The following is a 70,927-nucleotide window of genomic DNA, read 5'->3' as shown; positions in this document are numbered from 1 at the left end:
GGAGTGTGACCCATGTTTTTTTACAAAGCGAGATAGGATGGAGGGGCGCCTGGGGGGCTCAGTCGGTTAAGCATTCGCATTGGGCTCAGGTCACGATCTCACGGTTTGTGGGTTCGAGCCCCGTGTCGGGCTGTGTGCCGACAGCTCAGAGCCCGGAGTCTGCTTCCGATTTTGTGTCTCCCTCTCTCTCTGCCCCTCCCCTGCTCACTCTCTCTCTGCCTCTCAAATAAACGTTTAAAAAAACCCAAAAAAGTGAAATAGGAGGGAATAGAAAATACCAGCGTGCACTAAACCCTCTTTCCCCCCACCCAGCACCCCCCACTCAACATAAAACCCAAGATACCGTGATGCTCAGGTTGTGCCCACTCACCTGCTGTGAACGAGCCCTTGGTCCCCCGCCCCCGCCCCCACCCAGCCCTGTCCTTGCTCTGTCTCCCACGCAGGGGATTTCCTCCATGTTGCAAGTGGCCACTGCTTTCACTCATGTCGGTGCCCAGATGTCACCTCTTCTGAGAAGTCGCTCCTGACCCTGCTCCTTTCATTTTCACCCTTAACCCTCCGTCGTTTTTGAGATACTCATCACCACCTGCTGTGCTGTGACAGCCATGTGCTTCTTGCTGTGGGCTGTCTCTGTCCTCAGGCTATCAGCTGCGTCTGGGAAGGGCCATCGTCTTCTCTGCCGTCTGCTCGGCGGCTAGCACAATGTTTGGCACACGGCAGATCTCAACAAATATTCGTTATTCTGCAAGGATGAAATGCCATCCTGCTGTCACTGAGCTGTGGGGGGGGGGGGGGGGCGATCATGTACAATAATCCAAGCCCAAAGCCCAGAATAAAGCGTTGAGGAAATACTGGGCATTCTACTGCTATAACTTGTCTGAACTTTCAGGGTGGGCACGTTCGTTATTTAAAAAAATTACAAATATGCCTTCCTGGGAAAGAAAGATATCCTGTGGTCCCCAACAAGATGGAGATTGGGGGATGGAATTATGTACTTTTAATTTTTTTAGAGTTAAAAAAAATTTTTATGTTTATTTTTGAGAGACGGAGAGAGACAGAGGGGCAGAGAGAGAGGGAGGCACAGGATCCGAAGCCGGCTCCAGGCTCCGAGCTGTCCGCACACAGCCAGACGCGCGGCTCGAACCCACGAACCGTGAGATCATGACCTTAACCGACTGAGCTGCCCAGGCGCCCTGGAGTCATGTATGTTTAAAGTGGGAGCGCCCAAAGAGTCCAGAGATTGACTGAAGCTTCTCATGTGATTTCCAAATGCTCCCGCCACGGGAGCCTGACAGGGACGTCCCTGTGGTCACGCTTCTGCACTTTCCGTGGTCACTAGAGCTTTGTATTTCTTTAAAAAAATTTTTTTAATGTTTATTTATTTTTGAGACAGAGCATGAACGGGGGAGGGTCAGAGAGAGAGGGAGACACAGAATCTGAAACGGGCTCCAGGCTCTGAGCGGTCAGCACAGAGCCCGACGCGGGGCTCAAACCCACGAACCTCGAGATCATGACCTGAGCCGAAGTCGGACGCTTAACCGGCTGAGCCACTCAGGCGCCCCTAGAGCCTTGTATTTCTGAGGCAAAAGGTATTTCCAGAACGCGCTGAATATTTTCAAATCCACAAATTCCTTGGGGTCTCCGCGGCTCATTTTCAAAGTGCAGCGAATTCCCTATTTGGAAGGATGTGGGGGGAAGGCGTCCCTGGGCCAGGAGCTGCTACATGTCCCCGCAGAAATATTCATCTGTCTTGCGTCTGCTTAATAACAGAAGCAGTTCACACTCACACGTTCACACCGAACTTAACTGCGTGGTCATGACCTGGTCTGGGAAGATGCGTTTGACCTGGGAAGGAGCCAGGGTAGGAAGGAAGGTACCCGGAGAACGCACCGGAAGGCGCCCCGGCACACTCCTGGCGGAACGTCTGGTTCTCACTCATCGCCGGGCCAGACCGCATCTCAGATAAGCTTATGTGTGGTTCTCAGAGCTAAGGGGCAGCCAACCCCAGAGGCCCGGACAGAAGCGCGTTCTCACGTTGGTCTCTGAGGTGAGTGTGGGTAGAGTTGGCGGCCGGCAGAGAACCAGGGGACAGCAGGGGTGCGTCCGCATCCTGCTGCGGGGACGAGCTACGTGTGTGCGAGCGTCGGCCTGGGGGACAAAAGGCTGCCCTGGCTTCCACTTTGTCCTGCCCAAACGTTGCGGGAAAAACATCCCTAAGCCCTTAGAAGAACACCCTCCCCTTTCCTTCCCTGAACTCTTTACTATTTTCTTGCTGTTGTTGCCCCCTGGTCCGTTCCGCAGGGCACCCGTGCTGAGCGCTTGTGCTCGTTATTCCTGTTAACTCCGTCAGGCTCTCCGGGAGGCCGGTGTTCCTGTGTTCGTCTCACAGGTGTGAACAGCAAGCCTTCTCCGCGGTTCTGTGGCCAGGAGGGATGTGGTCCCTGGCACTGGAGGCCTGGAGCCTCTTCTGAGAAGCCCGGAGCCTGCAGGACCTTCTAGGGAAGCAAGTGGCAGTTCCCGCGAGGACCCAGACAGCCTGGGCCACACGTGCATCCTGCTTCCAGGAAGCTGAATGTTGACACCACCCCGGGGAACCGCTTCTTCCGCCCCCTCTTGTCTCTCGGGTTGGAGAGCGTGTGCGAAGGCTCTGGGGAAGCTCGGCTGGGGAGACGTTATGTCGCGATTGCACCTTGGGGAAACGCAGGCTGCCGGGGGCTACTCGTGGGAATTGATTTACATCTGGGCGTCTGTGCCAGTGGGCAGACCCGTGGGGTGGACTTTGGTGCCGCGGTGAAGTGCCCGGGTGCCCAAGAAATGAAGGGACTCCCCCGGCAGCCCTGAGCCCACCCGGGACCACTCAAACCTAACACGGCGGGGGTTCAGGGAGAGAGGAGCAGAAAGAGAATTCCAACAACAGGTCCTGTGGGCAGAAGCCCCTGAAGGTCACCAGGCACAGCTGGGGGAAGCCCTCTCCCACAGAAGGGGAGGGTCACCTGCTGTGCTCTCGCCGGGACACGAGCTCCATCAGCCTGATGCACGCAGGAGCCACCTCCGGGGCACAGGACTTCCGTTGGATCTCCCAGGGAGTCTCCTGGGGCTTGTCCTCACCACAGCTTCAGTCCACACACAGGCTCACCTGCTCACCCAGCGGGTACTGATGGGCCCGACCGTGTGCCGTGCAGAGCTGTGGCTGTGAGCAGATGACCAAGGTCCTTGCCACGGGGGGTGGACCTTCAGGGTAGGGCTGGCCCACGTTTTCTATAGACATTTTAGGCTTTGGGGTCCCAGCGGTTTTGGCTACTCAGCCTCACGTAAAGCACGAACGTCAAGACACGACATGAACCTGGGTGTGGCCATGTTCCGGGACGGCTTCCTCTGAGAGACGGCGGCCGGCCTGTCTGAGGATTCGGCTCAGGCCGTGGGTTGCTGATCCTGTTCCGGTGAACAAGATGGGAAGAGACTTTCCACGTTCAAGGTGCACCAACTTTATTTTTCTAACGCCTTTGCGGGACAGCTCCGTGCCTGGGGCTGATCGTAGAGCACCCGGCCCCAGTCCTTGACCCCTTGTCACCTTGCAGGAAGAGGTCGGGACAGCAGTGGGTGTCCCAAGACACCCACTTGCAAGACATGGTCTATTGTGGGCTGAGTTGTCGCGTCCGTGTGTTGAAGGCCTAACTGCCAGCACGTCAGAACGTGACCGCGCTTGGAGACAGGGCCCTGAAGGAAGCGATTACGGTACAGGAGGTCACTGGGGTGGGTGCTAATCCCGCATGACTGGGTCCTCGTGAGCAGAGATCAGGACATAGACACTCACAGAGGGATGGCCACGTGAGGACACAGGAGGACGATGGCGTCTACACGGCAGGAGGGAGGCCTTCAGGGAAGCCAGCCGTGCCCATGCCTGCATCTGGGACTCCCGGCCTCCAGGACGGGGACAGAACAGTCTCCGTGGCCTCGAGCACCCCGTCCGTGGTGTCTCCTAAGGTCACCAAGCAAGCTTATAAACCCATCATGTCCCGAGTGTAGGAGACTCCCAAAGGTCAGAGCAGAGGAAGGGGCAGCCCTCCTCCCCCGGCCGATCCTACAAGTGCCGGGAAGGCTCCCGGCTCCTTCTTTCTTCGGCAACATCCCCAGAAGGGCAGCGGCCCTGCCGGCCTCTCAGCTCCTCTGGGGAAGGTAACCCGGTTAGACGGACAGAGAGCGTGTGTAGAGTTGAGGCTGAGAGCCCTTCCCAGGTTGCACAAGGTGGAAAATATGCCTCGGACCAGTACACCAGTGTGTGAGCGGGAGGGCCGTCGTGGCCCCAGCCGTCCGCGACCCCAGGAAGGGCCCGGCCTCTGGCGGCAGACGGCCTGCGGCAGAAACACTCGAGCCGGGTCCTGGCGTCAGAGGAGGTGGTGGCCCAAACTCCAGAGTCATTAGGAAAGCAAACAGCCAGCCACTGAGGTTTCTGCCGTGTGGGCGTCCAGCCCAGGCTGTTCATGAGAGCAGCCTGGCCGGTTCAAGAATAAATAATCCAATCAGTAGCTTCTAGGGTTTACGAAGGTTGAGAATCAGACTTCTAAGCTGTTGGGTTTTTTTGGTAACTAAAATTTCATTTCCAACCGTTGCGGTAACAAAATACCCATGGTAATCCTGCAGGGAATGTGGCAACCTTTTAAGTAAACAGGGAAGAGAATTCATGTTCCAATGGTAACTTGGGCCTGGGGAGGTTTTTATAAGGGGAGGATTCCTGCAGGGGCACATGGGTGGCTCAGTCGGTTGAGTGTCTGACTTCGGCTCAGGTCATGATCTCGCGGTCTGTGAGTTTGAGCCCCGCGTTGGGCTCTGGGCTGATGGCTCAGAGCCTGGAGCCTGCTTCCGATTCTGTGTCTCCCTCTCTCTCTCTGCCTCTCCCACGATCACACTCTGTCTCTGTCTCTCTCTCAAAAATAAATAAACATTAAAAAAAAATTAAAAAAAAAAAGAGTCTTTCTTTCTGGAGCACCTGGGGCACCTGGCTGGCTCAGTCAGTTAAGTCTCACATGGGCTCAGGTCATGATCTCACAATTGATGGGTTCGAGCCCTGTGTTGGGCTCTGTGCTGACAGCTGGGAGCCTGGAGCCTGCTTCCGATTCTGTGTCTCCCTCTCTCTCTGCCCCTCCCCCAATTTGTCTCTCTCAAAAATAAATAAACATTTAAAAAATGTTTAAAAAAGGGAGAGGATTCTTACAATCAGTCCTGAAATATAAACTGTCTTATAAGCTGAGAGTCAAGGGTACCCAAGAGGTCCCGTTTCAATGCCTGGGAACCCCTCTGGGCGTCTGCTTCTGGGGCCACCACCCCGAGGGTGGGACCCTGCCAGCCACGGCTCTGCCCCTCCCGACGGCCTGACCCCTGCACAGGCCCCCGCCGAGTTGCTGGCCACGTCCCTGCAGGACGTGCTGGCCACGTCCCGGCTGACTCTGGGATGCGGGGGGCATGTTGGCCGTCCTCGATCACCACCCTTGCTCCACTCGAGTGCTGCCTGTGTCCGATGCCTTGAGGCTACAGGCTTCAGACTCTAAACCCTCTGCCTGGGCGCCTGGGTGTCTGGGCACCCGTGGGTCAGCGGCTCCAGGAATGGTGGGGCAGTGAACGCGGCACGCACAGCTGTCTTAGGAAGCGCCATCCGCCGTCTCTGAGGTCCGTTCTAGGCTTGGTGGTTGTGAAGGAAGGGGTAACTGGCAGATGCCTTGGCCCTTTAAAAATACTCTTAGGTATTACCCCCCTGCGGGGCCGGGGAGGGTGGGGGTCTGCAGCCGGGCTGGCCAGGAGGAGGCCGGCGTGGCCTCGGGAGGCTTGGGGGAGGCTGGGCTGTGTCCTGCCAGCTCGAGGGAGGGCCGGGGACAAGGCCGTGTGGGGATGTGAGGGCCACGGTGACCTTCGCAGAGGGCCTGAGGCTGTGGAGGGCGTGTGTGCCCGGACCCGAGGGCCCAACATTTCTGTCACGTTCTGGCTCTTGGCGAAAAGTAAACTCAGGAGTCCCCGGGCCACCGAGGCTTTGGACGGGTGTGTGGCAAAGGGAGGCTCAGGAGCTCGAGGACCAGGACGCCAGGGGCTGCCTGCGTGCGTGTCCCGCTGTCCCCCCAAGGCCCCGTTGGCCATCAGGCTCCGCCTGCCTCACGGTACCTGGCTCAGAGGCGTGCACGGGGAATCCGAGGCCACAGCACGTGTTTCTTCAGCCTTTCCCTTCAGGCTTTTGCAGAAATAGCTTTCTACACGCAGGCCTGGCCAGGGACACAGGCGTGCCCTGTGTGGAAACAATGGCTGCATTTTCCCCGGGAAACAGCGTTGGGTTACCAGGGAGCTCTGCTCGGCAAGACCTCCTGTGCGCCCGGCTGCACCCCGCGGCTGCCTCCCCAGCCCCTGGTCCGTCCGGGGGAGAGCGGCCCCGGCATGGGAAGCAGGCCCCTGCCCCTGCGGTCCCGGCTTGTCCGTGCCCCGGCCCCTGACACCCCCGGAGGATGTCCTCAGAGCCCAGGAGCCAGGCAGGACGCAGCGCCCCCGCTGAGCTGGACCCTAAGTCTCAGCCTCTCCCTGCAGGTGGAAACCCCGAGGACCAACCTGAAGCAGCCCCCCGGGGAGGGGGAGAGGGAGGGGCTTGGAAACAGAGGGGAAGTCAAGGCAGCCGCAGCGCCCGAGGCGCTTACCAGCTTCCGTCTGTTTGCGCTCCCCAGACTCTCTGCTAACTTCTTGCTTTTTCTGGTTCTGCCCGAGGGATGCCCGCAGCTCCGTCTGAATGCATCTGGGAAAGCTTCTGCTGCTGTCCCCCGACAGCCCCGCCTCTACGGGACGGTCTCGGCTACCTCCCCTTGCTTCACTGTGTGTGGCACCGTCGTCCCTGTGCGATCGTGCGGAGGCTTCTCCTGGTTTCACTCCTGACCCCTGACTCCCTTGCGAGGCCCACATCCCAGGGGCGCAAGTTCCCGTGCGCCCCGCGCCTTGATGCCTTTGTGTCCTTGTCAGTGTTGTTTTGCGTCTTCGTGCTTGTCTCCAGCCCCCGTGGAATGCGGGTGTGGACGCTTGTCCTCTCGCTTTGCAAGTGACCGGGGTCTTCCTCTGCTCCGCACACGTGGCTGGCCGCTTCGAACCGCTGCAGGTGCTGTCCCGTCCGTACCCACCCAGCGCGATGCTGCAGAGGCTTGGTCATAAAAGCCCTGGGGCGTGTCCCCACGTGGGCTCGCCGGCGACGCCTAGATCTCCCCAGAAGTGCAGTTCTGGGCTCCTCGGCAATTAGCACGCCCGGCTTTACCAACCAACGCCTGGTGGCTTCAGGCAGGCTTGTGCGAGTGCAAGCGTGGGACTCGCCCAGGAGCGTGATGGTTTCTCGGTCCCCAGACTCTCGCGGTTTGCCAGTCTGTGGGTTTCTGGTGGCCCGACTTGTGCGAGACACAGAGCGGCCCCTCATTGCCGTTGCGGCTCGCGGGTCTCTGATCAACAGCGACTTCTATTCATCGAACCATGAGGCCACATAGTTCTGAAGCTATGTCATTACACGCCTACGTACTCAATTCTTTTCCGTTCTATTTTTAGACGGTTGTAGAGGGACTTGTGCCGTTGTGAGAAAACGGACCCCATAGACCCTTCAGTCGGTTTCCCCTAAGAGTAACATAACGACAGTGCGGAACCACAGCGGGAGGTTTATAATAGAAGGGTCCGTGGACTTCACTCACACGCTGTCGTTTCTTCGTGTAGCTGCGTGTGCAGGCACGTTTAGTTCCGTGCAGTTTTGTCACATACCTGGATTCCCGCGACCACCGACAGTCCCCAGGCAGGACCGAACCATCCCCGCAAGGGTCTCGCGTGCTCCGTTTCACGGGGACCGCCAGGTGTCTCCCCTGCCACCTCCCACCCGGACCACACTCATCCGCCTTCCGCTCTGTAATTTGTCAGCTCAAGAGCGCCGCGGAGACGGAAGTAGATAATGTGCAAGCTTCTCAGAGCGGCTTTCTCACTCGGCAGTTTTCTTGAGACCCACCCGGACTGCTCTTACCCATATTCCCATCTATCACTCATCAGCATGCATTGTGTGGACGGACCTCCGCTCACCACCGACGGGCATCCGGGTTGTTTCCACCTGTGGCCGTGAAAGCCTCCGTGCCTTGTGTGTGGGCGTCAGTGTCAATGTAATTTTCCATTCTTCCGGGATAAACGTCCCGGAGCATCACTGCTGGGCCGAGTGCTAGGTGCGCGTTCAGCTTTATGAGAAGTCACCGTGGCCCCTTCCCAGAGCGGCCGACCCAATTCACCTTCCCGCCAGCCGTGATCCCGTTTCGCCACACGCTCAGCAACGTTTGGGGTGATCGCGGTTTCCAAACTTCACCAGTTCTGGTAGAGGCGGAGAGCTGGGTCCCCGCGGTTGTAACTGGCCGCTTGTCTACGACGGGCGCTCTGTCCTCACACACCAGGCCGCCGCCCCCCTCTGAATCTCCAGGACTCTGTCACGGCTTCCACTGTGTCTCCAAACACAGTGCCCTGAAAACCTGGGGTTCCAAGCTGTACTTGAAGAGCTTTGAAGAACATTGTCTCAAAGGGAAGGGCCTTCTCCGTGTGGGCTGTTTGGACCACGGCTAGCCACACTGGCCCCGGGGTCTGCGGCTGGGCCGGAGCCTTTGCTCTGCAGAACACCTCTCCAAAGGCCACCCGGAGCCGTGGTGGGGGTGCCTCGCCAGCACGAACGTGAGTACGTTCTCGAGGGGAGGTCGAGGGTGGACGGAAGAGAAGCGATGTGGTCACATCCGGACTCCCACACGTCCACTCACCTCCCTCCTTCCCGGAGTGCCTTTGAGTTTGCCTTCTCTGGAGGATCAGCACCGAGGAGCAGGGGGAAGGTGAAGCCTTTCCTCTGTTCCTGGCTCCGGAGAGCACGTGTGGTGTCCTTGGAGGCCCAGAGCGTGGGCTTTCCAGGGCCTGGGCTCCCGCGAAGCCTAAGCACACGGTCACGGAGGCCTGATGTGCGATCACGTCTTCCCCCGTCAGCGGTGGCCGGTTCGTCCCCGGCCCGCGGGGCAAGGCGGCCAGCGAACCTGTAGCTGATCTAAGTTTGGACCAGGAAACCTGAGACTGGGGCAGCGGCTTCTTCGCACACGGACGAGCATGGGTGCTAATGAGATGCACTGATGTAAAAACCGTGAGAAAGCCTTGGACTTTCTCATGTTCCCCGTTCAACCAAAATTTCATGATCTCAGGCGCTGTGTTAGACCCTGGGAAACAGAGAATGGGGTTTACTTTCCAGGGACGGGGGGCCGGTCCGTGCCACCAAAGGCCACTAGGAAGGTGATGGTTTCAGACAGTGAGCGATATGCGCGCAGGAGGAATAAAAGTGGACCACGTGGGCGAGAAGGGTGCCCAGCTGGGGCTTGGTTACTTGTCCACGGAAGTGACCAGAAAAGCCTCTTTGAGGAAACCACGCGTGTGTTCTGAGCTTCGCAGGGCGAGGAGGGACTGGCAGTAAACATTCGAGAGGGAAACATTCCTGTGGTGGAAAAAGCCAGCACCAGGTTTCTGGACTGTGATCGGCTTTGGTCTGTCTGAGGAGTAGAAAGGGATCGTCGTGTTTGGAACTCGGGAAGCGAAAAAAGCCAATGAGAGACGCGATCTGGGCCGCGGGCCTCAAATCTGTGTAGGAGAGAGCCCCCCGTTTCCCCGTGCGTGACGCAAATCCCCTGGGAGGACGGGACCACGTTTGTGTGCTGCTTGGACTCAAAGGTCGCTCAGGGTTATGTGCAATACAGACTGCAAGGGATCGGTTGGGGGTGAGCGGTCTGGCGGGCGAGAGACAGTGTCGGCCGGGACTCTGGCAGCAGGACGGAAGGGATGGGTCCGGGGCATATTTGGGGGCCGCGGCTGACGAGACGCTCCACCAGTGAATGACCTGGGTGCCGCCAGCGTTGAGGGAGGAGCCGGCTGAACGGTGTTATTATCTCCTGAGATGGTGGAAGCCAAGGAGGTCACAGACTCGGTGGGTGGAGATCCAGACTTCACTTCTGCTACAGCTGGCCTGTCTCTTGGGCCCGAGCTGGGGGGGGGGGGGGGGCGATGGTCAGGGTAGAACGGCCTCAGTGAGGGAAGTGGAGGGGTTCGGGGGCCAGCATGACCACAGGGCGGGGGAGAGAGCACGCAGGGGCCCCGGACGGAGGACTGGTGTGCGGCTGGACTTGGGGTCGGCGTGGAAGTGGTGGCTGGAGGTGAGGACAAGAGAGGACAGAGCTGACGGACGTTTTAGGGTGTCAGCTTCCAGGACGGTGTTGTGGGGGGTAAGAGGCAGGAGGCAGAGGGGGGGGAAGGAGAATCACCCGAAAGGGAAGGAACTGAAGGTGGCCATGTATGGGGGCTCGACTTTGGACAAGGTGGGTTCAAAATATGCCTGGGGTGCCTGGGGGCCTCAGCGTCCAACTGTCGGTTTTGGCGCAGGTCACGGCCTCACGGTTCATGGGTTCAAGCCCTGCGTGGGACTCCACGCTCAGCAGGGAGCCCGCTTGGGATTCTCTCTCTCTTCCTCTCTCTCTGCCCCCTCCCACTTGTGCCTTCTCTCTCTCTCTCTCTCTCTCTGTCTCAAGATAAATAAATAAACCTAAGAAAAAGGTTTATTTCTGGCACTCACCAGATCGTACATTAATTGTGGGACCAAGCCCCAGCTTAGCGTGAGGTCTCATTTCCACCGAGTTTAATACGTCTCTGTCTCTCTTAGAAAACGGCAGTTATTATTATGTTTTGATGCTAGAAGAAATACATATTTTTTGTAAAACATTTGAAAAATTAAAAAAATAATATCTCAAAATCTGACTACCCAGAAATGATAAATAATTAAAATACTGGATATCTTACAAACACATGCACATCGTGTGACATATTTGTTTGTTTGTTTACTTATTTATTATTTTTTTAATGTTTGTTTTTGAGAGAGAGAGCGAGCGAATGAGTACAAGCGGGGGAGGGGCAGAGAGAGAGGGAGACACAGAATCAGAAGCAGGCTCCAGGTTCTGAGCCATCAGCCCAGAGCCCGACACGGGGCTCGAACCCACGAACTGTGAGATCGTGACCCACGCCCAAGTCAGAAGCTTAACTGACTGAGCCACCCAGGAGCCCCTGAAGCGGGCCTCTCAAAAATAAACATTAAAAGAAAAATTAAAAGCAGATAAAAATTAAAATTCTTATCCCTTCCCTTCTTTAGGAAGCAGAAACACAGAGCCGTGCTCCCACGTCTGCTGCTGCTCTGTGCTGCTCCTGATCCCTAACATATTTTATGAACTGTGGTGACATTTCCCACCTGAAGGATGTGGTTTTCCTGAAGCATCGAGGTCCCGCGGCCAAAGTCGCAATTCAAAGGAACTGACAGCCTGAGAAAATTTTCTTGGAAATCGGCAAGGATGGTGGGAAGGTCACGTTCACCAGTCTGTCTGTTCCTCTTGATGTTTCCAACTCCTACTTGAGGCTTTCACTCTTGATGTGTTCACAGCCTTGCAAACAAACGGGAGAAAGACAAGTCGGCACAGAAGAAAACCGGTGGTGCCCAGAGACGATCAGGCTGGTCCAGCGGTTCCTGGGCAGGATCCTTGGTAAAGCAAGGCTGACTTTTGTGTTTCTTCTGCCCGCCTGGGGCCGCAGAGCTCTGGTAGGATTCCAGTGGACAAAGTGCAGGGGGGAGGAGGGCGGTCCGGAAAGGATGGCCGGAGCCCAGGAGGGCGGCTCACCCCCGCTCCCTGATGTTTTTGCACATCGGGTGGACCCTTCGACGTTCCAAGTCAGCCCGCTTCACGGCAGGCTGGCGAAGGAAGGACATGGGCGTTTCCACGGCTGTTGTGAATATGAGCGTGTCCCCTGCGCCGAATGTGAGCGAGGTCACACCACACGGGAGGGAGATGGGCAGAGCTTTGTGATGTAAGGTGCTGCGTTTTGTCATTAGTGATACATGATTTTATTAGGTGCGTTTGGACAGGGAAACAGAACTCCTTGGCATAACACGGAATAAGATGGGTATGTGTGTGGGTGGGTGGGTGGGTGGCTGGGGGCTGGCCTGAAGTCACTGCAGGTCTGTTCTAAGAACAGCTGCACACACGATGGGCGAGGACAAGACACAGTAGAGCCCGTGAGGAGACACTTGGGGGCCCCTAAGAACAAGCTGGGACCCACGCGGAGGAAGGGGACACCCAGGCCTCTCTTCCTGCATCCGACCCGAGGAAGCCGAAGTGCTCTGCCCTGAGCCTGTCCGCTTGCCTAGCTCGGCACTCGGAGAAACGTTAGGGGAAACTGGCAGAAAGTGTTCCTCACTGTAATTTAATTTGGGAGGTAATGGGGAGCGTTGCAGGTTTATGAGCAAAGTAAAGGCGCGACGAGGGCCGTTTCAGGGGACAGTTTTGAGTCCTCCTGCAGGATTGATTAATCTGCAGTGTTCGGATGGACTGATATTCTGAGAATAAGGAAGAAGTGAACCCTTCTGGCAGTGCGACTGGGGGACAGTCAACGCCGACGAGGTCCCGTGAGGTTCATCATCCTGAACCTCAAGGGGGGGGGGTCCCTTGGTATCCAGACAGAAAAACAAAGTCACCTGCAAGTGGGAAAGTGAGTGATTGCAGATTTCGTGAGAAAACGCGCAGAGCGGAAAGTGTAGCTCGAATCCGGCCCCCGCCGGTAGGTCACCGGGTGAGGGTGCCGTGGGGTCCTCCAATGTGCCAGTGCACACGGAAAGCATGCGGAAGATCTGTTAGAAAGCATCATTCGAATGGAGAATCGAGTCAGGAGCTTAATCCAAGGAACCAACGCGGCAGTGGTCATTTGCACGAGGGGACGGCGGTGAGGTTGGCACAGACAGTCACCGGACTGGTGGGGGGGGGGGGGTCGGCCACGCCATCAAGGCCGTGCAGGTGGGTGGAGTGCAACACCGGGCGACTCTCCAGAATCGGGAGATTAGGGATGCAGGGGAGGGGCGTGGGCTGGGACAGGAAGCGAGCGGCTCAACACTACATCTTGTGTAGACGTTACAAAGCAAGAAAGAGTTCTCAGGAGATTACTTGAAGCCGTAAATGTGACCACAGGCAAGAATAAAACTACGTCTGGCACTTAAACACACGGGCACACACACAGACGTGGGACGATGTCGGATTATGTCTCACCCAGATTTCTGGGGGAGTGCCAAAATGTGGTTGACGAAGAAACGCGTGTAGCCTTTGAATATCCGAAGACACTTGGATCTACATTTACAGTGGAGCAACTGGAAATCAAAGACACGCTTTAGTGTGTGGGGGGGGGGTGACTCAGGGCAAGGATTTTGGAGAAGCATCCTTCGGTAGCTATCAAATGCAAGGACGCGTGCCACTTGCTTCCCACAGATTCCACGAGTTTAAATAGGCTGGAGCTAGATCGGACTCGTGCAGACCTTCGCCCTCCTCAAATCACGTGATTCAGCGCGGCCGTGTTCCCCTCCATCACCATTCGAAAAATTAAAACCTGAGAACCGTAAAAAACGTCCGCCTCTATGGGACAGATGCAACGAGCTGTTCTATCCGTAAGATGAACAGTGGACCACTTTTAAAAAAGAGAAGTGTGGATCCGTTTGCACTGATATTGATGATATGCTATTCATTGTCACAGAAAGTCAAAGAGTATGGGTTGTATAGACACATAATCATTAAATTGTGTAAAGGGTGTGCGTATGTCAGATTTTGCACGAACACACATTTCATAAGAAGACACGAGAAAATGTTAGTGCTGTGTTTACCCGGGAGGAAAGGGGAATTGTATCTCTCTTCCACCTTTTGACGTTGTGACAGCTGGCATTTACTACGTTTTTTTCTGTTTTGTTTTGCTTTTTATTTAATCTTTCCCCTCCGTTTTAAAACGAACGGCAGGATACTTGACACGTGATATTACATCAGTATCAGGGGCACAACGTAGTGATTCAAGCCGCTGCGTTCCTCACGCCGTGCTCACAGGGGAGCTGCTGTCTGTCTCCGTACAACCCGATTTCGGTGCCGTTGCTACACTCCCTATACTGTGCCTTTCTCCTTGTGACCTGTTCATTCCGCGACCGGGAGCCTGTGTCTCCCACGGCCCTTCACCCATCGTGCCCATCGCCCCACCTCCTGCCCTTCAGCCGTCAGTCTCTTCTCTGTATTTACAGGACTGATTCTGCTTTTCATTTGCTTATTCATTCCTTTTGGTTTTTAGACTCCACCTGTGAGTGGAATCACATAGTATGTCTTTCTCTGACTTATTTCACTTAGCATCATACACCCTAGGTCCGTCCGCGTTATTGCAAATGGCAAGATCTTTTTCTTTTTTGGCTGAGTGATATTCCATATCTATCTATCTATCATCTATCTATCTGTCTATCTATCTATCTATCTATCTATCTCGTATCTATCATATATCTATCATCTATCCCCAAGTGAAATACGACCGATGCTGTTCTACAGACCTCTTGTAGCAAAGAACACTAACCTTGAATATCTTTCAAGCACATCTGTCTCATCCCTTTCAACATCTGCCTGGGATTTCCAATATGTGGTAGCAAGATGCATTCTTGGAAAATAGGAGAACCTTGAAAGACTGGGGACCAGTGACTTTGGACTTGCTTCCCGGTGCAAAGACGAGCTGGGAGCTGGTGCTCTGCACTGCTGGGGTCCCGGGTGAGGGTTCCGGCGAGTGGTTCCTGGGGGTTTCTCTTCCTTGTCTCCCCAAGCACCGTGTGTGCGCGCGTGGGTTTGAAGTAACTGTTAACCAAGTGATAGGAAAGCCTTTCTCTGAGTCTGCCTGCCCTCGGGGGTAATTGGACAGGAGGAGACCATCTCTGTAGCCACTGAGGTTGTTGCTTTGAGAACAAACTTGAGCTGCTCTGTCACCTGCGTCGGCTCTTACAGCCCATGGCACGGAGCCCACAGCCCACGTGCTCATTCCTCCTCCCAGCCTGTGAGCGTCAGGGATCTGACCCCACCGCAGGGCCAAGACATCTGAGAGGAGCCCTATGGGTCCCACGTCCAGCAATCCTGACCTGTTCCAGGAGGTCTCACCCAGACACCTGGGGTCCTGGCCATGGGACAGCTCTTCCCCGGGGCACATGGTCCTGCTCCTCCTCAGTGACCGGGGGTCAGCTGTGGGCTGGGTCACTGTGCAGCGGGCCACAGCAGGTCGCAGCTGCTGGTGGGGTCAGCTGGGCACTCTTACCAGTTCCTGCTTTTATTTTTTATCTTTGCCTTATCCAGCTCTGGAAATAAGGGCTCATTTCACATTCTGCTGGGAGGGAAGAGAGAGAGAGCCATGGCTGGAAGGCAGGAGGACCCCAGGGCCCGGGAGACGAGGCTTCAGTTCCTCTGACTCGATGCCCTCCATGCAGATGGAGAGAAGAGAAGGGGTAAACTCGCCTGCGGGGCTCCACACCCTTGCGGGGGGATTCCTGTGCATGCTGGGGGAGCATGACCCCCCCCAGCTCGTTTGCTGCCCCGAGGGGCTTGCGCACAAGGAGGGGGCTCCAGGGTAACTGTGCTGTTTGCTTGTTTCTTAATCGCTGGTGTTCATGCTGATCCTTCTGCGTTTGGTGGTGATTTTTCGTGCTCTGTCTCCTGTTTCCCCTGAAGGTTCCTGAACCTCAATCTGGCCCATCTGCCACCACACACTTTCCTTGTCTAGAGGCTGGTGGCCACCTGGTTGCCAAGGAGCCTGGGGCCACGCCTCACCCGGAGAGGCTGAGTTCGCCTTTGGATCTTTCCAGAATCCTTTCTGTGTGCACACTGGAGCCCCACCTCCGCTGGTCACGTGGCAAGTATGTATTTGGATAAAGCCAGTGGGTTCTGACAACACCAGTAAATTCCTCAAAGAAAATGCTGGGCACGGAGGGACGTGGTGTAGTCTGGGGTGACAAGGGGGGATTGGCTATGGTCTTGATGGGTCACTGCTGAGGAATGCCCCAGGGCCAGTGGTGGCCCTGAAAGTTTATTTCTCTCCACATAACCCTATGCTCTGCCTTCGCGAACACCGGCCTCACAGGATGTGTGAGGGGAAGGGCAGGAGGTGTCTGTGCAGTGGCTCTCGAGGGGCTAGTCCTAAAAGCATCGCACTCACATTCCAGAATGCAAAGGAGCCCGGGACCACGGTCTAATTATGTGCAGGAGAAGGAATAGGCCCAATACGGATCAGAAGATGTGGGCATAAAGTCTGGCTCAGCCTGATCTCTTCACGTCTCCAGTCCTATTTCTTGGGCTGCCGAGTGTGGAGGACGGGGCGGGAGAGCATAGGGCCCCTCCTGGCTCCTATGGCCACAAGCACGTATTCTCGCGGGTTAGAACTGCTAATTTTCCATGCCCGGATGAGACTCCCCAGTCCAGCTTGGCTCTCAGGCTGAGCCCGAATGTGCTGAGGCAGGTGAGGACCATTTCAGAAGAGCGACTTGTCCCTACTGGTGAAGCTTCTGGAAAGGGCTGTTTGTCCGATTGTCTGAGCAGCACCTGGGGACTTGCGTGCTCTCTTACAGCCCTCGGGGTGACCAGGGCGGTGTCAGCAGAGCATATGCAGGGGGGAGCCTGAGCAAAGGTGGTGAATGGGTGAGGGACACCTGCCCGCCATTATCTTCAGCCGCTTACAAACTGGCTGGTGTTTGCAGGTACCAGTTGGTCATGTGACAGTGGGGTCCTTCGATGTCCTCTGCTCACCAGCACTAGAAGGACCAGCAGGCACTCTCTCCAATGTGAATATGATTCTTCGGTTCAGGTTTATACACAGACACATACTGCTTTCTTTTCCCAACATATAATATATTTTCAGTGTAGAAATGGCTTATAAGCATATGTAAGTACAAGGAAGAAAAACCAGTTATTACAATCCAACCCCCTGATTTTCTGTGTGCATGTATAGATGACTGCTTTTGTCCAGGACATAGCTCCTTTTATAGTTTAAGTGACAAAAATAATAGCATAAATGGTAGAGGTGTAGAAGGGAACATTCATGAATTTTAATCATCTCCCTCCAGCTCGGTTTTATTTAAAATTTTTTTTTTAACATTTATTTATTTTTGAGAGACAGAGAGAGACAGAGCATGAGCAGGGGAGGGGGAGAGAGAGAGAGAGAGAGAGAGAGAGAGAGAGAGAGAATCCAAAGCAGGCTCCAGGCTCTGTTTGTCAGCACAGAGCCCGATGTGGGGCTCAAACTCACGAACTGTGAGACCATGACCTGAGCTGAAGTCGGACTCTCAACCGACTGAGCCACCCAGGCGCCGCTCTCCAGCTCTGTTTTAAATGGCTGAGAGTGCAAAGTCAACAGGTTGCTGGGAACCTCCCCCACGTTTTCTCTTCTTACCCCAGAGAAAGTGTTTCTACCTCTCCACACACTTTGGACATAGACTGGGGGAGAGAGAGCCTTTTACTGCTTCACAAAAATTGAGGCATGTCATATATCTTGTTCTGAGATTTCTTTCCACCAAAAGCGCACCGTGAAACTTTCCAATTCAATGCCTCAGAGCTCTCCTTTCTCTTTCAACTGGTCAGTCATCTGTCACAACACAGATGGTCATGATTCATTCAACCATCGTCCCGTCGATGGTCGTTTGGGGGCTGACTGGATCTTCCTACTGACGGCATCAGTGTGGAGGCCAAGCCCACTCACATCTTGTAAGCAGCCGCTTGTGTTTCTAGAGAGCTGACTTAGAAGTAGGAGTACAGGGTCCGAGGAGTCTAGCACATCTCGCCCATTTGCATCCTGGGAAGTTGCAAGAACTGATCTTCCCGCTCATGGTGCACAAGCCGCTTTCCTCCCTTCCGACCAACAGAGGTGGTTACGCTCATTGAAAAGTTTTGCCAGTCTGACTGATGAAGGATGACCCCTCATTATATTAATGGGAGCCTCCACGAAACTGGCGAGCTTCATCATTCTGCCACCTGATGACTGATGTCGTGAATGGATTGTTTTGCACAGCACCGGCCTGCGAATTTGCACACCTCTCTCCCTCGCCTGCTTTTTCCTACTAATTTGTCGGAGGGTGTGGGTTATACCGCCAATGTTTTCTCTCTTCAGTGTGTGAGAAGAAGTTTTCGGTCCGGCTTTTAAAAAAAACATTTTGCTTATTGCATTTTTGGTGTCAGAATTATGAGAAGTTCAGACGATTTTGGTTATTTAAATTTATAAACATTTAAATTGAAAAGACTGTGAATTTGTTGCCCACGAGGTCGCAGGAAGGCCCTTTTACCGTTTATTTCTAACATGTAGCTTGTCATGCCTGTTAGCTGCCCACCCAGCTGCCTGGTTTCTTGGTGACATCTGTGTGGCTGACACACGGAGAGTTGGCTCCCGAGAGGCGTGCAAGGGTGTGACCTCACTCCTTTTGAATTTTCTCTCTGCCGGATCCCGTCCCCGCGTGTGGCCACGCCTTTCCCCCTCCATTCTTCTAGGCTTTGCAGAAAGAAAAGAATTCAGGGAATGAGTTCCTGTTTGGAAAATTCATAGGCTTTTTTGGGGGGAAAGTGTTCTGCTTTTTTTTTTTTTCTCGATAAGGGGAGAAAAGCTAGGATGGTTAATCCAGGTGGAATTAATTCTTCCAAATTTCTCTTTTGTTCGGCTGAAGTGTGGGCCTGGTGAGAACGAGCCTTGGCCCCTGCAGACTTCCTGCCACACGTGGCCGGGCTCCCGAGGGGTTTGCCGTGGCCTTCCCCCTGCAGTCACCATGGGGCGGAACTTGTCCCCATGTCAGTGGCACCGCTCCCATCTGCGAAGGTGACTTTGTCAGGTTTTATTAGTGCTTTCCTTTTAGGGTAAAATGCACAGACGTAGGAAACCTTCATTAGTCTCCACTATTTTCAGCTTGGGAAAGAAGGTGACATTGCTAACACATGGGCCCTTAGCGGTGACCCCACAAGGGGCAGCGTTCCCACAGACGGCCCCACGGCGGCCCCCACGCATGGTGAGTGATAGCGCTTACGTCGGTCGCCATCGACTGCCCTGAACATCCATTATGTCACGGTTTCTTTATTTGCTCTTTTCCCCCCAAACTGTATTTCGTGTTAACCGTGGAAGAAGAAGTCAACGTAGGGTATCTAACGCAGGGCGCCCAGACCCCGCACCCCGGAGAGGAAGGTGAGGCCTCACCGGCCACCCCCAGCTGGCCGCACCCCCCCCCCCCCACCCTGCTGGCGTCCTCCGGTGCCTCGGTTTCTCCAAGGTGGCAGCTGCCCTGCCCGCAGGTCCTTCCCGTGGGGATGCTTCTCCCGTGTGTCTTGACGGCTGGCCTCTTCCCCGTGCATAGTGCTGCTTCTCAGAAGCCTCTTGCAGAAAGCTGCGGGGTCAGCTCACAACCGTGACACCCGTGTGCCGGGTCCCTCCTGCCTCGTGGGCCAGCGTGCGCCCTGATCCTGGCGCCCGGTGCACGGCCAACGCATCCTGCGGGACCGCAGGGTGGGCACGGTGCCTGCCTCCCAGGAGGGGGGGCTTCACGGGTGCCTCCGGTGAGGCGTCCACACCACCTGCATGTGGGTGGTGGGGGAGGCGGCCACGGAGGCCCCCAGTAGCTCACGTCCAGACTCTACACTGGAGTTCCACACCCAGCGTTCTGTCCCTTTGCAGACGTTTTTGTGGACCGGTCCTCCGGGACAGCTGACATGCGCAGAGTCCCCTCTCGAGAAATGCACCTGTCTTGGGGATGGTGGTGGCTTCTGGCAGCCGGGCTAACCAGGGCACGGCTGGAGAAGATTCCACCCGGGTCTTTGTAAGACGGAATTCGATTTCATTTCCAAGGCTTGGGATACGTGTGAACAGCAAGCTCAACACGTCTATGCATCAGAATAGGGTAAACAGGTATCAAAACGGGGCGGTCAGCCACATCCCTGAGGGCGTGCACCCCACACACCCTAGTGCTCACGCTCAGAAGCGTGCAGAGGTCAACAGTACAGGTCTTCAAGGATGCCTACGTATGTGACAGAAGTCAGGAAAGCAGAGCGAGGGCCCGATGTCAACAACGAACATTCGGGAAATAAAATGGAGAGAGAAGCGGCCAAGGGCAGGTGGCGGCGGGTTGACTGTGGGGGCCGCCCGCTGGCGGGAAACGCTCTGCCTGTCTTGCGGCGCGGGACCCCCGGTGCGACCGCCTGAGATCACAGAGTCAGGAAGCAGCGGGTCTGGGGTTGGTCTGGCTCCCAAGCTCACGGTTTCCTGTGGGCACCAGGGACCAGCCGTCAGTAGAGCCACTCTTAGGGATGAGCTCAGAGGGCATAGTGGATAGTGAGCGGAGAGGAGGACAAGGGGGAGGGAGGGACAGCACGGGACGGGAGCCGAGGAGAGGCAGCAGGGAGACCCCGGGGGTGCCGTCTCAGCGGAGTTGGTCTCATGGGATGGGGTTAATAGTGACACCCTAGGACCTCGCGATGCCTGAATCGTGACCCCCGGAAGCTGTAACCCCCCAGTGTGAAGGCTTTCCTGATGGACAGTCCTGGAGACTGGAGAGCCCACGTACTGAAGAACAGAGAATCCCCACGTCAGAAAGAGCAGATCCATCAGGGGTCGAAAAGACAAGATTAAGAGAACAGCATCCACTCTGGACCCTCAGCTCTTCCCCCACTCTGACTGCCCAGAGAAGTCCAGCCAGGCCCGTCCAGCCAGGCCCATCCAGCCTCCCCGGGGAGGAAGCCAGTCATCCCCAGAGAGCGTCACCAGGTGCTGGCCTCGGGAGGCTTCTTGGCGGAGAGAAACACATTGCATCAGTCTGCAAGCCGCCCCCCGCCCCACCTGCCCCAATTCTACGCAGCACTCGAACGCCTCGGTCAGGACAGCCTGGATCACAGACGTGGGAGAGAAAGGCTCTACAGCAAAGACGGACGCAAAGGGGCAAAACCAGAAAACAGAAACCGGCGTGCGGGAGAAGAAATAACAATACCAAGAGAAACAGAAACGATAACCAAGGTGCTAAAAAGAACAGAAAAATAAGAGTTAGTATCACAGAGACTGAAGAAGGCATGGCACCCATAGACAAAGATTCCATGGACCGAGATTTACTGACATTGGTCAAGAAGGAAGGTGGAATGTAGATATTTTCAGACATGAAAGCAAGACCTATCTGCTTATCCATCCGTCCATCCGTCCATCCGTCCATCCTTCCGTCCATCTGTCCATTTCTCCATCCATTCATTATCTACCGATCAATCTGTTCATTCATCCATTATCTACCCATATCTATCAATTAATCTATCATCTATCTATCTATCTATGTATCTATCTCTTTTCCCCTGAACTCTTTCTTTGAAGACCACTGGATAATTAATTTTAATAAAATAAGGACGAAAATTAGATAAGATGGAAATCTGGGAAAAGAGGCCTGGCAGAGGGGAGAGAAGAGAAAGGAAAAAGAGCTTTTCGAAGGCTTGGGAAAGTTCGGAGGTATTTAACAGATGTGTTGCACCTTTCAGAAATGCTACTAAGAGGGGCCCGAGGCACTGAGCAAATAAGAACACAGAGCGGTTTGTAACTTCCGGGAGAGCCCGTCAAGGCTGTGTGAGAATGGGGACTGTCCGTCCATGCAGTGGGGAACAACGTGTACCCCGTGCGGCTAAGGCACCCTGCGGCCCGCTGGGAAGGTAGGAGGCAGGGGGCGGGGCGATGGGAAAGACGGACTCTCTCCTTCTTTAACAGAAGGTCGATACGATACTCTAAAATGTTGACTGATCAAGAGATAGCAGGATGGTGTGTTCCACAAATATACAGAAATAAATGCCAGAAGGAAATCTTCATAGAGATTGAAAATGTGTTCCTCTAGGAAGTAGGGAAGGTTTGGGCACGGAGCCCAGTGCTTTTTAAATATGAGCTACTTAGACCTCTCTGATTTCACTATGTGGACGTACTTGGCTAGAAATAGAAACCTAACGCTATAGCAGAAGGGCGCGTAGAGGAATGCATACACACAGCTCCCAGAGGCCTAAAAACCGGGAAAGGTCTGCCGACACGATTTCATGTTGCCTTTTTACTAGCGGGCCTGGCCGGTGGGGTTTACACTTCTGCCGTGGGAGCCGGGAGGAAGCCCTTCTTGTCCTCGGGGCCATACAGCCTGTGACCCTGTCTCTGAAATGCTTCTGTGATGGGATGCTTACAGCGCTAAGACTCGCCCTGCTCATCCCTGCGGTGAGGACAGACTCCTCCTGCGAGGGGCGGGCGTCTAGAAGGCCCTGGGAGCCCTGTCAGCGGAGGGAAGGAAACGTCAGTCCCCTGTTGTTTGGATAAAGCTGCCACTGTCGACCCAGGTACTTAACTGGTCGTGCACAGTGGGCTTTTACCAGTTGACAGCCTCACACCCGCCCCCCCCCCCCCATGTCCCCATCTGCTGCTCCAAACACCATCCTACACTCACTGCTCCGGCCCATGGGATGGCTCACCTCCAGGCCTCTCTCGGTATCCTCAGTCGTGATCTCCTCTCACCGTCCTCCCCATGGGGGGAGACGCAATGTGGGTCGTCGGGAGGGACCCCAGCCCACCAACTTCCCCCTCCCAAACTTGTCTTCGGAAGTAGGGTGACTGGTGACACACAGAGGAGTCATTTGGGGGCAATAGAGCACACGGAACATGAACGTCAGTGCTGGTGGGTCAGAGACGAGACCGGAGGTGCGGGCCCAGGAGGGGGGTCACGCAGGGCGAGGGCAGAGTTTGTGGCTGACCGGGGGAGGGGCCAGGAAGGGGTCTTGACCCCCCTAATACCAGCAATGAGTGCATTGCATGTGGTTTGTGTTCTGGCTCCTTCGGGGACCGGGACCCCTGGATCCTGGCCACTTCTCACTCTCAGACACGACCAGCAAGGCTGTCCTGTTCTTATCTGGGCGACAGCAGCATGTGACCGGGGGGCAGAGGAAGTGGTGGGGCCTTAGAATGACTTTGAATAAAGTGACATTTAGACGCTTGTGTAAACACCACGTCATATCAAATGAAGTGAAAGCCCAAATCTTTGGAACCCTCAACTTTCTTTTTTTAAATCCAAGCCTATTTTGAGGTATTAATACTGCAAAACATTTTCTATTTTTCATATTTGTAAATTTTATTTATGTATTTTGAGAGAAAGAGAGAGCACAAGCAGGGCAGGCACAGAGAAAGGGAGCGAGAGAGCGAGCGAGAGAGAGAGAGAGAGAGAGAGAGAGAATCCCAAGCAGGCTCCACATTATTAGCAAACCCTGAGATCATGACCCGAGGTGAAATCGAGTCGGATGCTCAGCCGACTGAGCGACCCAGGCGTCCCCAGCAAAACATTTTTTGAAGAAAGCAGGAGACCAGGGAGGCTGGCTGTCCCAGCGAGTTGAAGCAGGTGCACAGGGCATGGGGTCCCAGGAGCAGAGCTGGCAGAAGGTGGGGGCAGGACTCCAGACACACAGTCCAGGAGCTTTGGGGGTGGACAGTGTTGTGGGCAGCTCTGTGCCCACGCTCCTGCCTGGGACCTTTGTCTTGGGTGAAGTGAAGACATCTCCGGGCCAACGCTAGTCGGCAGCCTTTGAGCAGAGACTTGGCGACCTCTAAGTACGGGCCTCAGGACCTCCAGACCAAGCAGAGCCAAAGAGCAGGGAGCCACCTCTGCAAAGAGCCTGAGGTCTGGGGAGCCCGCTCTGGGAGTGAGTGGAACAGAGTGAGCATGGAAACTGTGGAGTACGGCCACCATGGAGGGCAGTTTCCAGATCATCCAAATGACCCCAGATGTCCCCTCCTGCTCCCTCCAGTGACAGGTGGGAGTCTTTATCAACAGTGTGCAATCTACAAAGCCGAGCCCCATGCATATCGTGACAAAAGGTGCTCAGAGACCTGGCGGTGACACGGGGAAGGGGGAACCGTGCAGGAAGGGTGCTCAGGGAGCTGGGGGAAGATCGGGGAAACGGAGACTCAGGACATCACCAATCTGCCCTCTCACACACTGGCCTAGGTGGCCACGGCAGAGCTCACAGGAGCCATGGGCATGTCTGCGACGGGGGCTGGCAGGCAGGAGGCTCCAGCTTCCTCCATGCAGCTGCCATGGTTGGATAGTGGCTGCCTGTGGTCGCCTGTGGTAGCCTGTGGTCTTCTGCACAACAGAAGAAGGGAAGGACCGTCGGCATCTGTCCACCCGAGACGCACGCTGTCTCCGGCTCCCCAGACTCAGGCCAGTGTCTGCTGGTGGCCAGCTCGATCCCCAGACTGTATGGGCAAGGGCAGTGGGGGACACCAGACTGGAGCTTGATGGAGCTGAGCGTGGAGAAATGTGGCCTCAGGGCACTCAGGAAGTGGGCGGGGCCCGTATGCACCTTCCTTCACGGCCACGGTCTTCCCCCCAACGCCACCAACACATACTGGAGTCCCACGGCAGGTCTCGCTTGAATACACGGCAGAGGCTAAGTTTGAGTTTGAGCTTCTTGGCCTTTGTCCTCGATCCCTGTCCCGTGTCACCTGTCATTCCTGATTGTCCAGTTGGGCCATCCCTCGAGAGAGTGATGTGAAGGTGCCAGGCGCTCTTCTCCCCTGGGTGTCCTCCTCTGCCAGAGAGCACCCACTCCGTGTAGACGCTTCTGGGAAGGCTGACGTTACAGTGACTGTTGCACCGTGGGGGTCACCAGAGTGGGACTCAGAGGCTCTGAAAAATGTCCTCCAAAGGCAAACTCCACCAGAAGAGAAAGGTACCCCTGTGCCAGGTCCTGAACGGTGGGGACGTTTCCCAACCTTATTCGCTCGAGGGTGAGGGTCCCAGCAAGGCGGGGCTGGCTGGGGAACGTGGGTCTGCGAGGCTGGGGCAGGGCGGGGGTCCTTGTGGCTGGGGAGGTGGCCGGGCAGAGGAGTAGGGATTGCTGTACCCTTACGGTTAGGGCGATCCCTTACACTGGCGAGGTCCACGGGCGAGCTGTGATCACCAGCAAACCTCGGAGATCGTGGTCTACAAAAGCGAAGGTTCGAGACGTCCGGGTGACCAATGCCAGCAGGGGTCAAGCAGAGCAGGGGAGGGGAAGGCGGGAGGGTTGCCTCAGCACCGACGTCCCTGCCCAGGCTTCCCGTGGTCTGTGACTCCCGCGTGCCCCCCTCTGAGACACACACGCGATCTTGGAGCTCCGTGACGAGCTTGCAACGCTTACTTGACTCATGGCGATGTTAATTCATTTGCCAAGATCGTGAGCGGTTTTCTGTCATCCTCGGGGGAGAAAAGAGCCGGGTGGGGGCCTGGGGGCAGGTGACGCCACCTCCGGCCACAAGCCCTGGTTCCCGGAGTGGAGAAAACTTGACGCCGGAGGAAGGGGATGGGGCCAGCCATCCCCGCCTGGTCACACACGTGCTGCCGGGGAAATGCCTGCCATTCTCTCCCCCTGCTTCCTGTCCCTGCACTCACCGCCCCGTGACTTCGCCTTCCTGCCCGTGTCTGCGACGCTGCTGAGCGCCAAGGGCGCTCGAGGATGCCGGGCGGCCGGTCACCTTTGGAAGTCACGACACAGACCTGGTGTCACGTGTCTCCAGCCAGGGTTCCTCTGCATCTTGGGAGCCAGCAGCGATTCTGAGACCGCTTCTATTTTGGTCCTTGTCTAAGGCCCTGGTTTTACGGAGGTGTGTGTTGTGTGGCCTTCCGTACACAGAGGCCCGAGGGATAGGGTCCGGTTGGGCAGGCTCTGCTGGTCCGGCCGTAGCGGGGCCCTGACCTACTGTGATGCCTTGTGGCGGTTCATTCATTCGTTCACCTACTCAGTTAAAGTTTCTTGCATGGCTGATGTACATCAGGGGCGTTCCTGGGGCAAAAGCCTGGTCCCTGCCCTCACAGCGTCAGGGCCGCTGGCCGGTGAGCCCGGCAGCTGTAACCCTGCAGAATGAGCACGGGGCTGAGACGGGTGGGTTGGAGAGCAAGCCGGGGAGGGCGTGGGTGGGCTGCAGGGAACAGAAGGAAGGGGGTCTATGCCGGGCAGAGGGGTGGCCTCTCGGAGGTCCATGGTGAGGGCCGTGGAGCCCTGTGTGGCTGAGCAGCAAGTATGAGGGGGTGTCTGGGGGAGGAGGTGTCGGGAAAGACACAGAGGCCGTCACGATCGGCCACGTAAAGCCGGTGAGGCTCCAGCTAAGGGCCGAGGGAGCCACTGAGGTGTTTAATGCTCTACTCATCTGGGAAGATTCTACTCATCTGGGTGCCCGGTGGAGAGTGGACTCCAGACGTTGTGCAGCAAGGCAGCCCGTGGGCAGGGTTTCCCGGCCTCTGTGCCGGGATGGAGGCCCCAGGGGGCAGGGGAGGTGGGGAGGGGAGCGGCAGAAGGTGGTGGCAGTCAGCGGAGCGTGTTTATTGTCTGACACCAGGTTCTCCAACCTCGGGGTCTGGGGGGCCACTGGGGGGGCTCGGCAGCTGCACAGGCCCCAAGAGTTTTTCCCAACTTGTCCGTGAGGGAACAAGAGGGTCACCCGAGGACCTGGCTCCGAGCAGCGAAGGGCTGCAGTTAGGGGTGTGGGTTGCGTCCCCAGGGCCCGGAACCCCAGACAGCAAGACCTCGCACGTGGCCGCTCCCGGAATCGAGATGTGGTTCTCTCCACGGAGGGAGCAGCACAGATTGCATTAAGCGGTAATTCTTGGAAGCCAGACGCGAAAGAGCACAGACCGTATGATTCTGTTTGCACAAAATACCGGGTAGGCAAAGCTAATGCATGCTGTTCGACGTCAGGAGGGCTGTTATCCCGGGCTCGGGGCCTGGAAGGGCGCTCGGAAGGTTCCAGAGGCTGTGAGTGTTGTTTCTTTGTGTGGTGCTGGCTTCATGGGTCCGTTCAGTTTGCGAAGAGTCTCCAGGTCGTGATTTTACGCACACACATGCGCGCGCGCACACACACACACACACACCTTCAATGAAAATGTCTTCAAAGGATGAACCTGGGGCTCCCCAGAAATGCCAGCTTGGTGTTTCTAGGTATGTAGGCAGAACTGCTGAACGTAGGTCCTTAGGAACAACAGAACTGAGCCTGCAGCTGTGGGCCGGGGGACAGAGGTGACCAGGTGTGAGCTGGGGGACGGAGGCCCCACACCGGCCTCCTTCCTTCCTGCATCCCCAGGATGCTTTTTGGAGAGGCCCTTGTTGACTCAGAAGCTACAGGCTTAAGCCTTGTGCCGAGAGGTTTAGCCGGGGCTGTTGCTGATGTCTAAACGGCAAAGGGAGTCTGTCTTTCGGAAACAACAGGATTCCGGGCTGGGTCTCCTCTACAGTCTCACCCACAGAGGTTCTCGGGGAATCCAGCAGTGGGAGGCTCTCCAGCTGCCAATGGTGGTGACTTCATTTAAATACAACTTAAAACGTGTCTTCGGAGGGAAGGATGGTTGACCTTGGCCACACAAAGGTCTGACCTCCCCAGCCCAAGCCGCCCTTCCCTGGCAAAGTGTGTTCTCAGGAAACCGTTCACTGTCACCAGCTGTCCCAGCAGTGACGCCCCGTCCACTAGAGTGCCGGCCAGGTGGGGGTGCCAGGCACAGCGATGGGGGACGGGACCCTCTCGGGACACCTGCACTTACACCCAGGAGCTGGGACTTGACTCTAGGCCCCGGCAGGTCCTGTCACCGCCGCCCTCAGAGCAGACCTCAGATCCCCCACTTCTGGTCTCAGAGCTGACACTCGGGCCAGATGGGACCTCATGACTCAGTCCTCACTCCTGGGCACCCGCTGTGCCATAGGGGGGGCAGACGGTGGGCCCCACCAGCATCCCAGGAGTAGAGCAGCAGTAAAGACCCCTCAGGACTCCCCCCGACTCCCCTGGTGACTAACAGGCATGTTCCGGATTGTGGCTTCTCTGTCCACTGTGACCCGGGGCACAAGGACACACACAGACGGGACAGCAAATTACCTTGCCGTCTCAGGGGACTGTCCTCGCAGCCTGGGCCACGCCCACTCACACCACGCCTTCCTCCGGACCTCCGACCACTGCCGGGGCTCTCCCAGCCCCTCTGGACTCCCTCCCAGCCCCCCTTTCCCCAAGACCTGCCCTGTTCCCTCTCACACGTGGAATGACATCCTCAAGCCTCCCTGACCTTCTTCCAGCCATGGACTCATTTGTGCCCGGCCCTCACACAGGAGCACCCTTCCCAGGGCTTTCTGGAAGGTTCTCCCAATGCTGTGTCCTCTGAGAGGACCTACCTGCTGTGTCTTCACTCTTTCCACTGCCTGCCCTTCAGTGATGGCGTTCTGTCCTTCACCATCTTCTGCACGAACACTTTCTGCATCCACACCGTGTGTGGGTACGTCGGGGTCTCCCCACACCGCCAAGCGGTTCTCGGACACCAGCTGGATGTCTGAGAATCCAGCTCGCGTCCGACACGGTCTCCCTGGAGACGGCGTCAGATCCCACACACCAAGGCTCAGTCCTACAAGATGACTCTCCTCACTCCAGATGCCAGCTGTTACCTGAGCTTCAGACTGGGGAAGGCGGGGGGCTACAGACCGGAGGTTCCCATGGCCACCTCCTTGGGCTTCTCCAGTGGCTAGAGAGGCTCACAGAACTCGGGGAAACATGCTACTTACTAGATCACTGATTGATTATAACATGACAGAACTCAGGAGCCTCTGGATGAAGAGACGCACGGGGGTGGCATGGGGAAGGGGTGCTAAGCTGCCATGCCCCCTCTGGGTACTGCCACTCTCCCCGGATCTCCCCGACCGCACTATCCTGGAAGCTATGTGAACCGGTCCTTTTGGGTTTTTACGGAGGCTCCATTATGTAGGCATGGTGATTAGATCACTGACCACTGTGAGTGATTCAGCCCCCAGCCCCCCACCCCTTCCCAGGAGTCATGGGTGGGACTGAAATTTCCAACCTTCTAATCACGTGGTTGGCTCTTTCGGTGGCCAGCCCCCCTCCTTGCGGGGGGGGGGGTGCTCGAAGCCACCTTGTTAACGTAACAGGACAGCTCCGTGGCTCTCACCATGTGGGAAACTCCAAGGGTTTCGGGAGCTCTGTGCCACGAGTGGGGACAAAAACCAAGTAAGTATTTCTTACTGCAAATCACAGCATCACAGCGGCTGTCCTGTTTGCCGCTCTGTCCAGCGCTGCAAGCAAGGGTAGTGCACGGTCTGCCTGTCCCCAGAAGTCTGCTCAAGGGGCAGCGAGTCCCTATGGTCCTGGGACCCGCAGGGAAAGCCCCTGGTGCACAGCGAGCCACTGCTTTGCAGAACGTGCAGCAGCGACGGGTGGTCCAGGCCGGTACTGTCATGGTGCCTGTTGTCTCAGCTGAGCTGGGAACTCCACAGAGGCGATGTGGCCCAGAGGTCACACGCATGTGGATGAGGAGAGGGACAAGGACGGCCCTTGTGTTGGCAGCCCCTCTTCCCATTCCATAGGGAAGACACGAGGGCTGGAAGGAAGTAGGATGTCCCCGGCCCCACAGATGGTGCCCTAAGGAGCTGATGTGGGCGGTCGGCCCGCCCACCTTCGCCCGTCACCCCTGGGAGCCCCTGTGTCGGCTCCCAGGGCAGGAAAACCAAGGATGCGTCTGGCAAGATGCGCAAACAGGTTCAGGTTTACGCTCAGCCACCTTCCATCTCCAGCTGTCCCATCCAACTGAGATACCGACCTACCGCTGACAACGTCACTTAGATCCTGTCATTACTTCTTGCTCCCTCACCCCCATCACTGCCAACTCCAGTATGCACTTTCTGGCCACATTGTCCCCACGTCCCGTAGGCTTGTACCACTCTTCCCGCTAGGGCCATCTTGGGTTGACACTCACTTCCCTTCACTCGCTCTCTGTTGTGACTTCCCTATGTGGCCCGATTAGAGTCCATGGGTTCTTTTTTCAGTAACACATTTGCTAATACCCTGAGCTCCCTTGACCTGCTTTTTATCAACCCGATAGGCAGGACACCTCCATCCTGGGCGAACCCAAATATTGACTTGCTCTGTTTGTGCAGCCACGAAATGAAGACAGTAGCAGAAAACCAAAAACAAAGTAGGTTGATATCACTGGAGACTGGTGATCAACAACTCCAAAGAACATCCTGATTGTACCCTGCCACATGTTTGAAAAGGGATCATATCCAGGACAAAGAACTTGAACCTTTCAACAAGCGAATGACAAAAAAAAATCCAGTTGTAAAACAGACAAGACTTAGACATTCACCAAGGAAGCTATCCCCATGGACAATAAACACACGGACAGGTGCTCAACACCACTGTGCACCAGGGAGAGGCAAACGAAATCACAGTGGCCACCATTGCACGTACGAGAATGGCCGACCTACAAAAGGCTGGAGGTCCAAGTGCTGGTGAGGAGGGAAACCACCAGATCTCACATCCCAAGACAATGAAAACACTAGATCCGCTTGGGAAAACTCTTTGGAAGTTTCTAATAAAATTAAACATGTTGCGTATCCTGTGAGCTGGGGACTGACCCCCAGGTGTATACTTAAGAGAAAATAATGTGTACCTCCACAAAAACTTGTCCATCGATATGAGATGGACTCATGGATGATGAGATAGATGAGAAGCTGTACTCATTGTAACCCAAACCCCAAAACAACTCACATATCCATCAACGGGAAAACAGATAAACCGATCCACTCAAGGGACCTCAACACGAAAGTAAGAAGAAAAAAGAACACCTGATAACACACAGCTTCAGCATGGGTGAATGTCAAAAGCAGAGGTTAAGCGAAGGAGGCCAAATACAGAAAAGCATGTGCTGTATGATGATTCCATCCCGCAAACTCATCAATGCATGGAGCGCTCAGAATGATGGCTACCGCCGGAGGGGGTGATTGAACGTTGCCTCGGGAGGGACTTAAGAGAACTTTCTGGGGAGAGGGAAATGGCCTGCAGCTCGATCGGGGTGGTGGTTACATGGGTGTATACGACTGTCGAAATTCATGAAACTGTATTCCTGAGCTTTGTGCATTTTATTCCACATAAATTACATCTCAATGAAAAATAAAGCCTGCCCAGCGATACCGTAGTCCCGTGGTTATCTTCTACCGGCAGCGAACGACAGTTGTATCGTTCAACATCTTCACACGCATTTCATTTTCAGGTGTGTTTTGTTTTGGTTTGTTCTGTTTTTAGATTTTAACCATTTTCATAGGTATCACAGCTGGCTTCTCTCCCAGAACAATCTATCCAAGAGGTCGAGGCAGAGGTTTAGACCTTTATGACCTAGACTCAGAAATCAACTTGTGCAACTTTCTGTTGGTCACATGGGTCAGCCCTGATTCTTTGTGGGAGGGACCCATGTCCATGACTGTGAAGACCAGGAGGTAAGGATCAGTGAGGGTCATCTGGAGGTTGGCTACCACGTTCACATGGGTGACTTTTTTTTTAGATTTGGCAAATGTGCTGTATCAGAATGAACTATGGCATTTCTCCCAATTGCGTCCGAGTTTATCGGGGGTGCACGTTGGGCAGCTGACACGTTGACGGTCTTCCTGGTGAGGTAAGAACCAAGACTTGCCTGGGACTCACTTCCTCAGGCAACCCCATGTCCAACAAAACTAAATGCGGGCTTCTGGGACATGCAGAATGGTTGCAGAAATATGGGTTATTGTTCTGGGGGCTGGTAACTGGCTTGCTAAATCTGGTGAGTGTGAGGCCAGATCCTTGATCATCCTGTGTGTCCCATAAGCCCTTCGTCTTTTCCACAAGGAGCCACGTCATGGGTTTGGCACTGGGGAATGCAAATTCTGAGGTCTGCAAGGTTCTACATCAATTCCAGTGAGAGACAGCCCCGGTTTCACGCAAATGAATGGCATTCAGGCCCCTAGATCCGTGTACTGATAGCAAGCAGAATAGGTACTGAGGGGGACTTTAGTTTCTTTGCACTTTTCAATGACGAGGACAAGGTGATCTGGTTTTGGTCTTTACTTCCTTTGGTCTTTGGGTTTGAAATTGTCAGAGAATTTAATTTCTCCTGAAGAACGTGCCGATGGGAGGAAATGTTCCCTTAAACTGGGATATTTCTAGAGTTCTTCAAATTATTTGGGGAGCATTTAAATTTTCTATTTCGTATTATTGAGGACTCTTGGTGAACTATTTGAAGGCATGCATAACGGGTACAATGGCTCCGTCTTGGGCACAGAGTGATCTTGGCGCTAATCTAGATAAAGTCTTCTGAATTGTTTCAGAGCTTTGGGGTCAAACTTTTCCTGTTTCTGCCATTTATTGAGCACTTCCTGTCCGTTCGGATGACTACAGGCCACCTCGTCTGCCTCAACTATCTTGGCGTGGGCTCCCCCTGCCAGCACATCACTGCTTCCCTAAGTCAACTGATTCCTGGTTGAGAATCAGCCAGCCCACCTGACTGCAGACACACACCGCGTCGTCAAGGTCGGCCTCATCAGCCACGCGTGTGCTGTTTTGGCCGCAGATGCTGGTTCCTCTGACTGACTTGCCAGATGGCTCAGAACTCACGGTGAGAAATGGTGATGACGTCTATTGGGAGCCCAGGCAAGGAACCCACCAGTGTGTAGCCTCTTCTGATGTTCTCCTATCCCCCTTGGTAGAGAAAGATAGAAGCCACCAGACGGTAAATCGTTTATCCCCTAAACATCCAGCGCACCTGCCCCCATGCAGAGTCACACAACCTGCCTCCTCCCCTTGTTATCCAGAGACGAGCTGCCCTCCTATAAAGCCACTCAGTGCCTCCCTCCGCCCAATACCACCCAGTATTGGGGTCCCTTGTCCCCTCACATCCTCAGCTGGGTTCTTGCAGGAAAATGCGAGGCAGCCTCAAGCGTCTCTTACGAAACGGAAACAGGAGCAAAATGACAAAACTCTACAGGCACCATCTCCCAACTTTGCATTTCCAGGGATTTCTCACAAGACTCGTCTGCACTTTTAATTCTCCTCTTTTTACCCCCAGGCGCTGGTCACCCTCCCTAGTCTGGCATCTGCCCTCACCACTGGGACGTAGCCTTGCCTCTGCGGGGATGGCTATGGGGAACCATCTTCCTGAATCTTGATTGGACGGCCCTGGAGGAGCGGACCTCTCCTCTTTCGGCTGCTGAACTGAGATGGGAAGGCGGCTCGATTCCGGCCATCCTGTGCCCTACACATCCTGCACACCCGGCCGAAATGTTGAGAACGCAGAGCAGAGAGATAGAAAGATGGGCTATTTGGGTCATGGTGGGATTACCAACCCCCTAGCCGTTCTGCCCTCCGTGTGTGAGCCAACAGTCACCTCCATTGTCCACATCGCCTCAGGTCGAGGTTTCAGCGACTTGCAGATCTTTGTGTTCTCTTGGCTTCAACTATTGTTGACTTGCAGACTATGTGCACGTTGGCACCGTGCCGGACTAATCCTCAGAGTCTGGAATGCGCAAAGCTTCAGTACCTAGTTAGGTCAAAGACTCCTTTAGAGCAGGAAGCCTGAAGACCACACTGCGATCTGTCCCCTTACACCTGTTACCCTCCCACATTCCGCACTGGACCGTGTGCTGGCCACACCCATCCTGCTACGCAAGTAGAGACCTGGAGGCCCTCCCTGGTACCCCCTTCTCCCTCACCCTTCCTAGCCAAACCTCCAGCCTAGAAAGTCTCTCTCATGCTGCTTCTCCTCTCGTCCTCATCGCCTGTCCCCCAGGACACGCCATCACCCCTGTCTTCCGGCCCCGGACTCCCCGATCACGTGTCTGCTATCAACCCTCCCCTGTCTCCCTACATGGTCATCGCATGACCCCCCGACCAGGCCTGTTTTCATTCGCCATCACGTCTCCAGAGCCCAGCACTGTGATGTCACCTAGAACGTGCCAGTAAAGACTTGGTGCTCCTGGAGCGGGTCCCTTCCAGAGCGTATGCACCCCCGGGGGCGGGGAGGTGCCTACGCACACAGTGCCGGAGGGTGGCCTAATTTCTCAGGCCTCGTTGTTCCGCAGCCGGAAAGACTGACATTGGTGCAGGCAGTGTCTTGTCTGATCACGTCCCCCTTGGGTACCGGCTAGGTAACAGGCCCTCTGGGCAGATAGAGAGGATGAGGTCCACAGGGCCTGCATCAGGGGCACAGACAGGCCGAGGGAAGCGCCCCTTCACACAGCTGGGTCTCGTAGCAGCTGCACCTAAAAGGGAGGTGGAGACAGAGCACAGAAAGTCATGGTGTCTTCTCCCTGAACAGATATGACTTAAGGAGCCGGCCAGCGGCTCTGTCATCATGACGGCTATACGGCGTCCCTCCACTGTACGTGCCGAGGTCACCGTATGTCATGCTGAGCGGCCCCACCAGCAGGTGCGTTTCCGAGTCAACCTGTGCGGTGAGCCTGGCCTTCGTGGGTGAAGAAGAAAGGGGGCATGGGAATCACAGCCTTGCCCGGGGGCTGGAGGCTGGCTCCCCATCTGCCAGAGCAGCAAAGCACCTGCAGAGAACCATTGGCCCCTCGGTCCAAGCTAAGGGCAGGAGGGAGACGATTCGCAGCCACGGCAAGGGGGGGGCTGGGGAGGCGGCGTCCTCGGGGAGCAGCGCACTCAGGAAAAGGAAGGGGAGAGAAAGTTCACAGGAGAGAAGTGGCTGAGTCTGTGGGGTCTTTGCGGGAGACTGGGAAAGGACCGTTTGGAAGGGGCTTGGACCCCGAGCGGTCCCAAGTGGGGGCATTTCGTTCCACTGTCACGCTTGGCAGAGCTATGACAATTTTGAGTTCAGGCCACCCCACGTTTCTAGGGAAGCGGCACCAACAGAGGCGGGGGCCTTGCCCTCTGACCCGACTGTCCCCAGCACGAGCGAGTGGACTGAGCTGACCCCCGTCACGTGCCGAGACAGAATGTTTCTGTTTTAGTCACTCCGTGGGTCATCGACCACAAATGCACGCACACGCGGGGGCTGGGAGGGATCTGCCCCCTCCCCGTTACTAGAGCACTGGGCCCACCCCCTCCTGTTTTAACTGTCCAAACATGAAAAGACGTTAGTACCTGGAGAATCTTCTCTCTGAGACTGAAGTTCGTTTCCTGACTGCCGACTGGCGTCCGAGCAAGGAGAAACACCTCCAAAGGGACGTCACGCGAGGGAGAAACGTCTTTTCCCTGTAAAGCCTGTTGTGAACGTCACCTTCTTGCCTGGCCCGGTGGGCTGACTGGCCCTGGGTTCTGCTCCCGCGGGCGGCGACCCGTTCGTAGACACACGGGGGGCGGTGATGCGTCTCCGATGTCAGGGGTCCACCTCAGGCACACACATGTAGAATCTGTCATCCCCGGGAGACTGGTGGGGGTGGGGAAGCCTGAGATAATCTGGGAGAATCTTCCAGGCAGCATCTGGTCACAGGAGACGCTCTGGGTCACGAGCCACACCCTCCGGGAGGGTTCCTCTCCTGCCGACTCTGCGTTAGCCGCCGAATCCTACCACCCACCCGTCTCCCCGGCTCTGGGCTGTTTTTACTCTAAACTCAGATGCCTTTGGATCTCTTGCTCCAGTGGCCGTCCGCGTCGTAGGGGAGCCCTAATTCCCTGAGCGTGCAAGAGACAGGCAACATCTGAAGGGAGGCGGGGGAGGGAGAGACAGGGGAGGGAGAGCCACGCCAACACCAGCTTGGCCACTGAGTCACATTTCCTGAAGGAGGCACGGGAAAGTCGCCTTGCAAACCCCAGACTCAAGGTCCTGTCACCAACTCATCCTTCGGTGGGATTAGGACCCACAAACCTGCCACAAACCTGCACTCTGACTTCACCACCCTGCTCTTCAGGGAGCCGTTCGCAAGCAGGTGCACAGCCTGCCCTGGCCCCAGCTACCTTTGGGGCCACCATGCCCCCACTGGACCCCACTGGACAGAGAGAGGCATTCACTTTTCTTCTGTGCTGTCACACTGGCTGGAATCCAGTTGCACGGAAATAAATACGCACCGTACGTGATCCCACCTGGCGGGGAGCCACGTGCTTTGACCAATGGCAGCTGCCGGACGCGGCAAGCGATTCGCTGCAGAGGGCGAGGGGCCCGTGGGGTTCAAGTGAGATGTGCCTCGGCAAGGGGGCCTGGCCGGACAACGACCCACTTTCCACGTCTGCCCCCACCCCCAACGACCGGCTACAATCTGTAGGAGCAGCTGTTTAAACGGACCCTTTCTTGGATGCTGCTTCTCCTCTGGTCCTTCGCGAAGATGTTCAGGGACGCTGGAGACCGGAGCTGGTGCCGCTCGGGCGGGCTTCACCGCGTCAGGGCAGGCCCCCCGGGGACCTCGCTGAGCGCCTCTTATACGAAGTCTGTTGCTGGAAACGGAGCAGGTCAGAGCCGAGGGCCAGAGCCGGGAGGAGTGACGTGCCCACCTCAGGGACCGGTGTGGCCTGGGCAGCCAGGAGGGACACGCACTAACAGGGCTGGACGCCGGACGCCGGCCCCGCTGGCCCGAGATCTCACGAAGGCCAAGCTCCGCTCTTCCGAAGCGGGGGGGAGCTTCCGCACGGCCTGCGTTTGTGCGGTGCCTTGTCATTTGCGAACGCGTTCACCCAGTCACCTCACTGGACTTCAGAATCACGAGAACCGGTGAGGTATGAGTCTTGCCCCCATCACGGCGTCTTGCACTCGCGGCTCATCGGTCTTCCTTTTCCCCGTCGCTGGAGCGGCTGAGGTGCTGTGAGGCGTCTCCATTTCAGAGTGGGGACGGGCCCCTCAGATGTCCTAGCGGACGGGAGCGTTCTGTTTCCCTAACACTTGCCTCCCCGGCGGCCAGGGTTACAGACGGTCCTGCCGTATCAGGACACGCGATGCCTGAAGTGATGTGTGTCCTTGGGCCGAAGGACTGAGCTCGCCTCCGTCCCCGGGCGTGCCAAACCCCACACCGCTTGCCGTCCTCTGGGACGGTGCTCGCCGTGAGCATCGAGAGGCGCCGCCCGCGGAAGGCAACCGTCCCCACCGACTGCCTGTCACCCAGCAGGAGGCATCCTTTGTTCCTGCATCTTTGGTTGTGTGTGGCCTGTTGGCCGAGGGACCGCGCAGGGTGGCACTGACTCCTCATCAGCCCGAGGCTGAAATGACCTCCCGCTTCACAGCTGGAGGAAGGCAGCTACTCTGACGGAAAGAAGAAATGGAAATAGAAGGTAGTGATCACAAAATAGGCAGAACCATAGAAAGATCCCTCCGGGCTCGCAGGAGAGCAGGTGGCCTGGGTCCAGAGGTGTGTAGCGGGGGGGATGGGAGCCAGGATGCACCTGCCGGGCAGAGGGAGCACCGGCCGTCCCCCCTGCCCCTCCTGTACCTGCAGCAAAGCCCACCCTCCAGCCCGGACCGAGTAACTCGGGCCATGAGGGGACGCGGCGGGTGGCTCTGTCCAAACTGGGATGACCGGCTGTGGGAGGAAGCTACGTCATAGGAACCCCTGTGGGGGCCTGAACGATCCAGTATTGCACATGATTGAGGACGCTGGAGAAGGTTGTCGTCCGCGGTTGATCTCCCAGAAGGGTGGGCTTGTTGGGGCTGCGGGTGAGGGAAGGGGTCTATGCTTCTCCTGTGAACGTCTGTCAGTCACCCTGACTCGTGAGTGGGGGACGTCCGTGTGCTGCCCCACGTGGCCTCCCTGTTCTCTCTCTGCCCCTCCCCTGCTCATGCTCTGTCTCTCTCTGTCACAAAAATAAATAAAAACCTTAAAAAAAATAAAAAAAAATGAAGACAGAGTGAAGCCAGCCGCTTTCCCAAGGCGCGGGCAGCACATCTCTGCGCGGCGACGGGCCTGTGAGTTACAGACGGTTCAGCAGGAGCACAGAGGGCAGGGCTGAGGGCCTCACAAAGGGGGAGAGGTCTGTCGCAGATGAAGCAGATACCACACGGGGCCCGATCATACGGGGTAAAAGAATACAACTTTTATCTTGATGTCTGTGGGTGAGCCACCGGAGATTTGGGGCCATGCTTCTCTGACGGGCGTAAACATCCATTTGCCTGTGAAACAAGCCCTTGCCGATCAACTGAGGGGAGACAGAACTGAGTTACAACTCCGGCAGCTTCTATTTAAGGCCTTGTGACTCACCCCGTGGCGGTGCAGAGATTGCTAAGGCCTGTGCCCTCCTGTAAACACCTGTCACTTCCCCGCTCTGCAGAAACGCTGGGGCGGATGAAGTCACACGCGTGGAATGTACGGGAGCTTCTCAGAGAAAGGAACCAGATACGTTCGGGACGTTACTATCGTCACCCCAGCCGTCTGGGAGTCCGCTTTCTAGCAAACCCAAGGGCCCAGAAGCCAGAAGCTGCAAAATAAGGAAAAATAAAGGAAGGTGCCCGGCCCCAGAGAAAGCAGGAAGTAGACCAGGAAATGGCTGTAAGGTCAGAGATAACACGAAGCAGGATACGCCCGGTCGTGAGGGAAGCTTCGTGGCCCCTGGAGGGAATGACGGCAGCGGCTGGCCGCCCCACTGTGCACAGACCTCCCAGAAGTGAGTGATGCGGGGTGGGGGAGGGGGGATGAGCAGGATATAAAGGGAAGACAGCAGACGGGCAGGAAGTGGCAGAGACCAGAGGGTCCCGGAGGGCAGCAAGAGATGGGGGAAGCAGCTGGGCTCCCCCCGAGGGGCGTGGAAGGTGGGGAGGAGGGTTTGCACCAGTTTGGGGGCGGCGGCCAGCCTCTCCCAGGCTCGGCAGCCCCACCGTTTTGCCGACTGTCCCACGGATCAGGGGGCGGGGCTTCCTCTTGGACAGCGTGGATGCAGCCGTGGAAGGAACAAAACAGAGGTTCTAGGGGAGCCGGTGGTGTGGCTGCGCGGGCGTAGCCCAGTGTGCAGGCCCGAGGGTCCCAGGGGACAGGTTGGGAGCAGTGAGAGGAGGCCGCGTGAGAGTAAAGAACGAGCGAGCGCCTGCCATCACATCATGGTCCCAGCCAGCTGCTGGAGGCACAGCGCCCTTCCCCGGGTCCTCCAGAAGCTGGCTGCCCTTCTTTACAGCACACCCCCCACCCCCCACCGGTGCTCACCGCCTCCCTCCAGCTCACGCTGCACTGCCCGCACTTGGCTGCGTGTTGAAGTCAGCTGGGGGCTCCTGCCTCACCCCCTCCAGGTGTGTCGGGACCCCCGGGTGAGCGCCCTGGGCAGGGCTGCACCCTCCCCGGGGTCTGCTCTGATACCCCTTGCCCCTTCCTGGCCGGTGGCCCGGCCGGTCCTGGCGGTGGGCCTGCCTCCCCCACCCGAGCCGAGGCTCCCCTGCAGCCCCTCCCGCCCCCCGGCTGTTAAAGGAGAATATACCTCCCGCTCTTAGAACTCGTCCTCTTTGTCACTTTACGTTTGTTTGTGTCAGTTCCTTGACAAGCTGACGGTTTCCCCGATGGTCTGTAAGCCACTGGGTGGGTGTTTGATCAGCGTTGCGTCCATTGGTGCCCGTCAGCCTGTCTGGCACATAAATACAGGGAGAGAAAGCAGGAGAAGGAAGAAACAAGCCTTTTCTGTAACACCTTTGCCTCCCCTAGACATTCCCGCGCATCTTCTAGGCCTTAGCCTCATGGGCGGGCGGAGAGAGGCGGCCGCCGCTTTGTCCGCTTTCTAGAGAGTTCCGGGTCACGCTTTGGGAATATGACATTTGCAGACTCAGCAAAGCAAAGGGTTTTTAAAATGTTTCCTTTCTAACCCTTAACCTACATTTACTGTTTGGCTTTTGACGCCAATGGGCACTCGTTTTATCTTTTTATCTGCGCATCAGGGTTCCACACACGGAAGGACTGAACTACCTCAGATGCACTCTTACTTGTTACGTCTTTTAACCACGTTGGACAACATGATTCTCCTCCTGATTTCAGTTCCTCTTTCTTGATAAATCATGTATGTTCAGAAATAACATGAAGGGCGCCCGGGCGGCTCAGGGGGTTAAGCGTCCGACTCCTGACTTCGGCTCAAGTCATGGTCTCACGGTTCGTGAGTTCGAGCCCCACGTCGGGCTCTGTGCTGACGGTCGGGTGAAGCCTGCACGGCTGGAGTGATCGACGGAGACGCGAGAGAGCCGGGCCCCGATCCTGGGCAGCTCGGCCTCACGGGGCCTGCCAAGAGCATTGCCCGGCCCTGCTCCACGGCCGGTGGCTGGCCCCCTTGCCCCCTCTTTACCAGCAGCTGGTGGTCGCTTCCTCCAGCCTCTTCTGTGAGAACAAAGTGACACGACAGACAGCCACGGCCGTGGAGCACGCACAGTAGGCCTTCAGCTCCCGGGAGCCCGGCAGTCACGCGGGACAGGCGGGAACTCTGGTTCCCTCCTTCCTCTTCCTAACGACATGGGCGGCGTCTCCTTGAGGAATGTCCCGCCCATTTGCTTGTACGACCACCCGAGGCCCAGAGCCTGGCCTCTACATTTGTTTGGGAAGGTAGACCGGTCCCAGGAGCAGGGACAGCAGCATAGAGGACACCTCACGAACGGAGGGTCAGCCCCGAAAACCTAAAACGCGGCGTCTGTGTCCCGAGGCCCAGAGTAAACGGGCCTCTATTTCCCGTGGAAACAAACCCGACATTAGTGAGGCCGCGCTCGCCCCGCTGCTGGAGGCTGACCTGGGTGTGAAAAGCCTCCACACAGAGGGTGGTGTCCAGTGGGACACCAAGGACGGAGAGAAAGGAAATTCTTGTAAATCGCTGCACATGATGAGACTGTGGTTTGGGGAGACACAGACAGAGCCGGGAGTGGCCGCCTGGCACTTGGCTTGGAACCCGGCCCTGACGCCCCTCTGAGCGGCTTTCCCGTTACTTCCGTGGGAACGCGCACACCCGCGCACCCCAGCCTGTGCTAAGACGTTGCGTTCGTTATGAGTTCCGCTGCTCCGGTCTCCTTCCGGATGGTTCCCTGGCCAGAAGCAACTGCACAGGTTGCAAAGGGGTGCTAACAGATCCCCCACCTGGGTTCAGATCCACCTTGCCACCCAGAAAGCAAAGCACTGCTTCTCTCTCTCTCTCTCTCTCTCTCTCTCGCTCGCTCCATGAGCTCTGAATCTATTCCAACACCACGTCAACATTCAAGCAGGAAAGAGAGGGTGTGAACTTTGGTAACCTCCATCCCTTGCTGCCGTTCCCAGACATCTGCATCACGTCCCTGGAGCACCAGAGCAGAGACGAGTTGCATACGCAGGGGCTGAGCTGCGTGCGCTCTGGGCCGTCTATGCTCCGCCCATGTCATAGAACGTTTTTATGATCGTCCAAAAACACTTTTGTGTTTAATGCGAAGCAGATTTCTTTGTGTAACAAAGACGGAAAGGATGTCCCTCGACAGTAGCTCTTGACTCCAAGGACGACGGCGGGATGGGACGGGGCGCGCCTGAGTCTGTTGTAACCGTGCGAGGTCGGTCCGCCGCGGGAGGCGTGTGCTTACCTGGGTGCCGCTCCAGGCTCTGACAAATTCTGACTCATTACGTACAAGGACATTTCCACTCGTTGTTGGACGCGAGGTCAAATTAATCCTCAAAGAAAGTGTTCTCGAAGAAACTTCACATCGCATAAAGCTGTCATCGTTTGAAACAGGGCCTGAGGGGCAGGGACCCATCAGCCTTTGGGATTCCCTAACGGCATCTGCGGTGGCCGCCAGCCTCCCCCCTACACCGTGCAGGCTGGGCTGAATGCAGACGCTTCTCCGGGCCAGGGGTGGCAGGGGCGAGGACCGTCTGCAGGAAAGGAACAGCAGCGTGCGTGTCCCCCTAGGCCACCGCTTGTCCCCTGTGCTTGTGAGAGTACTTTGGATCAGGGTGTTCTAAGTTAATACGTACCTGATTCCTCTGAGCATCTTGTTGCAATGCAGCGTCTCACCCTCTGGGTCCGGGGCACGGCCTGAAATCCTGCATTTCGGACAAGCTCCGGGATCCGTGGATCATGCTTAGCTCATGTGATCCTCATAACAGAACTAGGGATTAGATACTATTACCTTTTGTTTGCAAAGTGTTTTTATTTATTTTGGGGGGAGAGAGAGAGAGAGCGTGAGCAGGGGAGAGGCAGAGACGGAGGGAGTCAAAATTGGAAGCAGGCTCCAGGCTCTGAGCTGTCAGCACAGATCCCGAAGCAGGGCTTGAACCCATTAACCGTGAAGTCATGACCTGAGCCGAAGTCAGACGCTTAACCGATTGAGCCCCCCCAGGCGCCCTACTATTACCCTCTTTATAGGTGTGGCTCCCAGGGTTGCCTTCCAAACCAGGCGGTCTCCCAGAGGGAGCAACCCTCTCTGCGCACAGGGGCACAGAGGAGCCAGAACAAGCAGAAGGGAGGTGGGATGGGCGGGTGGCATTGTCACTCTGCTCCCTCCCATGCACACTGCTTACCCTTTACTTTCTCTGGAAGGAGGTCAGCAGGGCGGGGAGGGAGCTGGATTCTCTCCCTAACCGTGTGCAAGAAGGCCCAGAGGGTCACCGTAAATACTGCACCCCAACGGGGTGTGCCTTCCACAGAGAGAAGGCTAGCAAAGATCCAGAGTCCCTTAAGACCCCACACGTCCAGGATGCCACGGAAAGTCACTTGTCACCCCAAGAACAAGGAAAACCAGAACTTGAATGAGAAGCAACCATCTGCAGACATGGGCGCTGAGGTGACGTGGAGATTGGAGTCGTCTGACGAGGACCTTAAAGCAGCCGTTCTAAAACTGGTGGGACGGGGAACTCGGAATTCTCTTGAAGCCACTTCAAGTGTCAGCAAAGAAATCAATAATAGAAAAATGCCTCATGTGAAAATTACAGAACAATCTACAATCACAAAATTACCCCCAAAGCTGCTGCATGGGCCTGGAGGAAGGAGGGAATGAAGGTGACAGAGTCCATGAACTTGAGTTCAGAGCCTTAACTTACCCACGCTAACGGCAGAGAGAAGACAGACGGGTGGAGGAACATGACAGACACGCTCCAGGCACCTGTGGAACAAGGACAAGATCCTCCATGGGCGTCGTCGGAGTTCGGCAAAGGGGGAGAGATTGAGCCTGGAAAAAACATTGAAGAAGTAATGGCTGGAAACTTTCCAAATTTGGCAAACAGGTGAAACCCAGAGACATTCGCGCCAGGACTCTACCTCATTAAACACGTGATGTCAGGTCCCAGAGTGTGGCGCCATCATGGGCTGAGCGTGGGGCGTCCAGGAGAGCCGTGTGACAGAGAGGAGTGCCACCGGGCACGAACCCAGCTCCTGGGGACACCTACTGAGTCCTCGCTTTCAGGGCAGGTCCTGGGCTGCAAGAACGGATGGGGACATGCTTGCCCAGGGAGGTCACAGGCTAGCTGGGGAGGGGGACGCATTGGCAATCCACCAAAGTGACTACGGGATGATTGTTCTGCTCCCCGCTGCTCCCCTGGGGCCAGCCGGTGACCTTAAGTCCTCCACCCTACACGTCTGTAAAGTAGGTGTCCAAACTCCTGTGCTCGATGCCTAGAACACCGTTGTGCAAAACACCCATGTAAAACAAAAGTTTTATTTATTAAAAATTTTTTAACCCAATTTATTGTCAAGGTAGCTAACAGAGTGTCTATGATTGCTCTTTGTTTGGGGAGTAGATTCCCATGATTCCTCACTTACATATGACGCCCAGTGCTCATCCCAACAAGTGCCCTCCTCAATGCCCACCACCCACTTTCCCCTCCCCTGTCCCCTCCCCCCACCATCAACCCTCAGTTTGTTCTCTGTATTTAAGAGTCTCTTATGCTTAATATTTTACAGAATCGAAGGCAAGTTCTCCCTGGTTTTGTGAAGCGGGGCCCTTCTGACTGCTGACTCGGGCAAGGATGTGCTTAGCTGAGTCGTCCCGTCTCTCCTGGCATCAGGGCTCCGTGCTGTGAATGCAAGAGGTGGTCGGAGAAAATGATTCTCCTTCCTACGGCTTAATACAAGGAGGCAGGCTAGGCGCCTCGCGTGTGGGAGGAGTTTCTCACCACGTCTGGGACCCTGGTTAAGGATCTCGCGGAATTACCCACTGAAAGTGATTTTCTTTTCCCTATAAGTTCTCTAGAATAATGGCTTGACAAACTCAGAATTTCATGGGCTCTGTAAATCAGTTCTGCCCTTGAACACTTTCTTGTACACCCGCTGGCAACTCATGAATCCTTTCCCAAAAAAGGTAGAGTCAGTAGAAACGTGCACTGCCGCGTTTTGAGATCCCTGTGTGAGCCGTATGAGGGCCACGCACTCATTCACATCTGCTCGCTGCTCATCTGATCTCACCCGTGAGAAAAAGGAGGCGGTGGGCCGGGAAGGTAGGGGTGTGGAGCCCAGCAGGTTCCTGGGGTGGGAGGTGGGGACTGGCGGGAGCAGCCGTCAGGGGCATCGGAGTGGCCCCAGCAGAGACTGGGTGGGGACTGGGGGCCTCGCAAGGAGCCTGGGCGTGCCTCCATGGTGCAGGACGGAAGGGGACCCACACCTGCTCCAACGACCCTGAGGGCCACCCTGGACTGTTTTCCTGGTCCCGATTGGGTTACTTTGTACCTTTCCTCCCCTCAAGCCCTTCTCCCTCCTCACCTGTGCTGCACTCGCAGCCGGTGAATTAGTCTCACCTCCACCTGGTCATCACAGGGTCATCAACGCTTGATTCTTCTGCACACACCTCCTTCTCCTTTCCTGGGGCAACTCCTTTCCTTCCTCAGCGTGCATCGTGGGTCCTGTCTCTTATTTTTACTTTCTCTCTTGTTTCCGGTCTTCTGTCTCCGTGGGATCACTCCCCATGCCCTACAAATATTTCCCACTGCTACAAATAGCAATGTTCCCCGAGGGGTGGCTGCTCAGCTACTCTACCCCAGCTCCAGCGCCCGTCACGTGGGCCACTTTCTTTGGACACTCACAGATGTGCTAGACCTGGGCACTAGGTCTCAGTGAGAGGATCTGGAGAAGAGCTTCTTCTGATGGGGACTGGTCTCTGTGTCTTGCGGGAGCCCCGCCAATGGGGCCAATCTGACCTTGGCTCTTGGAAAGCGGTAATCAGCCAGACCTTTCCAATCTTCAGCAGCCCTTCTTCTACTGACCAGGCTCTTTGCAACCATAACAGAGTACTGTGGGGAGATTCCATCTGTCGAAGTCGGAGATTGAAGATTTTAGGTGCTCTGCTGGAATTATCTTTCGGGGTGCAGGCTAACTGATGAATTAGGAGGGCAAGATTGGGGTGGACCTGGTTTCCCATCTAGGCAAGTTCTCTTGGCTAACAAGGACAGATCTACGTGTAAACCATTTACAAACATTGAGTTAAAGGCCACCCTGGTGGACTCAACGTCTACAGGGAGACCAGAATTTTCTTTAAAAACAATTTGCAGCCTGTGGTAGTAATCGTGAACACGTTTGGCAGACTTCTATGTGCATGTGTGAGTTTCGTTCCAGACTCCTGGTTTATGAAAAGCCTTTGGGATGGCAGGGGGCAGCCTTGTGTGAATGGCCCGAGCCTGGTCATGTGAAGGAGTTGGTGGTTGATTTAACTCAAAATTCTGAAGATTGTTCAGGGCTTTGATCCAGTGCTGAGCTTGACCTCCAACAAATGTGCGGACCAACGGATAAAGACCGAGAAGCCAACTCAGTTAAGTGTAAATTACAATATGTAATTCTTCGGCAAATCTATGAGGGTCCCCACTTCCCTAGAGGAAGCCTTTTACCACAGCTCTAAGTTCAGCGTTGGTCCATGGGTTTTGAGCGACTCGTGGTTTTGCGAGATCCTCAGAAGGCCTGATTCTAGAAGGGGGAGTTTCACGAGGCCCGGTTGGTGAAGTTTCAGTACCAGAGAAAAGGGGAGTTTGGGTGAAGGAGGGAAGGAAGGCAGAAAAAGGGAAAATGTGGGTGTGGAGGATGCAGGGAAATGTGGCTAGTGGCGGCCCAGATGGGGAAGACGCCTCTGACACTTTTACCCCCTTCCGATTGTCTATTGGCTTCAGTTAACTTAGAAATAGGGTTTTGTAAAGAGGCACTGTAGAACCCCTGGTACTTTTAGAAGCCTCTAGGTAGCCGCTGAAATAGCTCTGACATTCAGATTGTTTGGCTCTATTGCTGGAACCTCCCAATCCCTTCTGGAGGAAAAGCAGGTCTGGGAGGTTGTAAATTCCCATAACCCATCACCCCCCCATCCCACTCCTGAACGCCAAGGAATGCCCATCTAAATAAAAAGGTAAACCGCGGCAAGATCGAACTTGTCAAAAAGATGAGATTACTTGGGAATACCAGAGGGATTGCAATTCAGACGCTTCAGTGGCGGGGGGCTCCGGGCCAGGGTTTGGGGCAGGCTGTGTTTCTGGGCAGGGGATGTGAGGCTCGAGGAGCTCAGCGAGACTGCGTTAAAATAAAATGCAAAAAGAGACCAGTTTGGAAACCTCCCGCAGCAGAGAAAACCAGCCCATCCCACAAACAAAGGTCCAGTCAGCATATTTTGAGAGACCAGCCCGACCTGGGTCACTCCTCCCTCGGGCTTCTGGAAAACCATAGATAAAACTTCCCCAGGCTAGTATGAGGCAACTTCCCAACCAACTGCCCTACCCTGCCAGAAACTTCCAATATTATCAGCCTTCCGTAAGCCGGGCACTTGCGGGAAATCAGTCTCTCGTGCCTAAGTGTTGACTTCCTGAGAGCACACGTGTGAGGTTCCCCGTGTTACATCCCGTGGCTCCTCTGCACGCTGAGATGTTTTCACAGCCGCTCAGCCCGATCTAGAGCCCTCGTGCCAGTGTCCCCTCTACACCTGCCCTGACCCTCCTGTGATGCCTGGGAGACCCCGGACCCGCCTCCGCTAGGGAGACTTGCCTGCATTCGCTCCGCGGACACGTCCTTCCTCTGCCCTTCGCATGGATGCGCAGCTGTGACATCTTGTGGAGGGAAGGCCACCCAAAGCCATCTGCATTACACCCTTGACTGGTGTTTATCCGAAACCATGCAGCAGAAAGAGGTTTGGTGTTTTGCCAGATGCTGAGTGGGCGATCCGGTGAGGAGCAGGGAGCACACACCTTTCCTTCCCTTTGTCTGGGCACATTCGGATGTGCCCTGGGTCATTTACCCCCGAGACACGCTAGAGTTCCTTAACATGCTGGCCATGGCTGAGGTCACGTACGAATGAACTGTGTGTGAGAAAGGTAAAGTTGTCAGCACAGATCTGACACGGATGTTGTGAGTCCTCCGTGACTGTCCTCGGCGAGCAGCCTGGCTTCGGGGATAAGCCACCCACGTCACAGGGCTCAATGCCGCGCAAGCACTGCTCACTCAGGGCACGGGGACGCCTGCACCTGGAGATTTCAGGGGTGGGCCTGGGAGGTGGGGCAAGCCACTTCTGCTCAGGCCCCACTGTCCAGAGCTCCGTCACTGCAACTCGCGTGACTCCGAGGGAAGCCGCGAGACGCCCTACAGTGTGTCCTGGGGAGAGAGGTGAGCGTGGACATCGGCGAGAATAAATGGCTTCTGCCACGTCAGCCCTGTCCCCCGAGTCCAGAAGGGACTCAGATGTGCCCATAAACAGATGCGGAAACAAAGGCTTCCCGAGATAATCTATACCAGCCAGGATCTGTCCTAACCACAGTCCCAAGCCGATGGTCAGCCTGGCCGCAGACCCACAGCTGCTCGCCATTGCCAGCGGGGACTGCCACCCCCTGCAAGGCACTGAGTCACATCCATCTGCTCGGGGCACCGCCACGGAACCAGACCCTCCGTGTAGGGCACAGGTGCCAAGCCAAAGAGGGACGGTCGGGAAGTCCCAGCCCGGGCATCTGCCGTTTCATGAAGTCCTCTGGGTTGGGCCCACGGCCCAGGCAGGCCTCCCCTCCTGTTTTCCTCAAAAATAGAAGAAAAGATGCTTCCAGACACTTCTGGCTGCCAGAGCCTCCCCTGTTTCTCTCTGAGGGCCTTGGACACCCCTGAGGCCAACTTGGGGGCCGAATGCATGGCTTCCCGAAGCTCTGCTGAGACTCTCTGGGCAGAAGCCATGGTTTCCAAGGGGACGACGTGGCTTGCAAAAAAAGCGTCCAGATGATGCCCAGAGAAGCCTGGGCCGTGCCCAGGGGAAGCCAGCTCAGGGCGAACGTCAGCCTTGCACTGGAGGCAGAAGCCCGGCGAAAGAAAACGAGAAGCCGGCTGGCGTGGCTCCAGACGCACGACGGGGAGCCGCGGTGGCGATCCCGAGGCTGGCTGGCTGGGCTGGAACCCCCCGTGCCACGTGCACGAACTGTGTGGCCCCGGGGGGAGGGTCTGGTCTCACTCCGCTTCTGTGTCCTTGCCCGCAAAATACACGCGATCACCCGTAGTGTCGTCAGGAGGACTCAGTGAGTCGCGTAAGATGCCTGGACAGACCTCACGCCTCAGCGGGTGCTCACGGATGCCATCGGCTGTGGGTATTTACTGGACAAGCCCTGGCCCCGGAGGAGCCGCGCCCGTGTGCCCTGGCGCCCCCTCTCCGAGGTATAGGCCAGAAGCATCTACACCTACACCCGCTAACACCACAGTCACCGGCCATGTGAGGCCACCATCACTGACATCGGAAGTCTTTGAAATGAACTGAATCCCCCCATGTGTGATAGACACACGTGGCGAGTGGCCCCTACCTCCGGTGCCCCCGATACGGAACATTTCCACCGTCACACGCAGCCCCCGAGCAGCACCGACCCAGACAGAAGCACATGGACCGGGAGGTGTTGCGTACCCGCTGCCTGCCCGAGTCAGGTGGGAGCGTTTCCAGGACCCCGCAGGGCACAGTGGTGAACAGTGGTCACAGGTGCGGTGTGTGGGCAAACCCAGACAAGTCGGAGACAGACCTGTGACTGCAGGGAGTGTGGGGAGTCCGGGAGGCACAGAGGGGACCCAGCCGACACCCCGTGGCGTGCGGTGTTGGAGGAACAGAATCGGTCTGGCAGTTGGATTCTCAGACCCAGAACAAGCCAGTCCCCCGAACAGAAGTGTAGGAGCTGAGACTGCGGGAAGAAACCCCCAGAACGGCGTGTAATAACAGGAAAAGCAGGTCATAATACGAAGCGTGTGGAGTGTGCCAGGCACATTGAAAGATTTTTTTAATGTTTACTTATTTTTGAGAGAGAGACAGAGCGTGAGTGGGGGAGGGGCAGAGAAAGAGCGAGACCCAGAATCCGAAGCGGGCTCCAGGCTCCGCGCTGTCAGCACAGAGCCTGACGCGGGGCTCCAACTCACGGACCGCGAGATCGTGACCTGAGCTGAAGTCGGCTGCTTAACCGACTGAGCCACCCAGGCGCCCCTCCAGGCACATTTTTAAGTAATAGGTGTCTACTGATGCATTCTAACCGGACAGTATTCTGCGGAGAAGGTATGACAGTTATCTTCATTTTGCGGACGAGGACACTGACCCGGGCAGGTTTGGTTCCTTGCTCAAGGTCACAGAACTGCGGAAAAGCTGGACGGGGTTTGAACCCGGGCATTTGGGCTCCGGAATGCTCACACTTGTCAGTCCCTCTGGCGCCTGAACCGCACTCTGTGCTTTCAGACTCTCCGCTCCGGAGTCCCGTCTCTGCCACGTCTGGTGACCCACATGTGCCCTTCTCTGGATAAGCTTCTCTAGATATTCGTATGTTTTCTCTGATTGCATGTTTTTATCAGAAGTCACAAGCAGGCACCCTGCAGCCTTTTCTTTTTTTCGTTTTCTTTCTGTTTTTTTTTTTTTTTTTGGCCTGACGTGCCTCGGGAAAAATACAATATATATATTACTTCCAGCTTTTCTTCAAAACTAGGACACTCTAGCAATGCTCTGCCCACTTTCCACGGCAGCTCCCCTCCTTCCCTACCCCCAGCCACCCACACATTTCTCCTGCTGGCACTTTTTTTTTTTTTACAGCTTTAGAGAGATATAACTGAGCTACAAATAACCACGCAGACTTAAAGTATACAATATGGTGAGTTTGGATATGTTTATACAACTCTGGCACCATTACCACCATCAAGATAATGAACACATCCATCACCCCAAAGTTTTCCTGTGGCCCCTTTTTATCCCTCCCTCCTCCTTACCCCCAGGCCGTCACCGGTCTGCTTCCTGGCATTGTAGGTTGGGTTGCCTGTCCTAGACTTGTGTCTACATGAAATCCTACCATACTCTCTTTTATCTGGCTTCCTTGGCTCAGCGTGGCTGTGTCGGGATTTATCTGTTTTATTCTTTGTGCCAGTGATATATTCCTTCTCACTCCTTCTGACTGTGGAGCCGCGTTCCATTGCACGGTGTCGCCACTGTCTGTTTACCCACTCCGCTGTGGCTGGGCATCTGAGTTCCTTCCAGTCAGGCACGTGCTGATGTTAGAATTTGTCCCCCACGGTGTGTCTGGCAGCTGTTGGGACAGAGCTGAGGGCACAGAGCTGCAGGGGCGAATGCAGAGGGAAGAGGTTTTGCTCTCACGTGTCATGCTATGATATTACAACTACGTGGGACACGGTGCTATTCCAAGCTCTTCCGCGTCCATTACTTTGTGCGATCTGAAATCCCAGTTGGAGCTGGGTCGAGTTTCGTGAGGATGAGCCCCATCCTCGCAGAGGCTGGACAGGTAGCAGATTAACACCCCTCCGTGGGTCCATCAGACCACAGCGTGCAGACGTGCAGCCGCGCCTGAAGCCTGTTCTCTGGAAGAGAAGGTGGCATTTCCTAGAAACCGGGTGGTGGTATCCTTCTTACTCAGTACAGACCGTGGGTGTGTTTAAAATGTGCGGACGGATGGACACATATCCGGGTTACAGGTGAGGGAAGCGGAGTAAAGAGTAGGCAGCCGGTGGGGGTGGGGGGGGTGTGAGGAAGGGGCCAAGAGAAGGATATTACCGCTGAATGGTTACCAGGGTTTCTGTTTGGGGTGATGGAAAAGTTTGGAAGCAGATAGAGATGACGCTTGTGCAATCTTGCCAGTGTGATGAATGCTACACTTAACATGGTCAAAATGGCAGATTTGAGTTTCGATCGATTTCATCACAATTTACAAAATATAATTTAATACAGCCCAAACCATGGAATGTTGCACTTTAAGTGGATGAGTTGCATGGTAGGTGAATCATAGCTCAATAAAGAAAGCTATTTAAAAAAATTATTGATCGAACCTGGCCGCTGTCAATTATCTCAGATTTCACCACTTCCGTCCAGGGGCGCTAGGCAGAAATGGTCATCCCTGGGGGCGCCTGGGTGGCTAAGCGTCCAACTTCTCGGCTCAGGTCATGATCTCGTGGTTTGCGGGTTCGAGCCCCGCATCGGGCTCTGGGCTGACAGCTCGGAGCCCGGAGCCTGCTTCGGATTCTGTGTCTCCTTCTCTCTCTGCCCCTTCCCTGTTTGCATTGTCTCTCTCTCTCTCTCTCTCTCTCCCTCTCAAAAATAAATGTTAAAAAATAAATAAAGCATTAGAACAGACCCAAAGTGAAAAAGCCAGTCACAAAAGCCACGCATTGTGTGATTCTGTTTACTTGAATATCCAGAACAGGCGAACTCAACAGAGATAGAAAACAGATCCTTGGTTGCCAGGGGACGGGAGGAGGCGCAGGTGGGGAATTAGAGGGAGGGGTCTAATGGGAACAAGGTTTCTTTTTGGGATGATGACAGTGTTCTAAAATTAGATCCTGGTGATGGTTTTGCACAGCTTTGTAAATATACTAAAAACCATTGAACTGTATACTCTAAATGGGTGGCCTTTATGGTATATCAATTCTATATCAATAAAACCATTTGAGAAAGAGAGAGAGAGAGAGAGAGGGAATTAAGCCTCATTACTCTGTGTTCTCTGCCTTGTACTTCTCCTCAGACACCTACTGGGATTTAATCTGTCTGTCTGTCTCTCTCACACATGCATTATGATCGTTTTCTCTTCTCTTCATCTTCCCAGAATATCAGTCAGATGGAAATCCTGTCCCCAGGACAGGGAGACAATGCCCGTCTTGTTGAAAACTCAAGTGGACTGGACAGGCAAAGGAACTTGACTTGCACAAGCAGTTCCCAGAGGGGTATGCCTAGTGGTAAACGCTTACAATAAGAAACAAGAAAGAATTCAAACACAGGACCCAACTTTATACCTCAAGAAACTAGAAAAAGAAGAAAAAACAAAGCCCGAAGTTTAGTAAAAGGAGGAGGGAAATAACAAAAAAATCAGAGAACAAGAAAATGGAAGAGAGACTTAAAAAATAAAGGTTATGAAAACAAGAGCTGTTTTTTTTCCCAAAAGATAAACAAAATAGACAATTCTTAGGGAGACTTAGCTACAAAAAGCGAGACTCAACTAAATAAAATCAGAAATGGAAGATGATACATCATAACCAATGCCACAGAAATACAAAGACTTGTGACAGATCACGATGAATGAATGTAAGACCTGAAAATATAAAACTCCTAGAAGAAAACAACAGTAGTCAGCTGCATGAAATTGAACTTGGCAAAGATTTTGGGGATTTGTCACCAAAAAAAGCAAAATCCTCTCTCCAAAGATAAACAAGTGGGACCATATCAAACTAAAAAGCTTCTGTGCAGCAACAGAAGCCATCAACAAAATAAAAAGGCAACCTACAGAATGGGAAGAAATTGAAAATCCTATGCGTGATGAGGGATTAATATCCAAACTATATAAGGAACTACTAAAACTCAACAGTAAAAAAACCCAAAAAACCAAAAACAAAAACAAATAGCTCAATTTATAAATGGGCAGAGGACCCAAATAGATATTTTCCCAAAGAAGAAATCCAGATGGCCAACAGGTACCTGAAGAGGTGCCCAATGTCACGCATCATCAGAAAAACACAAACCTCGACCACGACGAGGTATCACCTCACACGGGTTAGGTAGGGATTCAAAAGGATAAGAGGTCCTCAGTGTTGGTAGGGATGTGAGAAAAGGGAGCCTGTGTGCACTGTTGGTGGGAATTTAAACTGGTGCAGCCGCTCTGGAAAACAGTATGGAGGTTCCTCAAAAAATTAGAAAACGGAAGTCCCCAAGGGTCCAGAGATTTCATTTCTGAGCACATGTCTGAGGGAAACAAAATCACTCTCTTGAAGAGGGATCAACACTCCCATGTTTACTGCGGCATTATTTACAATAACCAAGACCTAAAAACAGCCTACATGTCCACTGACAGATGGGTGGGTGAAGAAAATGCAGTGTATGTATACACAACAGAATGTTATTCAACTGTTGGAAAGAAATCTTGCCACGTGGAACAACATGGACGGACCCTACGGGCATTATGCTAAGTCAGACAAAGAGGCGAATAATGCCTGATACTACTAATATGTGGACTCTAAAAAAAATAAAACTCATAGGAACAGAGAACAGATTGGTGGTTGCCAGAGGTGGGGTTTGGGGGTGGAGGGAATGGGTGAAGGTGGTTAAAATGAACAAACTTCCAGTTATAAATAAGTAAGTTCTGGGGATGTAACCCACCTGATGACTGTACTTAAGGATACTGTATTGTATACTTGAAAGTTGCTCATAAAGTAGATGTCAAATTTTCTCATTAGAAGGAAAAAAAAACCCCATGTGAGTGTTGGGTGTTAACTCAGCTCATTGTGGTGATCATGTCACAATACAGGCGACTCGTGAACAATGCGGGGTTAGGGGCGCAGACCCCCGCACAGTCAAACACCCACATGGAACTTCTGACCCCCCATACACTTACCTACTAACAGCCTACGGTTCACCAGAAGCCACATTAATAGCATAAATAGTCGATTAACATATTTATATGTATTATACATTGTATTCTTACAATGTAGTAAGCTAAAGAAAAGAAAATGTTAAGAAAATCGTAAGGAAAAAAATATATTCACAGGACTCTACTGAATTTATAAAAGAATTCTGCATGTAAGTGGACCCACACAGTTCAAACCCGTGTTGGTCAAGGATCGACTGTACATACATATATGGAGTCTTTATGCTTAAATTAATACAGCGTTACATGTCAGTTCTATCTCGATGGAACTGGAAGCTTGCACTCAATCGTGATGATGATGATACTTTGGATTTCATAGATGAGATATTTTGGAGAAAATCAAATACAGTCAGTCTTGACATCAGACAAAATCAAACACATTTCTAGAAAAATATAAATTCTCAATATCGATTTAACGAGAGACACGTACCTGAGTAGATCTAAATATCTAGGAATAAAGGCATTACCTACAATGACTTTCATGTTTTCTAATGATGTGAAGCAATTGATGACACAAACTTCAAGGCTCCAAAATTTTTTATTCGTCTAAATTGTACAAATCATCTTTTCTTTTGTTTTTAATGTTTATTTATTTTTGAGAGACAGAGACAGAGCATGAGTGGGGGAGGGGCAGAGAGAGGGAGACACAGAACCCGAAGCAGGCTCCAGGATCTGAGCCATCAGCGCAGAGCCTGATGCAGGGCTCGAACTCATGAACCACGAGATCATGACCTGAGCCGAAGTCGGACGCTCAACCAACAGAGCCACCCAGGCGCCCCACAAATTGTTCTTTTCTGATGGTCCAAGAAAATCAAGTTTCTACCAAATTCGTATTTTTTCCACCAAATTCTCCCGTTTTTTCACTTCTTATGCCAAGCAGCACTTACTTTATATTACTAGATTTCTGAAACGATCTCTGTAACCATGTGTACAGAAGCGTGCCTCCTTCCCTAGCCTGCTCGCTTGGTACCTGTGATTCTGGAGCACGTGCCAGGCTCCTCAGTGTACGTGATTTCAGCTTTTTCTCTTTTTCACGCAGCGACTGATGCCACCACATACCTTCGGACGACCACAGGGCCCAGTGTGTTGTGGGAGATTGTCCCCGGAGATTAAGAGCACCCCCAGTACACGCTGTCGACAGTGACACCCTCCAATGAACAAGAGGGACACCTGCCCGTAGAGGAATCCTCTCTAATCGTGGGGTTGTGCTGCCCAGGGGGGGCCCACAGCTGTGGGCTTGACACTGGAGCTCTGTGCAGGCCAGCGACAGCCTGGGTGCCGACTGTGGAGAGCAGTTCAATGGGAGAATCCAAGCATCCGGTGCTGAGTGAAGACACAAGTGTGTAAACTGCTCTGGGGGCTTCCTGTGCCCACCGTCCACTTGTTCTAGGGATTCTGCCTTTGGGGTAACGTTCCCAGGGGGGAATGAGATTCATTCTCTCACTGCGATGGCAGATTAAGTGTCTGTGCAACTCATGTGCTCACGCGGCGTTGCATTCTCACCAGGAAATGAGGCAAAACCAGCATCGGTCAGAATTCCCATTCAGAATGGGGACTGACGCCCATGGGCCTCGTGCAGCGGAAGGGTCCCTGTCTGTGTACTGGAAGGTCCAATGATATGTGGCCCTTTTGGGTCAAGGAATCCCGTTCAGAATTGTGAGATGCTCCTGTTGTGAAAAATTAAATTTGAGGAGCTCTGTTAGTTAGGGGGTGAAAGGATTATATTCGATACTGACATTTTTGCTATGGGTTTCCTACCATCCCATGGGGTCTGCGGCTTCATTGAGGACTTGAAAAAAATTTTGTTGTTATTGTTTTAAGTTTATTTATTTACTTTGAGAGAGACAGAGACAGCACAAGTAGGGGAAGGGCAGAGAGAGAGGGAGAGAGACGGAATCCCAAGCACGCTGCCTACCATCATAGCAGAGCCCAACGCGGGGCTCGAACTCATGACACCGTAAGATCATGACCTGAGCTGAAACCAAGAGTCAGACGCTCGACTGACTGGGCCTCCAGCCGCCCCGAGGACTTTATTTTTCAATAAGAACACCACGTATCTGATCTATAAAGACGCTGGGAGGGGGAAACCAGCACTTCCCGCGAGCCCTGTCCAGATTTCCCCGCTCTCATCCTGCACAGAAGGCTTCGTGGTAAGAGTCAACTCAGCCTGCCACTTCCTTTTACAACTCCGGAAATCTTCCTTATTGCAAAAGTGATGTAAACAAGTAGGAATCACTTCAACAATGTAGAGGGCTGTAAAGAAAAAGCCGTTTCCCCCACCTCTCTGCAATCTCTTTGCAGACTGTAGGTGCCCGACCGATGTGCGTCGTCATTACGATCGGCTTACGTGTGTTGATAAAAATGACACGTAGAACTGGCATAAGCGGGTTTGGCAAAAACGCAGCTGACTCCTGGTCAGCCCAGCAGGAGGGCTCCTTGGGTGTCCGTGTGGAGGTGCAGCCAGACTGTGAACTTTCCTGCATTAGCCCCCCACTGTTGGAAGCTCTTTGCCGTCACACCTGCTCTCCATTCAGGTGGGTGTTCTCTGTACCCCAACCAGGTGCATGAAAGACAGGTGACACGCCCGGGAGAGTATCATCCAAGGGCTCCTGGGGCTTTTGGTGGGACTTTGGCTTCCCTGCCGACTCGTCTGGGGTCCTCAGCTGGCAGGAGGTCCTAGCTGTGACCTCGGCTCTCCCTGGCACCCATCACACCTCTGTAGTGATAGCTCTCACGCTAAGCAAACTGTTCGGCTGCTTACATTCATGTGAGTGTGAGCCCACAATGTGGGGACGTGTCGGCACCCGAGCTGGTTGGAGCACGAGCGTGTGGGCACCTTGGGGAACCAGTGAAGCAATGGCAAATGTTGGTGCAGTGGAGGCACTTAGGAGCATGTCTGCTGGAACTCGTGCTCATTTCTTGCTTTGCATTATACCAGTAACACATGACTGCTGTACGATAAATTCAGATAATATGGAAAAGCATAAAGACAAGGGGCACCTGGGTGGCTCAGTCAGTTGAGCATCCGACTTCGGCTCAGGTCACGATCTCATGGTTCGTCAGTTTGAGCTCCGTGTCAGGCTCTGTGCTGACAGCTCGGAGCCCGGAGCCTGCTTCGGATTCTGTGTCTCCCTCTATCTCTGCCCCTCCCCTGCTCGTGCTCTGTCTCTCTCTCTCTCAAAAATAAATAATAAACATTAAAACGTTTTTTAAAAAAAGGACAGTAAAGGCCAGAAAAGGCAAGAAAGACAAGGAGACACAATGCTGTGTGTTCAATTCCTTCTGTAACTGGTTCATCTTTTAACATCAAGCCTGCTGCCTTTTACGATGGGTATTTGCTCTTTGACCAACCTGTGGTCTTCTGCAGATCTTAAACTGTGCTAATTGCAGAAGTGCTAATTAAGAGATCAGTTGATGATGCATTATTCTTTCCCCAAAGATGCAGTCCCCTCATGGAGTGTAAATTCTGCCCAAGCGTAAGGCTGGAGGCTCAGGGACCTGAGGTGGGAAGGGAGCCAAGTCACCAAAAGGGCACGTAAGTCATTTACTCGCTCTCCTGGAACGTTTGAGTTCTGTGCTTTTGCAGCCGTCTAAAATAAATCAGAGGGGTTCAGGATCCCACTTCCTGTGCTCGCGTTGACCTTTTGTGGCTGGGCTCCCTCCCTCTGCAGTGGGAGAGCAATTCTCCTACTCAGGCAGGTCCTGGCACCCGGCCTCCGAATTTCCAGCTTTCCGTGAGACTATCACTGGGTCCGTATCTTCCCGGCCGAACAGAGCCACATCTCTGGAAAAGCCAGAAGTCCCCCTGTGAATGCGAGTCCCTGCAGAGATAACAGCGGAGTTCCCTCTCCTCTTGTGAGACCTTTTTTCAGAGGCAGCCTGCTAGCTTTGCTCTCCTCCCTCATTTTTGGTCTTTATTTCTGGCCGTCTGATACGAGGCTTCTGTCCCCGCCCCTCCGCTAAAACCAGAAGGCTGGACTCTAGAAGTTCTCCGAAGGCTTGACATGTTTTTGGCTAAATGCACACAGACACACACTTGTACACGTTCCCTTTACTCAGTTAATCGCTGCTGTTTCCGAATCAGAAACTCCAAACCATACCTCCATTCTGAGCTCTCACCTGGTATCTAATTTCTTGGTGGATGTGGGCAGGCCGATTTAAACAAGTCTAAGGCTTCCCCCATTATGTTCTCTCTCCCGGTTGCTTGCATCAGGCTCGTGCCCTCCGGAATTCCCGCTGCACAGTAGGGCCACATCCCACCCACGGCTCACCCAGGTGCTACCTGTCACCACCTCCCAATTCCATCGGCCAATCTTCAAGCTCTCTCAGTATCCCCACCTTAGTTCAGGGTCCACCATGTCCACTTACATTTAAAAGGCACGTGTAACAATTGCTAGACATAACACACAAGGAAATAACGTAAACATCGAGTACGCACTATATCAAATATCAGCCAGGTCACAGCCGCATAGCCAGTACACGGGTCAAGGGGAAGAATGTCCTAGCATTCCAGAAGCTCCTGAGTTGTCTCTTTGGGCAGAATCCCCGTCCTCCTCCCAAGGGCAGCCACAAGGCTCGTGTTAGGGGGCTCACTTCCTTGCTTTGCTCCTCGTTTATCACCGACACCTGCATCTCCAAGCGGTGGGGTTGGGGCTTGCCCGTTAGCGATCAGCGTGTGTCCGCCTACTCCCTGGTTTTTATTTTATTTTACTTTGTAATTTACCAGCGCGAGGTTGGGATTCATCCATGTTCTTGATCGTCCGTGCTGGGTAGTGTTTTGCGACATGAATATAGCATGCTTTTCCCGTTGTTCACGTGGTGGACCCCGGGGGTCCTATACGAGCACAGACACACTCAGCATGGCCCCCTTGGTGTGCGAGCCTGGGGGTCCCAGGGAGCGTTCCCCGGGGTCAGGTGGGCACCAGCCCCAATCAGCTGGCCCACCATTACCTGACGTAGAAGGGCAACATGAATTTGAAGTAACTTTTGCCAAAGCTGATTAACTCCTCACTCTCGCCAAATACTCCTTCCTTCCACATCACAGGGGCGACTGTCCACGAAGCAGATCTGATGACGTCCGTCTTCTGTCAAGACCTTTTCCACAGCGCCCCCTTGGCCTTTGACACCATCTGGATTCCGTCACAATGGTGCCGGGGCCTCTGTGGTCAGACCCACCTCTCCAGGCTCTGACTCTGCCCTCTGGCCCACCTCAACCTTCCTCATCACCTACACAGACAGGCTTGCACCTACGGAGACACAACAGGTTTTTGTCAAGATCCTGCCCCTGACACGTAATTTTCCACTCCAATCAAGTCCTCTAGGAAAGTATCCTCCCCCTCCCAGCCCAGGTTCAGTACGGGTTTCTGCGGCTCTGAAAGCACTCTTGTGGGAAGCGTCTGCTTACATCTTATTTATTTATATCGTGCTTTCCTATACAAAGGTTGTATAGATCAAATACAGTAACAATAGAGCCTTAAGAGAAGGGAAAAAGCAGCATACAGTGAGGGGTCGCTAGCCTATGTGACGAAGAAGGGGGCATTGGCCGTTAGATCCGCAGACTTCCACGTGATCGTTCAAATCGGGTCCCAGGTTGACCCTGAGAATCAGGGACCGCAGAGCAGGCGAGTGACTTCTCCACTCACTGCGAGGGTGGGGGCCACGGATTATGTTTCCTGTCCTGGCTCCCAGGGCCTGGGACCTCCTTAAGACAATAGGAGCAGGTGAAAGTTGGAGTAGACTCTCAAGGGGACAGTCACCTGCCTTGGGCAATGGCAGCCTCTTTGATGTCCTGCGAATTGAGAATGGCTCCCGTGAGTTGTCTGGGAGGACGAGCGAGCGAGCGTCGTCTGCAAGCTGCCTGCTAACTCAGCCGTCTACAGGGACGGTCTGTGGTCTGGCAGAGAGCAGTAAAACTGACGAGGGCAGGACACACAGGCACCAGCAGGCCCCTGGTGACAAGGGGAGCCCATGCCCTGGGGGGGATGGGGAGCACATGCTTGTCAACCTATGCAGCTTTCCAAAAGGGCACGAGTGCTTGGATGATTTAAGTGTGAGACATTTTTAGGGTTTTTAAAAGTTGGCGATTAATTCTGCAGTTCTTGTATTTTCAAAACACAGTAGAGATCTTCACCGAGTGGGTGAAACAGACCTCAGCAGTCCGGGTGCTTCCTGGACTTTCCTGGCCATGGAAACCACGAAGAGGTTTTTTGATAGCAGATAACCATGATGGGGGCTGGGAGCCCCACAATAGCTTGGGGCTAAAATGGGGGGCGGGTCTCCCAAAAGACCAAGACCCAGTTAGAAGGTCAGAAATTTTAGGCCTTCCCCCAATCTCCCTCCTGGGAGCAGGAAAGAGCTGGAAATTGAGTTGCTCACCAACGCCAATGACTTAATCAATTATGCCTGCTTCATAGAACCCCCAGTAAAAGCCCCAAACGATGGGGTTCTGGGGCTCCTGGGTCGGTGAATGCTTAGAGGTGCTGGGAGGTGGGGCATCCGGAGAAGATGTGGAACCCCCTCGCTCTTTCTCTCACACCTTGCCCGATGCATCCTTCACCTGGGTGGAAGGTAAACTATTTTCCTGAGTTGTGTGAGCCACCCTAGCAAATCACCGAATCACAAGGGAGGTGGCTGTGGGGACCGCAGATGCGATAGCCAAACTGGACAGAAGTGCCGGTACCCTGGGCACCCAGTACTGTGCCTGGCATCTTGTAAGACTGAGCCCTTACACTTGTGGGTCTGTGCTGAGTAGTTAGCAACAGAATTGAACTGAACTGGGGTCACCTGGGTGGCTCAGCCTGTCAGCACAGAGGCTACAGATCCTGCCCCCCTTTCTCTTCCTCTCCCCTGCTTGCACTCTCCCAAAAGGTGAATAACTATTAAAAGAAAAAAAAAAACAGAATTGAAAGAAAAAAAAAAAGGGATGCCTGGGTGGCCCAGTCAGCTAAACATCCAGCTTCAGCTCATGTCATGACCTCACAGTTGGTGGGTTTGAGCCCCGCCTCGGGCTCTGTGCCGACAGCTCAGAGCCCGGAGCCTGCTTCAGATTCTGTGTCTCCTCCTCTCTCTGCCCCTCCCCTGCTCCTGCTCTGTCTCTCTATCTCTCAAAAATAAATGAACATTAAGAAGGGATTGAACTGAGTTGTTGGATACCCGGTTGGTGGCTGGAGATTTGGACAAATGGTTGTTAGGGGAGAAACCCCTACATATTTGGTGCCAGACGTGTTGCGAGTGTGCACGTACCACTGATGTGTTGGAAACTGCCCATTATGAGTGTTCTCGGAGGCCCAGGAGGGCCAGCCGGCTGGAGGCGATTCGCTTTGAGGCCAGCATGGGGTCCGGATTTCACTTGTCAGAAGCTGTGCCCCCTTCCTAGAGACTACCCGCCCAGGCAGTTTATATGGAGCAACAGAACATATCCTGACATGTATTGTCCCTTTAAACTTGGGGTGGGGACTCGGGGCGGCGGGGGGGTGTTTACCTCTGGCCAGTAGCGCCCCCCACGGGGGTTTCTCTCGCCAGCCCACTGTGCCTCCCCTCCCCTCCCCCTGCTCCGCCCAGACCGGCCTCTTCAAGGTCACTGGCCACTCTGGCAAGAGAAGACGGCGACGGATGCTTTCCCGAGTGTCTCGGGTCATCACGGCACTTTCCTGTCAGCTGTCTCTGAGGTCGGGATTGTTCAGAAGACGGACTGAAGGGGTCCCCGCCCCTGCTACCTTTGCATCCCCGACGCTAGAGCCGCACTACGGTGCCTTCGCACAGTACCATACACATCCCGCCTCCGGTGCCCCGGCTGGCAGTCGTCCACCTGGAGCCGAGGTAGGTGAAACCCCGGGCGTTACGGGCTCTCGTCCGCTCAAGTCCGGGCTTTGCCACAGCCCTGGAATGTGGCGGTGCTGAGGGGAACGACGGCTGCGCCCTGCACATTCCCGAGCAAAGTCAAAGTCACAGTGCCTTCCCTGAACATGGGCGGGGGGGGGGGGGCACTCGCGAGAGCCACGCTCTGTCCTTCTCCCCCTCCTTGACTTTTCATGTCACACAACTACTGACAATCGTAGACCAGGGCAACACAAGATTTAAAACAAAACCCGCATTCTTATGTTAACCGCGCTTGGAAGTGAACTGGGGTGTTTCCAGTTCAGTGTCAGTTGGTGGAGATGCATGTCAGAGTGTAGAACCACCTGTCCTGGAAGGAAGGGTGTGGAAAGATCCGGAATCTTGTGTTTTTCCAAGCGTTCATTTTCTGAGGAGTTGAAATAAAAAAGAACATAGACGTGAAGAAGTATGCGTGTGAGATGTGCGTGTGTGCGGTGTGTGTGTGTGCATGCGTGTGTCTGTGTACACGTGTGTGCATGTGCACGTGTGTGGTGTGCATGCACATGTGTACCTGGTGTCTCTGTGTGTGTATATGTGTGTATGTGTGTGCACATGTGTGCGTGTATACAGGTGTGGCAACTGTGGTGCGGCACATGTGTGTGCATGCGTGTATATGTATTGTGTACATGTGAGTGCCTGTGTGTGGTGTGTGTGTGTATGTGTGTGTGTGTGGTGTATATGTATGTGCACGATGTGTATGTTTGTGAATGTGTGTATGTGCATGGTGTGGGCGTGCACATGTGTGTGCATGTGTGTATATGCACGTGTGTACACGTGAGTGCATGCATGTGTCTGTGTGTGGTGCATATGTGTGGTGCGTATGTGTGGTTTGCACGTAAATGTCTGTACATGTGTGTATGTGTGCACGTGTGTGTATTGTGTGGTGTATGTGTATGTGTGCATGTGCATGCATGTGAAAGTGTGCATGTGCACGGTGTGGGCATGCACGTGTGTGTATGGTACGTGCATGTGCATATGTGTAATGCATGTGTAGTGTGTGCATGCACATGTGTACATGTACATGTGTACATGTGTGTGGTGTGTATGTGTGGGGTGTGTGCAAGTCTATGTGTGTGTATGTGGTTTGCATGCATGCACATCTGTGTGGGGTGTGCGTGGGGTGTGTGCACATGAATGTGTGTGGTTTGTGTGCACGTGCAGGTGTGTGTGTGAGGGGCGGGGGTGGGGGGAGAAGGACAAGCAGGCAGGCGAGACCGAGTAAAAGAAGCATCACTTCTGGAGCCCGCTGGCCCGAGTTCGAGTCCTCACAGTGTAACCCTGGGCATGTGTGAAGCTTCCCGGAGCCTCCTCTGCGAGATGGAGGCCGGCACCCCCTGCAGGTTGTGGGATGTGACGGCGGCCGTGCTGACCCCCCGATCCTGTGCCCTCTGACCTCCGTGCTGGATGATGGAACAGCGCTTTCTGGCGTCGCTGGGTCTCCGTGGGTGCTGAGGTAGGAGCAGGGTGAACCATGTCACCTGCACGCTGGACATTTGATTTTCGACACCTCACGGAGCTCTTTGACCTTCCGTGGGCACCTGGAAGCTTGTGCGTTGGTGGCTGTCCCATCAGCCGGCTCCTGAGCAGCACAGGTGGGCGGGGAGCCGTGGCTCCATGTTGTCCCTGCCCGTGAGCTGGAGGTAAACCTCTCGCGGTCCGAGCACGGAGACTTTCAGCGGATCGTCGCCACGGCATGGCCAAGTCTCCGCCGTGCCGGCTGTGTTGACAGTCACCGAGGTCGGGTGCTTTAGGGGGCCACAAATGCCGATGCTGCTTTTGCTGTCGAATCAACCCTCCTCTGTGTTGGGAGAGTGTCGCCACCCTGCCCTTACACGGCCATCCGCACTTACATACCCTCCTCTCTTAAGTGTCTCGCGCACCCAGGCTCCCGTAAGGACGGAGAACAAAACCGTCTTTCTGATAGGAGCTAACAGTCAACACAAGTACTGTGGTTCCTTTTTAAAAAATTTTTAATGTTTATTTATTTTTGAGACAGAGAGAAACAGAGCACGAGCAGGGGAGGGGCAGAGAGAGAGGGAGACACGGAATCTGAAACAGGCTCCGGGCTCCAAGCTGTCAGCACGCAGCCCGACGCGGGGCTCGAACTCACGGACCACGAGATCATGACCTGAGCCAGAGTCAGATACCTAACCGACTGAGCCACCCAGGCGCCCCATAGGTACTGTGGTTATTGACGGAAGTGAGGAAAATTAAGCCCCGTGGTAAGCCCGGCACCGTATGAACTCAGATAAAATACGGTTGTGGGAAGGCCCCTCCTCGTCCCTGTCCCTCTTCTGATGCCACTAACCTTGTAAGAAAGTAGCTCCAAATTCTGTGCTATCAACGTCACGGGACCCTCCTGGGTGGCTGGCATCATGGCATCTCTTACCACGAAACCCACAAAGAGGGTGACAGGTGGGCTAAGGGGACTGGTTGCTGTCGTGCCACCAGTGTGGCCAGCCACTCTGCACTGTGGACCCTTCTCCCGCTCCCTACACAGATCGCCAGTGTCACGTCTGCCCCTTCTGGGGCCCCCGTGGTCCTGGTGGAGAATGGCAAGCAGACAGGAACCACGCGGGCGTGCGTGTGCATCAGCTGCAGGGACGGAAGTGTCCCGCAGCTGCTGGCGGCCGGGAGAGTGGCCAGACGCCATCGCCAGCGCCAACCACACGCTACCGTGTTCGCACCTGCTGGAACACGCGGCTCTGATCGGGCCACCTCCCGGCTCCAAAATGTCCCATGACCCCCCTACCTTCCCCCAGAATGCGGGCAAACTCCCTGTGTGAGCTCACTTGAGGCATCACAGACTGGGTGGCGTAAGTAACGTAGCTTCATTGTCTCCTGGTTCTGGAAGCTTCAAGTTCAAGATCAAGGTGTCTGCAGAGCTGGTTCCCGCCGAGGACGTGAGGGAGGATCCGCTCTAGGCTTCTCTGGCAGCTTCTGGTGGTTTGTTGGCAACTTGGGCGCCTTCCGGCTCGTAGAAGCCAGCCCCACAGGGACTCTGCCTTCAACATCGCATGGGCTTCTGCGTCTGTCTGTCTGTCTGTCTCTGCGCCCCAGTTGACCTCATTATGATAAGGACAAGAGGCATGTTGGATTAGGACCTCCCCTAATGACCTCATCTTAACTTGACGACACCGGCAAAAACCTTATTTCCAAAGAGGGTCACACTTTGAAGAGCTGCGGTTAAGGACCTCCGCACGTCTGTTTGGAGAGGACGCAGTTCAGCCCCTCATGCAACCCTGGCTGAGCAAAGTTGTTCACCCCCTTTTCCAACCCTTATTTACCTGCACCCCAGACTCCTCTCTCCATCAGGACTAGCCTAGCCAGGATGCTGCTGCGTTCCCCCCGAAGCCTCTCCATCCGTTAAGACCCCGCTGAACCACGTTCACGGGGTTCCCCTGGTGATCTATGTGAGAGCATTGGACTCGCTTTTTGAACATCCCACAGATCAGGCAACCACCCAGAGGCCTTCTCGTAATTCTTCGATCTTTCAGGACGAGACCTGGACAAGAGACACCTTGACGCTGGGTCCCCACGTGGCGAGCTGTCAGTGGAGCCAAGGGAACAGAATTGCCAGGAGACGGTGTCACCTTCCAGTCTGTTCTCCCAGCCCAGAACAGCCCTCACCCTGCTCCTGACTCCCCCCTGCGTCACCCTCCGGGAGTGGATGTCACCACCTAGCACCGGCGGGGGGGACAGTGCAAGGCGTGTGGTTGTAGAGCCCGTGCACAGGAGGCCCTTGAGGTCCCAGACCGAGCCAACCATGGACGGAGGAGGATCAGAACCTCCCACCAGGGCTGTGACCGGATCTTCCCGTGTCGACACCCCTGGGGACACAGAGAATTCTAAATGCCAGTCGACCCTGCCAGATCATTACGGAAATACACTCGCCAGGGTGGAGGGACAGAGTGTATTCTCTTTAGCAGTTTGTGAGCTTGATTCATGACCGTAACGTACTTAGCCCTGCTGTACTTGAGCGTCTGCGGGCACTTTGGCTCTGGGCCCAGCAGGGTGGGGGGCGGATTCATTTCTCGCTCTGTCCTGGGACCGCTGTAGTTGGAGACCTGTTTTTTCTAAGATGAACACACACGGAGCCGGCTCTTCTGGGCCCCTCAGCACTCGCTCGAGACCCTCCCATTGAGTCCTCATGACGTCACTCTTCTGCTCCCCTGTTCTGTGCCGAAGGCAATGAGATTTTCCATGGGCATATCCAGTCACCCCAATAAAAAGATGTAGAATGACGCGGTGGGACGAGGACGATGGGTCCCAAGAGCAGTCTTTGAAGGCAGAACATCTCCTGCCAAAGCGGGAGGAAGGGTGGTTTCGGGTGCAGCCGCTAAAGGGCTGAGACCAATGGTGTCTCCCTGCGAGGAGGCCCTGATGTCCCCAGATGCACCTGCTCGTGCATGGCTGGGAATGAATGTCCGTGCCCCCCACGGATGGCTCTCACCCGCCTGCAGATCTGATGGTGAAGGGGGTGGCAGGAGACTTCGCACGATTGCCACTCTTGAGTGAGCAGAAGAGAGGATGGCCCAGGGGGCGAGACAGCACTGCCCTGAATCTCACTCAAAGGTGGATGAGACGCCGAAGTCAGTGCACTGATGAGAGTCGCTTGGTCAGCTAGAAACACACCTGGATTCTTCTTTCCTGCACGTGGGAGGACCATGAGGCTCCTCCCGGCTCTTGCCCGGTGCTGCCCTGTCACCTGGGAAGATGGCACCCTCCTGGTGGCTCGCACCCCCTTCTGGTGCGTCCTCCACCTGCAGGATGGGTTCCCTGCGCCCTCCTGTCCCGCTCAGGGACATAACGAATGAGTCCCTATTTCTCTCTCCGGTGCATCTCTCAGAGCTAAAATAACTTCACCTCCAAAGGATCACTCGGGCAAAAAGCATCATTTGCAAGCTTCCCGCCTCTTTGAAATGCCGTCCAGCTGTTTCGGCAAAACCTCTTCTCCTTTTCTGTCCCCGGTCTATTTATAATTCAAAATATCACTCCTGTCGCGGTTTACGTAGACCCCGGACACCCCCTCAAAGAACGTTAGCAATGGAAAACAAATTCTTCAGTACAAAATGTGTCGTGATCTCATGCTCCATGGCTGGCTCTGTGCTAGGTAACTAACGACTTCATTTGATCGAAAAGAACATAGAGTCCTGGAGATATTTTAGACAAGTGGTTTGTCAGTCCCAATAGTCAATGGCTAAGTCAACGCTATGATTCTATTTTATAATCCACCCTAACTTACGGAGCTTTGAAATAAAAATAGAAGTAAGGTAGTGAAGAACTACCCACCACTAAGTCAAGAGGTTTTAACCAGAGGCAAATAGACCTCCAGGTAGCTGAGAAATTGTGTGCAAAAATTCGAGGGGGAGGTACACATGTTAATCACCAATTACTTCATGTCGCAGAGACTGTAATCTGCCCATCCAGTACCCAAGTACCCACCTGCTTTTCTGCCGTGGACACAGAACCTTTATTTTATTGGGAATAGCAGTGACTCCAGCTACAAAATCCAACGTTCTCAGCCTCTATTGAAATAGGTGTGTCTGTGTCTGAATTCTGGCCACTTAGTTAAGCAGCAGGTGTTGGATGGGGCTTTCAGGAAAACACCTTAAAAGAGGGAAGGACTGGCACACTCTCTCTTGCCCTCTCACCTTTATCCTTGTCCCTACGTGGAATGCAGACATGATGGCTGTGCTCCAGCAGTCATCTTGGACCAGGAGGTGGCCTCGCGGTTGGAAGCCACCTACCAAGGTAGGTGAAATAGAACTTTAAAAGGAGCCTGGCACTGCCTTCTTAGGTCCTGTTTATGCAAGATAAGAAGTCATTCTTGTCCTTAAGCTGTTGTCATGTGACTTCTGTTGTATCCGGTTGAACCAGATACATCCCACTCAAGCGCAAGAAATGTCACATCTTTTTCTAAATCAATGAAAAAATGAAATTCAAATCCCACTAAGCTGACTGGTAAGAAATTCCGTCTCAGCCAGGGGTACAGGACGTTTGTGAATATCTCTGGGCTTCCTGTTATGCCCAGAAAATGTGGTGAAGGCCTCTAACGTATGGTTCATCGGCATGGCTGCTAAGAGGCTCAACCAGAAGGAGGAAGAAATTATCTCAGAGTTGCCGGGCCTGGTGTGGGCACTGGGGTCTCGGGCCAGGCATGCAGTGGGGCAACTTGATCCAGCGCCCATGGGTGCACTGAACACCCTTGCCTGTCTGACCCTGTCAATCCCTGGGGTTTTCTCCGGGCCCCAGGACTGATCTGCACCACCCCAAGACCTCTCAACTCACGCCCCTCCCTAGAATTGGGGGTCCCCCAGCCCCCGGACAGCCCTCTGCCTGCCTCCCTCCAAGTTTTCCCCTTCCCTTTCCCTCCTGGAAGACCCCACATTGTCACCCTCGGGGACAGCGGTTCTGAGCCACAAGCTGGACCTCTTCCCTGATGGTGGGCAGGCCTGGAGAGGGACAGGCTCACCCTCCAAAGGGGCTTCTTCCCTTGTCCTGCTCACTCAACGGGGAGCGCTTCCTGGGAAGGGAGTCTTCCACTTTCTCTGGATTCACAGAGGAGGTCGGGCATCCCGGACAGGACCTGACATGGCCTTCAGAATTTCCATGAACATCCACATCCACACCCTTGATCACGTCTGTTCTCGTCTGCACAAAACGTAGAATAGCTGTAAGGGGGAAGAGCCTAGAAAATTGAAAGACGAAGCAAGGACAGCAAGGAAGGTAAAGCGGAAAACCAACAAGACTTAAAAACGGAAGGACTTTGATCTTCGTGCGGGAGAAAGGGGGAACTCGGTCCCTCCTGTGTGGGTCCACAGCCCGTGCCCTCACACAGTGACAGCAGCAGCCTGAATGAATGACGGCCTGAGCCAGACATTGGTCCCCTTTTACGATAACTTCTATTATTGAGGGGGCACCTGGGGGCTCCGTCGGTTAAGCGTCCTTGAATTCAGCTCAGGTCACGACCTCACAGTTCGTGCGGGCTCTGCACTGACAGCACGGAGCCTGCTCGGGATCCTCTCTCTCCCTCTCTCTCTGCCCCTCCCCTGCTCTCATCCACGCACGACATTTCGCTCCCCCTCTCGAAATGAATAAATACACATTAAAAAAGCAAGTCGCGTTATTCAATATTCTACGCCACCACCGTTGTACGAAGCAGCAAACGTCAGACATAAGCAGATCCAAGAGTCTTTGCGACCTGCAGTCACGGATGATGTGGACTTTGGGGTGAGGAGTCCTTGCACGCCAGTCCTTACACAAATCCGGCACCGGCCTCTCACTCGAAATTGAGAAAGAGGCTTTCTTCCCCAAATATTCGAAACCACTGCTGGGTCTGGCCTGGGGTTCCTTTCGCCCCCATTTCTTATCATCCTAATGCAACTGACCGTTTTTCTTCAGAGAACTCTGCCTTGGTTTTCCCATCTGCAGAATGGGTCACCCTAAGGAGCCCGGGCCAGCGCCGTGCCTTCTGGAGGCCGACTTGGTTACTGCTGTGTGCACAGCGGTGGCGACTGTCCGGGGGCCTGGGCGAGGCGGCTCACGTGCTGACGGGCCAGCTCCCTGGCACCGCGCCTGCCCGGGGAGCGGGTGATGGGGTTCAGGCCTGTTTGGGTGCGCAGCGCATAATGACGGGGTCCCAACAGCTTGTGTTGATGGATGCGGAGCTCGGTTTTGGGCGTTCGCCATCTGAGTAATATGCCCGTCTGACTCACTCGCCCGTCTAGAGGCAAGAACCGAGTCTGAAGCACAAGAAACTTAAATCCCCCCCCCTTTCTTTTCCCCCGCAGGCAAACCAATCCAAAGGCCTTCTTTTCTCTAAGTGGTACCTGCGGTCACGTCGAAAGGAAGCCCAGGCGTGCCTGACCAAGTCAGCCGCCTCACCCTCCCGTTTCTTCGCTTTTGCAATCTTTTGTACAAAAGGACAATTAGTCCACGGAAGGAGCTCGCTCACACAGAACACGGGGAGGTCGCGAGACAAGTCACGGATGAGTTGGGAAATGATCTTAAAGCAGTACTTTCGGATGGGGGACAAATACGTTCAAAGATAAGGCCCTTGATCTGCACAAACCGAGCCTGAGTTTTCAGACTCGGGTGGACGCCCGGGACCGTGGGCGGCGAGAGGGCCGAGAGGGGCCAGGAGCCAGCAGGAGAGTGGCCGCCCGCTGACCCCGCGCAGGCCCCTTCCCCGCGCCGAGGGCGGACTGTGGGCTGTGGCAGGCACCCGGCCTCCGGGCTGCGCGCCCCGGAACGCAGAAGGACGTGGGAGAGCTGGCGGCTTTGGGGCCTGCCACTCGGGGGATTCCGGGCTTGGTTCTTCCCACTCTGGATGTGGGGTTCGTCTCCCTCACGGAGGGGGCCGTGCCGGAGTGAGCCAGCGCGGAGGGGCTGCGGGAAGGCGGGCAGGTGGGACGGAGGCCAGTGCCCCTCGGGGATCCTGCAAGTGGGCCCGGGACAAAGGGGGGGAGAGCCACTGGAGGTCGCTCTCAGCAGAGGCTGCCGTGGCCTGCCCGCAGCTCCTGACTCAGGTCTGTGTTCTCTGATGCAGGATTCCCTGGGGTCTGAATGAGTCAGATCACGTGTTCCAGAAGGTTTCCCGGCAGGTAACCTGCTCAGGAGGGGCCCTTCCAAGCAGGCAAATGCTGATGAAGCCTCAACAACGGGCTGTCCAGGAAAGCACAGAGGCCCTGATTGTCTCATCTGTCGGTGTCCACTGTGTGAACGTGCCGCCCCGGGGACCCTCACCAGGTCACCCCCCGCGGGGTCGGGACCAGAGAGAGAGCATGAGCAGGGGAGGGGCAGAAAGACAGAGGGAGAGAGAGAATCCCAAGCAGGCTCTGAGCTGACAGCCCCCTGACCCTGACTCGAGGCTCAATCCCACAACCGTGAGATCATGACCTGAGCCGAAACCAAGAATCGGGCGCTTAACTGACTGAGCCACCCAGGCGCCCTGACAGGCCTTTGTTTTGATGTAATTTACTTAATTGTCGGTTAACATAATCTAAGTCTATCAGGTTTGCTTCGGGCCAAGGCTGCTCCCGGCAGGCCGCCTGCAGAGAGCAGAGAGACCTGGGGGGGGGCTGCACCCACACTGCGGCCTGGGGGACCTCGGGCCCGGTGCCACCCATACCGTGCAGTCTTTCCACAGTCAGCGGTGCGGCCCCTCCCGACTCCTGAGACCCCGCCCCTGCCCGTGTCTCCTTTCCTAGACGTGAGCAGTGGCCTGTCCTCCTGAGCGGCCGGGACCACCTGAGGGCCACTGAGCCGCCCGCGCCTGGCGCACGTTGGTGCTGCTGCTTCCAGCAGCGAGCACAGCCACGGAGCCCTGCCTCCGTGTGCCCCAGGCTCGGGACAAGTGTCAGCGTGTGTGTGTGCAAGGGTGTAGGTGCGTGTGCGTGTGTGTGTGTGTGTGTGCATGAACGTGTGTGTGTGAACTCTGCCCGGGCCCCAGCGGCTGGCTCAGGCTTGGATCTCGCTGCTCAGGGCTGGGGCGTGGAGGGATGCGGGGAGCAGGTCAGCACCCCTGTTACCCTGTTAAGGGAGCAGGGACCCCGTGCTAAGCAGGGAGCCTGTTCTGTAGAGACGGGGGTCGGGCTGCGTCAGCTGCTTCCCGGGGTCTTCAGGCCCCCCAGGAACCCGGGCTCGTACAGCCCCTCGCCACGTGAGAGCCA

At 54.9% G+C, this 70,927-nt stretch overlaps 1 long non-coding RNA gene across 1 annotated transcript; it reads left to right on the top strand.

Annotated features, from left to right (window-relative positions):
- The first annotated feature begins 31,157 nt into the window (after positions 1 to 31,157).
- On the top strand, positions 31,158 to 35,657 carry LOC128312262 (uncharacterized). The gene is made up of 3 exons (XR_008291333.1): positions 31,158 to 31,224; positions 32,040 to 32,326; positions 32,777 to 35,657. It is a non-coding gene; the product is annotated as an uncharacterized LOC128312262 (long non-coding RNA).
- The last annotated feature ends 35,270 nt before the right edge of the window (positions 35,658 to 70,927 follow it).

Source organism: Acinonyx jubatus, chromosome D4 (genome assembly GCF_027475565.1).
Source record: "Acinonyx jubatus isolate Ajub_Pintada_27869175 chromosome D4, VMU_Ajub_asm_v1.0, whole genome shotgun sequence".
Taxonomy (NCBI): domain Eukaryota; kingdom Metazoa; phylum Chordata; class Mammalia; order Carnivora; family Felidae; genus Acinonyx; species Acinonyx jubatus.
Note: the sequence above shows the minus strand (reverse complement) of the source record. Positions and strands in the feature narration are given on the sequence as shown.